Source organism: Mustela erminea, chromosome 12 (genome assembly GCF_009829155.1).
Source record: "Mustela erminea isolate mMusErm1 chromosome 12, mMusErm1.Pri, whole genome shotgun sequence".
NCBI classification, from domain to species: Eukaryota; Metazoa; Chordata; class Mammalia; order Carnivora; family Mustelidae; genus Mustela; species Mustela erminea.
In genome coordinates this window covers 90,336,491-90,398,923 of record NC_045625.1, presented here as the reverse complement: position 1 = coordinate 90,398,923, position 62,433 = coordinate 90,336,491, and the positions used below count along the sequence as shown (strand labels likewise).

Below are 62,433 nucleotides of genomic sequence, written 5' to 3'. Positions count from 1 at the left end.
TGGCGATCTGGGGCCCAGATCTGAGGAAGCCCATCCCAGGTGTCTGAGGGGATGCTGGGGAGGGTTATAGCAGCTGAGTGCAGCCTGCTGGAGTCTGAAACAGCAGGGAGCTCCAGCTCCCCAAGAGAGATGTTCTCCTTACGACCTGCGCCATCTCTAAACCCTACAGACCCCTGCGAGACTTGATTTCATCTTTAATAGGAAACTGAAGCAGGATAATAATCCTGAGCAGGAAGTTTGCTGCAGGTGTTGGGGAAAGTTGGTTGCTCTGTCGTGGGAGTGAGGCATGTGTGGGATGTCTCTGGTAGAGGTCTGAGAAGATCCAGGAGGGGCAGGGAAGCACCTAACTCCAGAGCACAGCCCGCGGCAGCTGCCACGGGTGGCAGAAGAGAGGGTTAGAACCAGTGGAGACAGTAAGGCTCCAGCTGAACTGCCCACGCTGCCCTGAGCTTGTGAGCGTGTGAGAACGGCACGCCATCTCAGTACTCACGGACATCTGGGGGGCTGAGGTCCCCTGCCTGGGGCCCCAGAACTGAATTTCCACCAAGGGAGAGAATGCTCACTTCCCCCCTCCAGAGACAGCTGAGCTGGTGGCAGGTACACAGCCACGCATTGGGTACCTCACTGGTGGGGCTCTGGCCAGAGGGACGGCCAGGGCAGGGTCTGCCAGCAATGCCCACGCAAGCGTGGGCCCTGGGAAAACACGTTCCTGGGGCCTCCCAAGACCATCTTGGAAGGTAAAACCTGCACAGTGAGATCCCAGTGTTAACGGACATTGAGTACATTTTTGCCCATCTGTCACCGAGTATCCAAGATATTTAAACAATGCCAAAATTGGGAAGAATTTGCATGGAACTCTCGGACTGGCACTTGATGTGTGCACTGAATAGGAGCTTTCCCACCTTATTGTGGGTGTGAGGGCTGGCGTGGGTGCATTGTGAGGAGGGGGCTGTGCTGGCTGTACCGGGGCCTTTGTCGGGCAGACGGTCAGGAAGGACACCCTAGAACATTGTTTCAAGGCTTATCACCTGGCCACTAGGTCCTGGGTCAGCTAAGCAGGAAAGGTGACAGAAGGATCCACCTGCTGAAGGCGTGTGGACACCTCAAGCAGGTTGGCTTGTGGCCTTGGGACACAGGGAAGAGTTTGACACGGAGTTGGGTCCCTTCCAGCTGGGGACAGTGGAGCCACAGGGGCAGGTGAGGAAGGTGTTGGGAGTCCACTGTAGGAACACAGGTCTGAGGACCACCGGCCTGAACCTTGGCTCTCAGCCTGGCATCTGGCCTCCTCTGCACCTGACTCACTCTCCCAGACCCTCCGTGCCCGAGCACCCTTCCTACTGCAGACCGGAACCCCCTTCCTCATGGCCTGGTCATGCACCCCAGTCCAACTTAGCCACCCAGCAGTCTAGAGTTTCCCACCACCTGCACTGGGAGTCAGTCCTCCCTCCTCCGAACCCCTGGGTTGCTGTTTCTCTACTTTGGGGGAGATTCTTGCTTCCCCACACTGTAGATATCTAGTGGAATGTCTGTCTTCTGCTTGTGGGCTGAATTGTGTTTTCTAAAATTCTTATATTAGTTCCCCAGCTCCCTGCGCCTCAGAATGTGGCTGTATTTGGAGATAAATTCTTTACAGAGGTGACTAAAGGTAAATGAGGTCCCTGGGCTGGCCCTAATCTCATAGGACTGGTGTCCTTATAAGGCAATCAAGACATAGATACACGGAGGGACGACCATGTGAGGACACAGGGAAGATGGTGTCTACCAGGAGAGAGGCCTCAGGAGAAACCAACCCTGCCCACGCTTGGACGCCCTGGACTTCCTGCCTCCAGGACTGAGAGGTGATAAATTCTGCTGTTTGAGTCCCCACCCCCCAGCTCTAGTGTTTGTTATGCAGCCTGAGCTGCTTCGCTCCCCAGTGCTCCCCGAGGCAGGAGTGAAGTCTGCCCTCTTCCCAACGGGCAGCCCTGTGCCCACTCCCTCCACCACCACCACTCCCCTCCACCCTGGGACAGTTGTCCCAGGAGCCAGATGCCTGATGTCAAGGGATGGGCGAATGCCGAGAAGCAGGAGGGGCAGTGGGGTCCCAAGACAGGAGCAGGACGAGTCTTTATTTGTTTCTGTTTTGGTTTTTCAGGCTTGGCTTCGGGGTGGAAGCTGATGGACAGGAAAGTCCTGGAGGGACCACTGAGAGCCAGTGGGGTTGGGGGAGGGGAGGCGTGGAAGGTTCCAGCAAGCAGACTGGGGCTGGAGGCAGAGAGCTGGACAGAGGGGCTCGGTGGGTCACCGCAGGGCCTGCCGTGAGTCCCTGAGTGCAAACAGCAGCAGGAGCCAAGTCTGGGGAGGTACGGGGGCTGTGCCGCTGTCGAATGAGCTGGTGGCCTGCAGAGGCCGATGTGGAACCCGGATCTGAGGAGCAGATGTGGGATCGGGCGGAGGGGTCAGCCTCCGGATCTTGTTGATCCAGTCGGTGAAGTAGCTGACCCTGGTGAAGACGCTGGGGTAGACAGGGTGCCAGCAGTCCAATCCCCAGCTGGCCAGCCCCACCAGAACCCAGGCCGTGGGGAGGTCACAGACGAGGGGGCCCCCGGAGTCACCCTAGGAGAGAGAGGGGAGTCAGTGTGGGTGACGGAGCAGAGTCTGAGAATAGCAGAGGCAGGTGGGACTTGTGAGTCTGGGAAAGTCTGCACCAGCGTCGCCCTATGGACCCTTCAGGTTCACACCGGGGGGCCTGGGAACTGCGCTTCGTGGGATTCGACCGCCCCTCAGGACTCTGCCCTCTGCCGGTCCCCCAAGGGGGGCGCTGGTGGCTGGGACAAGGGACAGGGCCCAGGAGGGCTGGCTGTGGGTGGAGGCAGGTCAGCTCAAGCCTCTGCAGCTACCATCCATCCCCACACCCTGGGGCCCCCTCCTTTTCATCCATTTAGGACTTTGGTTTTTTCCCCCCGCTTCTTGGTCGAGCATGACCAGAAAACGCCCAAGCCCAGGCCTGCTGGAGGCAGCCCACATTGCTGGGGGCTGGGGGAGCAGGCAGGGGTCACCTGGCGGGGGTCACCTGGTGGGGTGCTGGGAGTTACTGGAGTCCTGAAACACTGGCAGGGCATGTTGGTGGCATGGTGGGGACACACCTGGGTGGCGTGGGTTGGGAGGCTCAGTACTCTCGGGGGGTCTTCTGGGGAGGAGGGCACTCTTGCTGCACGTCTCTGCTGGAGAGACTCTGGGAGCCCAGGAGGGGCTGGCAGTGCATGGTGGGTGTGGGGACAGGAAGACTGCTGGGCTCCTAGGCCGACCGATGGCCTGGGTGTTGTCAGATCTCCGGCTGAGACCCAGGGCTGGGTACAAGGTCGTTTGGAGGAGACAGAAGGGCACAGGAGTGGTTGGCCAATGATAGCCTCACCCCTGGAACCCAGGACCTTAAACGGGGCTCTGCAGTGGTGGTGGAGTTGAGGGTCTTGGGATAGAAAGACTGCTCTGGGTTGTCTGGGCGGGTCCTCACGAGACAGAGGGCGGCAGGAGGTCAGAGTCACAGGAGGAGCTGGGCCCCCCAAACCGAGGCTAGACCCACGAGCTCTGTGGTTCGAGGCGGCCACGGGCCAGCAAGTGCAGGTGGCCCCAGGACCTGAGAAAGGAGAGGAAATTCTTCCCTCGAGCCTCCCGACGGAGCTGGCAGCGCCCACACCGCCATTTTAGACTTTGGACCCCCCCAGAAACGCCAGATGATGACTATCTGTCTTCGCAGCCATCCAGTTTGAGGTGGCTCACCAGTGTGGGCCCAGACTCACAGGCAGGGGCTCCTGGGAGAGTGGTGACCCCTCACCCTCCCGGGGACCCCCACCTGCAGTGCCTCCGGTTCTCCCCGTGGTGTGCCCGCCGCAGCTGGGCCCCTCTCCCGCCGCAGCCTGTGTCCTCTCCAGGCCTCAGCTATCCCCGCAGGTGAGCCGCAGACATTATGCCGGGCCCGGGGCCAGCCTGGAGGAGGCAGGATGGACTCCTGTGGCCTCCCGGCCCCTGCAGATCTCTCAGAAGGCAGAGGAAACCCCGACACTGACATAGCCCCTGCCAAGCACACCTTGGTTTGCACCGCGCAGAGACAGAACAAGCGGTGTGCGCGTGTGTGTCCAGCGGGGCCCAGGCAGCTACGCCCACGTCTGAGAGGGCGAGGCTAAGACAGGCTCAGAAGGCCACGCAGCGCTCAGATCGGGGCGGCAGACCGGGCAGGAGAGTGAAGGCCAACCTGTGTTCCTTGTTCCTACAGACCAGGCGCGGCGCTAAGCTCTCTACCGGAACCTCGTGGAGGGGAGGCTGTCGGCGCCCCTACTTCATGGGTGAGGAGTCTCGGCTGGGCTCCCAGCACCGAGAAAGGACAGCTTGAGACGGGAGCCGGGTCCGTCCACCCCACAATCTGAGCGCTGAGTCACCCTGCAGCACCCACCGCCCAGAGCTGCTTCCAGTGCCCTGCATGGGGAGGAGCACTTCAGGGGAGAGAAGAGAGCCCGGGGTGGGGGCCCGAGCAGGTGGCCTGGCAGACGCAGCCAGTCGAATCTCATGGACGGGCTGCGGTGATGGGAAGGCTAGGGGGGTAAGAATGGGGGCTCCCAGGTGTCCAGCTCAGAGGGGTCCTCAGCCTGGGGTGGAGGGCACTACAACGTCCAGCCCCCAGGCCCACAAAGGGCACCGGCTCTAAGCTCTACAGGCCTGGCCTCCACTGGAGAAGGCAGGTGCAGGGAAGAGTCAGAAGGGATGTCTGAGTGTGTGTCCCCTCTGGGTACAGCTGGCCTGTGAGGAGGCTGGGACAGAGGGGCCCCACTCTCGGCTGTGGCCTGAGAACCAGGAGAGCAGGTCTACCTCCTACCAAGAGGACAGTTGGCTGAGGCCCCTCCCCTGGCCCAGCAGCTGCCCAGGCCGTAGTGAGAGTGGCTGTAAGTCAGGCCTCCCCCCCGGCAGGCCCATCTCACACCTTCTGGGTTTCCTGGAGCCACCATCACATATGGCCACTAACCAGGGGGCTTAGAAAACAACAGAAACTTGCCTCTGCCAGTTCTAGAGGCAGACTCTGACGTCAAGGGTCTTGGCGCCTTTCCCTCCACCTTTTAACACCACCAGTCGTTGCATTTAGGGCCCCTCGAGACCTAATCACAGCTGCAAAGACCCTACATAGTTCCCAGTACGGTCACGTCCTAAAGCTCCCAGTAAACATGAATTTGGGGAACAGTATTCAGCCCACTACACCAGCCTTTCGACAACCCCATGAAGAGGCCTCAGAATCCCACTCAGGCTCGGAAGGTGCCACCCAAGGCCCCCGGGCAGGCAGGGACAAGTGGCCGAGTCGCGTGTCCGGCTCCAGGGCCCTCTCTTCTGCCCCTCCTCTCCTGCCCTTCTGGAGATTTCCTTGTAGGAAAGGCGTCCAAAAGCTGGCCGGCTCTCAAGGCTGAGCCCGGGGAGTGTGCTGGGAGGAAGGGTGGGCTTGAAGTCAGAGCGCCAGGGTGGTCCAGCCGAGCTGCCTTACATGAGGCTGGCCACATTCCCTCGGGCTCACACAGGAGGGGCTCACACAGAGGGGAAAGAGACCCTACGGGCCCCGTGCCCAGCGGCCGCAGCACATCCAGAACACACAAAAGTACAAGGAGCTCCTGGAAGAAAAGGACGGGCAGCGCGACATCAAAGTGGGAGGGAAAACTAGAAGGAAAGACACACAGGCCCGGGGGCGTCCACACGCAGACGAGAAGCAACACAGGCTCCTGGGGACATGGAGGGAAGCAGGCAGGAAGAAGAGAAACGGCCCCGCTTACCTGGCAGATGGCCCTTCCCGTTGAGAAGTCCCCAGCGCACAGCATCTCCTCTCGCACAGAGTGGCCCTCGCTGTTGCTGAGTCGTTGTCTGTATAAGACGTTACAGAACTGGTTCTCCACGAGGGTCACCTTACCCTCCTGCAGAGGGAAGGGCGAGGGCAGGTGCTCTGTGTGGACGAGAAGGGGACCGGGGGCGTGCACTGTGGGGAAGCCCAGCCACGCCGCACCCCCGCTGCCCCCAAGCACGGGCCTGCTCAGCACAGATGAGCCCGGAGCCCGGTGGCAGCTCCCTCGTCCCTCACAGGCTCCTCTCCCGTCTCCCAGACTCTCCGCAGGCCCCTCTGTTTCCTGCGCCTCATACCCATCCTAGTCCACAAAGACAGACGGCAAATCCCACCAACACGCGCCGTTCGTGGGCCCTTAGCAAACACAGACCCTTGCCCGTCATTGACCTTCCTCCCACCGCTCCGTCCTCCTACCTCGTGCCCCCTGTGCTCCCTCCTACCCGCCTGTCCACACACCCACCCGTTCATGAGTGGCTCCATTCCTCCAGCATCTGCCCACCGGCCACCAGCCACGAGCACTCACCCGTCCATTCACCTGTCCTCACGCTGGGCATCTGTGGACACCCCGACCCAAGGGGCATTGTTGTTGGGGACAGCGGGTGAGTGAGGTAAGTGGACGGGACTATTACAGATCTAATAGATGGTGTGAAGGAAACAGAACGGGAGGAGGTACCTCTTTCCACTCCCGTGAGCAACACGACTCTGCAGACGAGGGGCTGAGTGGTAGCATAAAGACAAAGGGACTCCCGCCAGCCAGGGCCAGTGGGCAGAGGGGCCAGGCGGAGAAGCCAGGCGAGGCCAAGGCCCTGGGGTGAGGATAGCCTGGTGTACTCAAGCAGGAAGGAGGCTGGTGGCTGGGACGGGGGATGTAGCAGGGGACAGGCGTGCAGGGAGATTGGGGGCCAGTGCCACGCAGGCCCGACCCCCAAAGTGGGGAATTTGGGCTTGTTCTAAGCACAGATGGGAAGACATGCAGCGAGCTGAGCAGGAAGTGGCGAGATTCGTGTTTTAAAGAGAGCAGACGGCCGTGTTGCCACTAAAGCAGGGTACATGGCATGGGAGCTGGGAGACCAGTCTGGAGCAATGGGGAAATGCCTACCAAATGCCAGGCCCTGGGCCCCCCTGGGATATCAGAACAAGTGAGACACGGTCCCTGCCCTCAAGGAGGAAGAACCAGCCTGTGTGCCTTCATGTGTGCATCTGTACGCACGCCTTTGTGTGCATGCGTGCATGTGTGCCTTTGTGTGTACATGTGTGTGTGCGCGCGCGCCTTCATGTGCGTGTGTGCATGTGCGCCTTCGTGTGTGCATGTGTGTGCGTGTGTACGCGTGCCTTCATGTGCATGTGTGCCTTCGTGTGTGCATGTGTACATGTGTACGCACATGCGTGTGTGTGCGCACGAGGGAGAGAGAGAGACAATGCTGGAGGCTGGACAGTCCCTTGGACTTAGAATACACGTTTTTCAGAACTAGAACTGAAATAGTCCCGTCCTCTAGAAATGAGGCCCAAGATCCAAGTTCCCATGGCCCCTTGCCTGGGCCGCCTCCGACCCAGCACGCTCCCTCCGCCCCTGTGGCCCTCACCCAGCCCCGCAGCCCCTCACTGTCCTCGCTGAGCATCCCCCAGCCGGTGATCCAGCAGGATGAGTTGCCGGACAGCTGCGTGCCAGGGCTCGGGAGGCAGGCGGGGGCGACGGAGGAGGTGAGGTTCACAGGCAGGTGCAGCTGCAGCATGGCTATGTCGCTCCCAAAGGGATGATGCTTCTCAAAGTCTGGGTGCACGATAATCCGGCTCAGGGGCATCTCCCGCGTGTGCTGGGTGTGCTGGTAGAGCTGCGTGCTTCCCAGCAGCACCTGGTAGTCCGCGGGGGCGAGGGATTTGCTGGCAGGGAAGAGCTCGCGGTCACCCTCTGCTCTGAGCACGGGCCAGGTCTCTCTCCCTGCCCCTTGTCTAACCGCCCCTCCCTCCGGAGCCTGAGCCTGCGGGAGGCCAGGCCGCTTGGGTCTCCTCTTCCCAGCTCTCCCGAGGCCAGCTGCGTTTCTGTTCCCCACTACACCTGGAGGAGCAGGGACCCCTCGTGCTCAAGGCTTCTTGCTGGGGCCTCACACCGCGCTCTTCCATTTTACACAGAGAAGCTCCGGCTCCAACCTCCCTCTAGCCTGACCCTTCCCAAAGCTCCCCATGGCCCAGCTGCGGCCCCACACCTGTCCTGTCCCTTCCTCCTCTGAATACCTTCCTGCCCCACAGCTGTTTGTCCACTTGTCATAAGCATTCACAAAAGATCTGGTAAATGAGCAAATGAGTGCAGGAAATGGAACCTTGCCTTGTCCCCTGAACAAAAGTGACAAAACGTCCTACCCTCCTGACTGGAGGGCCCAGCACCCGGAAACCCCCCCCCCCAACCCGTCCCGACCTCCTCCCCCCCAGCCCAAACCCTTCCCTCCAGCACCATGCGAGCTGGGCCACTGCACCTCTCCTGACCTCCCTCCCTGTCCACGGGCTGCTCCCTCTCAGCACGTTGGCTTTCTCTCCTGCCGGCACGGGGACACCCCCTTGCCACAGAGGGGCTCATGTGTGGCACAGGGCCGGTTCTGATGGGGCTCTGGGCCCTTAAAGCTACTCAGTGCCTGAGCCGAGATCGCTGACCCGGTCTGTGATCCCCTCCACTCACTTGAGACCCTCCTTTTCTGTCCCGAAGCCGGGCACGGAGCCAAGCCCAGGAAGCCAGAGGAGCCAGCCTCTCGAGCAGCCACGTCAAGGTCAGAGAGCCCACCTCCCACCCAGGCAGCCTGGCAGGCGGTTGCCGGCAACCGCGACTCCTCCCAGGCATGCAGTTCTGCAGAAGCAGTAAGTCTGATGCCCCAGAGTCTGGGCACACTGAACAGAAGCCCTGGCCGAGGAGGCAAAGAGCCTGACCACACTTCATGGCGCCAGGACTGATCTTGCCAGTCTCCGGGGGCACGTTTGTCTCAGGGGACAGGCACTGGGGCCGAGGACAGAGAATGGGGTGAGCGGGGGGCACATTCAGGTGAGGGGACACGGGTCAAAGGCAGGAATGTCGTGTGTTCGGAGGCCACACACCACTCAAGGGTAAAGCCCAGAGGAGCTGTCATTGGACACCCATCACTCTTCCTCCTCTCCCTTGCATACCCTGCCCTGCAGCCCATCTGCAGGCCCCCAGGAAGGGGACTCACTTGAGAAAGCAGTGAGCGGTGGAAAGCAGCCAGAGGGGGTCGATGAGGACAGCTCCGCAGACGTGCACGCGCTTGTGCAGCAGGCTGGCCTGCCACGGCCACCGGCCAGCCGCCACATCCTGGCCACCATAGATCCTCCCCGTCACTTTGGGCCTCCCACACACTGTGGAGACACCCCCCAGCCTGTCCATGATAGAGACACTGGTGACCCCAAATGATGTGATCACAGAGGCCCTCCTCTTCACAGACATAAAAGCTACAGCCAAGGCTCAAGGGGCCTGTCCAAAATCCAGGGGCTGCTGGACCCCGCCTTCCTGACCGCTGCAGAGGACCACAGAGCAGAGCACAGGCCGAACCCTGGAGGAACAAGGGAGGGCCCAGGGTTCGGCTGGAGCAGGGCAAGGGGCACCAGGGGGCCATGGCTGCATCTGTGCAGGGAAGACAGGCGTCCCTGAACCCGCCTGCTGGCCACAGGGCACATCCCAGACATTTCCTTTGACTAGCACAGTCTACCTCCTCACCTACTCTGCAGACCGGAGAGCGGCAGGTCTCACACCCTACCGGACTTGCTCCAGACCATGTGTCCAGAGGGCTCCTGTGCCCCTCCACCCCATCCAGCATCTCAGGGAGGAGGGTCACAGGCAGGAGGCTGGTGCTGCAGGACCCAGGGGAAGCCGCTGCCCCGACTCAGGATGCTCAGTTTCTCGAAGAAGAGGAAGTGGGCTAAGGAAGACAGCCCTGGTCCGGGGATTCACACCTGGCGGGCTGGGAGCGGTCTCTCGGGTCCCCCATCCAGCCGCAGGCCTCCCCAGCCCAGCCGCCATGCCGGGGCCAAGCCTGGCACCTGCCCAGTTCCAGGGGGTCTGCAGTGGGGACTATTACCCGCCTGTGTTGGGGTCTGGGGATGGCCTAGGGCAGCCTGTGAGAGGGGGCCGAGAGAAGAGGGGGCGACCGCCCCGCCCCAGCCCCTCGCGGAAGCCCCTCCGCCCACAGGCCTCAGCCCAACGCACCCGCTTCGGGCGCCAACCGCGATGCTCCGCCCTCCGGCCGCCGGGGCTCCTCCGAGTCGGCCTCTTCTGGAGCGGGGGCCAGGGCCCGGGGGGCCACCGACCAGGACCCTCGCATGCCTGCGGGCGGGAACAGGAGCCAGAGCAGGGCCGCCAGCCAGCCTCGGCCGCGGGGGGTCGGTGCCTCTGTACCCATACCCAGGGCTGCTGACCCCAGTCTGACCTGACCCGACCTGACCCTACGCCCTGACCCTGTGTGGATCCCGGGCCCTGCCCCTGGCCCCACCCTGACGCCCCTTCACACGTCCCAGCACCACCTCCTCCTAACCCTGGGCCCTGAGCCTGCCCAGACCCCAGCCCAGTCCTGCCCAGCCTTTCCCAGCTCTGACCCAGGCCTAGACTCCTCCCCACACCTGGTCCTGACCCCCAGGGCCTGACCTCCGGCCCAGCTGGTCCCAGCATCACCCAAACTCAGGGCAGTCAAGTGCTCCTCTGAATTCAAGAGAAAAGACAGTAGACTCCACATAGTCAGATGGGAACTGTGTGAGAAGGTGATTCCTGGGAGTGGGGAGTGAAGGGTCCACAGGCAGGAAAACATGCTCCGTGTAACTGGTAATCTCGAAAATGAGCGGGAAACATTACAGTCTGTCACTCTGAACCATCTAATTGCAAACATTTCTCAAGATGGATAAAGACCCCTAACTCTTTGTGCGTCATTGATTTCTTTGTAGCTGAAGGGGAACATCCAAATGTCAGATGTGCTCCCTATCGTGTGCTCCGATATAATACCCTGAGTTTGTTCCTATTTGGAGTGAAAGCCCCTCATTTCACACTTACTTCCTTGGGTGTACAGGGAACTTATTTTATTCACCACCGGTAGGGACGAGAGAATAAGGGAATTAGAGTTGCGCACAGTATACACTGAAATACCAATGTTTTCTTGTGTTTTGGAGAAAGAGAGAGAGAGAGAGACTGTGTGAGCAGGAGGGGGCGGGGCAGAGGGAGAGGATATTAAAAAGGCTGCCTGCCCAGTGAGGAGCCAGACGTGAGACTCAGTCTCACTACCCTGGGATCATGACCAGAGCTGAAACCGAGAGCCAGCCCCTTAACCGACTGAACCACCTACGTGCCCCTGAAATACCAATTAATTTTTTTAATTAAAAAAATTTTGGCCCGATCCCACGTCTTGGGATCCTGATCTGATCTGAGGGCAGACACCCAATGACCGAGCCACAAGGTGGCCTGAAATACCAGTTTAATAACCACGATTGTTATTTAATGAAAACAGAAGCACACAGCTTTACTTACTAGTTAAGAAATTATACTTCAATAAATTAAAAAAAAAACCCACTCTTAGGTTTTGGTGAAACTATACTGGTGTTGGGAAGCATTTATATTTCATATGGAGTCCGGAAGAATAATTCATGAACCTTGTCGAAGGGAGTCTAAGGTCGAGGGTGAAGGTGAGGTGGGCCCTGAGACCATATTAAATGAATCAAGGTTGACATTTCTGTGGAGTATGCAGTTGGATTTGTCCAACAGGCTTTTGGAAATACCGATTTAGAATTTGGGGAAGCATCTTGGGGTTGGAGATAGCACTTAAAGGTTCAAGGTGGCAGCTGAGGCCATAGGAGTGGGTAAAATCATTGAAAGAAACATGTAGAACAAAATTACAGACCACAACACAGAAAGGAGACAAGAAGGAGCCGGTAAGACACTCGGATTGGGCGGGGTGAACGGAAGCCATGGAAACACTAAGTCACATGGCTACAAGATTTCCTGTCCACTTTCAAACAGCTTTATTGGGATATAATCCATAGACCATAAAATTCATACAAGGGACAATTAAACAGTTTTCAGTCAACTTCGAGAACGGTGGAACAATCACCAGATTTTCGGCTATCTCTGCTCCCACCAAAGGCTCTAGACAGCCCCTGATCTGCTTTATGTCCCTCTGCAGTTGTGTTCTCTGGACACTTCACATAAATCGAATCCCATTCTGTGTAGTCTCTCAGGTCTGATTTGTTCACTTAGTGTGACAGCCCTCCCGGGGCCTCAGCGGTGAGCTGGCCTCGTGCCTACCAGCTCCTCCTCGCTGCCCTACAAGAGGCAAGCCCCCAAACCTGAGGTCGGACCCGGTTCTGCCGGGCAACACTAGCACATTGTTTTGGAAGTTCGCGCATGCTGGGGCGTATACTGATATTCTGCTCTGGTACGGGGTACCATGTTTTGATGATCCATTTACAAGTTGATGACATTTGGACTGTTTGCAATTTTTTTTTTTTTAAAGAGAGAGAGAGTGCCCACCTGCAGGTGCGTGCAAGTGCAGGGAGAGAGAATCTCAAGCAGATTTCCCACCCAGCACAGGGCCCCGCACCCAGCTCGATCTCACGACCCTGAGATCATGACCTGAGCTGACCAAAATCAAGAGTCCAACGCTTAGCTGACTGAGCCACCCAGGCACCCCTGTTTGCAGTTTGGGGATATTACAAGCAATGCGGCTTGAATATTCATGTGTTGGTCTTCATGTGGACATCTGTTTTCATTTTACCTGGGTAGATTCCTGGAAAGGAATGAAAATGCTGGGTCATACGTAAGTTTATCTTCAAGGTTGTATAAGCTGACAAACGGCTTTCCAAAGAGTCTGCATCATTTCACATTCTTGCTCCCATGTAGAAAGCTTCTAGTATATTCCATGGGCTTGCCAACACTTGTGTTTTTATTATAGTCCTCATAAGGGTGTGAGGTGCTCTCTTCCTATAGTTTTAACGTTCTTTTTTTTTTAAGATTTTATTTATTTATTTGACAGAGATCACAAGTAGGCAGAGAGACAGGCAGAGAGAGAGGGGGAAGCAGGCTCCTCGCTGAGCAGAGAGCCCGATGCAGGGCTCAATTCCAGGACCCTGAGATCATGACCTGAGCCGAAGGCAGAGGCTTTAACCCACAGAGCCACCCAGGCACCCCTCTCTTCCTATAGTTTTAATCAGCTTTCCCCTAACGACCAATGGGTTCGAATGTGTTTGCGTGTGTTTCATTGCCGCTCACATATTTTCTTTAGTAAAAATGCCCATTCAAATCTTTTGTGTATTTCAGAAAATGTTTTGTCTTTTTACTGAGGTGTTATCTATGATCTTTATCAGGTATGCAATATACAAGTATTTTCTCCAAGTCTCTGGCTTGTCTTCTCATACTTTCCACAGTGGCTTTTGAAGAGCAAAAGTTTTTAATTTTGCTGATGTTTAGTAAGTTTGGTTTTTCTATGGATCATGCTTTTGGTGTCATAGCTAAGAGACCATGAAGGTCTTCTGCTGTTTTCCTTGAAAAATTACATTCAGGTTGATTTTTAGTTTATGGTTCTTAGTGTGATGTAAGCTTTTCTGTTGATTGGGATATGGATTTTCGTATGACTCGTCCATTTGTCCCAGCACCATTTCTCAGTTAAAAAAAAAAAAAAAAAGATTAGTCTTTCCTGCATTGAATTGTTTCAGGGGCTTTTTTGAAAATCAATTTATAATAAAAGATAAGATTTTCTTTCTTGTGCACATTATTTCAATGTGCCATTGTCCTACATGCCAGACTTCCATTGTCTAGTCTATATGTTTTGTTGCAAATTTTGAACCAGGTAGATCAAGGTTTCCAGATTTGTTATTTTTCCAAACTATTTAGGCTATTTCAGGCCTTCAACATTCCCATATATATTATAGGATTAGCTGGTCAAATATATCTCCAAATATATCTCCAAAAAATTTGCTGGGATTTCCACAGGGACCGCATTAAATTTTACAGGGGAAGTTGACAGTTGCTTTCTTGATAATCTGAAATCTCCCAATCCATGAAAAGAAATCTTTCTTTATTTAGATCTTTAACTTTTCTCAGCAATACTTTATAGTTTTCAGTGTACAGATCTTGTACATCTTTGTCAAATTTATATCTAAGTATTTTCCATACTACTATGAATGAAATTATTTTGTTAATTTCTTTTCATATTTCCATAGCTCGTGTACAGAAGTGCCATTGACTTTTGTAAGAAATGTTGCTTCTTTGGATCTTCAACCTTTATTAATTCTAGTCTCTTTTATTTTGTTTTGGTGGGTTCATTGGAATTTTCTACATAGAGGGTCATGTCCTCTGCAAATATAAGTTCTACTTACTCCACTCAAAGTTGGGTTACTCTAATTTCTTCTTTCTTTCCTTCTTCCTTTTAGAGACCATATTTATAAGGACTTTGCTTTTCGACTGTGGTCCATAAATCTCTACGTTTATATTGGAGTGTTTGACTATCGCCAGTTAGGTGATTATTGATACGGCTGCAACTGCATTTTCCAGTTTGCTCCTTGTTTTCTGCGTGTCTCTTACCTTTTCCCCACTTACCTTGTCTACTTCTTTCTTCTCCACATTTTTTATTGTGCCATCTAATTCCTGTTAATTCTCTAACTATATTTTTAGTGACTTTCATAGTGACCACTGAATTTGTTGGGGTCCTCCAGAGAAACGGAAGGAATCAGGGGAGAGAGAGACAGAGACTGATCAGTTATAAGGGATTGACCCACATGATTATGGAGGCTGAGAAGCCCCACAATCTACCACCTGCACAGTGGACCCAGGAAAGTGAGTGATGTGATCCTCGTCTGAGTTCAGAGCAGGAGAAGGATTTCTTGTTGCTGGCATGAATATGGTGGGGCAATGTGGCAAGGGATGTGGTGGTCTCGCGCAGCTGAGAGTGGCCCTCCACGATGCCAGGAGGAAACCAGGACCTCAGACCTTCAGCTGCATGGAACTGAATTGTGCTGCAAGCAAGAAGAAGCTTGGGCATGGATTTTCTACCCAGAGCCTCCCAATGAGAATGCAATCCTGTGGAAAGCTGCACTTCAGCCTCAGAGGACCCTGGGTGGTGAATCTCCTGTGATTCCTCCCAGTTCTCTGCTGCCCCACACATGCCTCTATTCCTTCCATGTCCCATGTGTGCCCATACATGTCACGACACTTCCAGACAGTGCTGGGGTTCCTTTGAGCACCCCCATCCACCCTGATGCTGTTGGGGGGTCCTCTGAGCCCATCCCTGACCACCCCATTGCTGCTGGGCCTCCTCCAAGCCTCCATCCACCCTGACACATCTGGGGCTCCATGGGTCCTGCAACTTCTCCAAGGACCCTGTTCCTCGACACAACTGTTTGCTTCTAGGTTGCTATTGACCCCAAATCCCTGGGGATTTTCCCATGCCCTCTGTGCCCCCAGAAACTACAGTGACTCTTTACAAGCTGCTGGTGCCCCCCATACCCCTGTGACCACTTCCAGGTTCTCTCTGTGCTCCTAGATACCCCTGCGACTCCCTTTCAGTCTCTTGTGACCCAATGGTCCATGTCTCCTGCAACTAGAGACACTGCTACCATCTCCATTTAATAAGAGGGAAGAGCCACCTGCCCAGGTACTGCTGGCTTTGGTATTGGGGTCCTTGTGCCCCACTGAGCTAGGCTTTCTTGGCCTGGGGTCAGCCTGGGGTGGAAGCCTGGAGTCTTGTCTGAGTGAGTCTTGCCTGTCCTGCACATGGCTTCCCAAGTTCCCCTGTAGACAAGCTACTTTCGAAAGTCCTAGTTTCCCCAAGTCTCACCCTCAGCTTATCTTGTGGGCTTGGAAGGGTCTGTTTTATGTCCGTACAGAATCTCCTAAGTCGGGTGTCTGTTGGTTCAGAGTGGCCTTGTAGTTTATAGGCAGTGCCTGGCCATTTTCCTATGTGTCTGAGCTGTACAAACAGAGAGGAGTTTCTGGACTCAGGCCTTTGGGAACCCTCAGACAGGTTAGAATGATGGCACACAATTATTTGTAAGTGAGATCTGCTCTGCTCCCTCACACTGGAGGAGGGGAACCAGGAACCAAGCTGATGCTGGCCAGAAACTGAGACCATGGCCGTGCTGGGGCGTGGGGAGTGGGAGGAGTGGATAAGGGCCAGTAGCAACACCACAATGTTTTCTTATGTCTTTGATCAGGCATGGGCTGGTCACTAGAAACTTTTGACTATTTTCCGGAGCTCCTACAAAGTTGGTTCAGAAATTTCTGGGGAGGGGGTAGTTTTGTTTCTTTTGACATTTTTGTGGGGAAACAGGATCTTGGACAGTCCTAGTCCACAATCTCACTGATCATCCTTCCTTGCACTTTGATACAAGTTTTAGAATAAGTTTGGAGGTGCCTGGGTGGCTCAGTTGGTGAAGCGGCTGCCTTTGGCTTAGTTCATGAACTCGGGGTCCTGGGATCGAGCCCTGTGTCAGACCCCCTGCTCAAGGGAAGTCTGCTTCTCCTTCTCCCTCTGAGCCTCCTTCAGCTTGTGCTCTCTTTCTGTGTCTCAAATAAATAATAATAATAATAATAATAATAATAATAAAGAATAAGTTTGTTGATATTTTTTGAAATTTTAATAGTTTATTTTAAAAAACTTTTTTTTTAATTTTAAAATTTTTAAATAAACATATAATGTATTACTAGCCCCAGGGGTACAGGTCTGTGAATCACCAGGTTTACACACTTCACAGCACTCACCATAGCACATACCCTCCCTAATGTCCATAACCCTACCACCCTCTCCCTACACCCCTCCCCCTGGCGACCCTCAGTTTGTTTTGTGACATTAAGAGCCTCTTATGGTTTGTCTCCCTCCCGAGCCCATCTTGTTTCATTTATTCTTTTGTTATGCCCCCAACCCCCCATGTTGCATCTCCACTTTCTCATATCAGGGAGATCATATGATAATTGTCTTTCTCCAATTGACTTTTTTAGCTAAGAATAATATGCTCTAGTTCCATCCATGTCATCACAAATGGAAAGAGTTCATTTCTTTTGATGGCTGCATAGTATTCCATTTTATGTATATACACCACATCTTCTTTATCCCTTCATCTGTTGATGGACATCTGGGTTCTTTCTATAGTTTGGCTATTGTGGCCATTGCTGCTATAAACATTCGGGTGCACATGCCCCTTTGGATCACTGTGTTTATATCTTCAGGGTAAATCCCCAGTAGTGCAATTGCTGGGTCATAGGGTAGCTCTATTTTCAACTTTTTGAGGAACCTCCATGCTGTTTTCCGGAGTGGTTGTATCAGCTTGCATTCCCACCAACAGTATAAGAGGGTTCCCCTTTCTCTGCATCCTCACCAGCATCTGTCATTTCCTGACTTGTTAATTTAAGCCATTTTGACTGGTGTGAGTTGGTCTCATTGTGGTTTTGATTGGTATTTCCCCACTGCCAAGTGATGTGGAGCACTCCTTCATGTGTCTGTTGGCCATCTGGATGTCTTCTTTGCAGAAATGTCTGTTCATGTCCTCTGCCCATTTCTTGATTGGATTATTTGTTCTTTGGGTGTTGAGTTGGCTAAGCTCTTTATAGATGGTGGATACTAGCCCTTTATCTGATATGTCATTTGCGAATATCTTCTCCCATTCTGTCAGTTGTCTTTTGGTTTTGTTAACTGTTTCCTTTGCTGTGCAAAAGCTTTTGATTTTGATGAAGTCCCACTAGTTAATTTTTGCCCTTGCTTCCCTTGCCTTTGGTGATGTTCCTAGGAAGAAGTTGCTGTGGCTGAGGTCGAAGAGGTTGCTGCCTGTGTTCTCCTCAAGGATTTTGATGGATTCCTTTCTCACATTGAGGTCCTTCATCCATTTTGAGTCTATTTTCATGTGTGGTGTAAGGAAGTGGTCCAATTTCATTTTTCTGCATGTGGCTGTCCAATTTTCCTAACGCCATTTGTTGAAGAGGCTGTCTTTTTTCCACTGGACATTCTTTCCTGCCTCTCGAAGATTAGTTGACCGTAGAATTGAGGGTCTATTTCTGGGCTCTCCATTCTGTTTCATTGATCTATGTGTCTGTTTTTGTGCCAGTACCGTACTGTCTTGATGATGACAGCTTTGTAATAGAGCTTGAAGTCCGGAATTGTGATGCCACCAACTTTGGCTTTCTTTTTCAATATTCCTTTGGTTATTTGAGGTCTTTTCTGGTTCCATATACATTTTAGGATTATTTGTTCTATTTCTTTGAAAAAAAATGGATGGTATTTTGACAGGGATTGAATTAAATGTGTAGATTTCTTTAGGTAGCATAGACATTTTCACAATATTTGTTCTTCCAATCCAGGAGCATGGAATATTTTTTTCCATTTCTTTGTGTCTTCCTCTGTTTCTTTCATGAGTACTTTATAGTTTTCTGAGTATAGATTCTTTGTCTCTTTGGCTAAGTTTATTCCTAGGTATCTTATGATTTTGGGTGCAATTGTAAATGGGACTGACTCCTTAATTTCCCTTTCTTCTGTCTTGTTGTTGGTGTAAAGAGATGCCACTGATTTCTGTGCATTGATTTTATATCCTGACACTTTACTGAGTTCCTGTAGAAGTTCTAGCAGTTTCGGAGTGGAGTCTTTTGGGTTTTCCACATATAGTATCATATCATCTTCAAAGAGTGACAGTTTGACTTTTTCTTTGCCAATTTGGATGCCTTTAATTTCTTTTTGTTGTCTGATTGCTGAGGCTAGGACTTCTAGTATTATGTTGAATAGCAGTGGTGATAATGGACATCCCTGCCATGTTCCTGACCTTAGCGGAAAAGCTCTCAGTTTTTCTCCATTGAGAATGATATTTGCCGTGGGTTTTTCATAGATGGCTTTGATAATATTGAGGTATGTGCCCTCTATCCCTGCATTTTGAAGAGTTTTGATCAGGAAGAGATGCTGTACCTTGTCAAATGCTTTATCAGCATCTATTGAGAGTATCACATGGTTCTTGTTCTTTCTTTTATTAATGTATTGTATCACATTGATTGATTGGTGGATGTGGAACCAATCTTGCATCCCTGGAATAAATCCCACTTGGTCGTGATGAATAATCTTTTGAATGTACTGTTGAATCCTATTGGCTAGTATTTTGGTGAGAATTTTCGCATCTGTGTTCATCAAGGATATTGGTCTGTAGTTCTTTTTTTTTGATAGGATCCTTGTCTGGTTTTGGGATCAAGGTGATGCTGGCCTCATAAAATGAGTTTGGAAGTTTTCCTTCCATTTCTATTTTTTGGAACAGTTTCAGGAGAATAGGAATGGGTTCTTTAAATGTTTGGTAGAATTCCCCTGGAAAGCCATCTGGCCCTGGGCTTTTGTTTGTTTGGAGATTTTTGATGGCTCTTTCAATCTCCTTGCTGGTTATGGGTCTGTTCAGGTTTTCTATTTCTTCCTGGTTCAGTTGTGGTAGTTTACATGTCTCTAGGAATGCATCCATTTCTTCCAGATTGTCAACTTTGTTGGCATAGAGTTGCTTATAGTATGTTCTTATAATTGTTTGTATTTCTTTGGTGTTGGTTGTGATCTCTCCTCTTTCATTCATGATTTTATTTATTTGGGTCCTTTATCTTTTCTTCTTGATAAGTCTGGCCAGGGGGTTATCAATCTTATTAATTCTTTCAAAGAACCAGCTCCTAGTTTTGTTGATTTGTTCTATTGTTTTTTTTTATTATTTTTATTTCATTGATTTCTGCTCTGATCTTTATGATTTCTCTTCTCCTGCTGGGTTTTGACTTTTTTTGTTAAGTTTGTTTATTTTAACCAAAGAAAACTTCTACTGGGAACTGATAGGAATTGCATTTTAAGCCTGTAAATCAATTTCAGAGGAACTAACATTTTCCTACATTGACTCTTCAAATCCATGAAAGCAATACCTCTCTGCACTTACTTAGTCTTGCTTGTTTTCATTAGTTCTACAAACTTCATTGTCTGGGTCCTCTACGTTTCTTAAAAGATTTATATCAAACATCTCATTTTGGAGGGAACTATGGTATAGGTTTTTAATTTTGGTTTCCAATTGTTTGTTGCTAGTCTATGGTAATATGATCAGCTGCATATTACACTAATCTTTTATTCTGAGACTTTGCTAAAGTAATCTATTATAATTTATTGTGAGTTTCCTCATAGAGTCCTGAGAATCTTCAATGTAGACAGTTATATCGTCTGCAAATAATAACAGGAATATTTAATCTTTTCCAGACCATATGTCTGTATTTCCATATCTTCCTATACCACACTAACTAGAACCTACAATAATAAGTTGAAAATGGGATGAGATAAGATATTCTTGCCTTGTTTTTGAACTCACAGGAAAAGCTTTATCCTTCTCCTCCTCCTCCTCCTCTTCACTTCTTCTGATTATTATTATTAGTAGTAGTAGTAATATGATGTGTTGGTCACCATACAGTACATCAGTAGATTTTTTTTAAGACTTTTATTTATTTACTTATTTATTTATTTATTTGACAGAGCGAGATCACAAGTAGGCAGAGAGCAGGCTGGGGGAGGGGAGCGGAAGCAGGCTCCCCGCTGAGCAGAGAGCCCAATGCAGGGCTCAATCTCAGGACCCTGGGATCATGACCCAAGCCAAAGGCAGAGGTTTAACCCACTGAGCCACCCACGTGCCCCAACATCATCATTAGTCTTTTATGTAGTGTTCCATGATTCATTGTTTCCACATAACACCCAGGTCTCCATGCAATATGAGCTTTCCTTAATACCCACCACTGGGCCAACCCATTCCCCCACCCCCCTCCCCTCTAAAACCCTTAGTGTGTTCCTCAGAGTCTATAGTCTTTCATAGTACATCTTTGCCTCTGGTATCCCCCCTTCATTTTTCCCTTCCTTCTCCTAATGTCCTCCATGTTATTCCTTATGTTCCACAAATAAGTGGAACTATATGATAATTGACTTTATCCACTTCACTTATTTCATTCAGCATAATTTCCTCCAGTTCCATCCATGTTGATGCAAAAATTGGGCACTCATCCTTTTTAATAGCTGAGTAATATTCCATTGAATATATGGACCACATCTTTTTTATCCATTCATCTGTTGAAGGGCATCTCGGCTCTTTCCAGTCTGGCTGTTGTGGACACTGCTGCTATGAACATTGGACACGTAGCACATCTTTTCATTACATCTGTATCTTTGGGGTAAATACACAGTAGTGCAATTCTTGCATCATATGATAGCTCTATTTTTTAACTTTTGAGACACCTTTACACTGTTTTCCAAAATGGCTGGTAGGTGGATAGGGTAGGAAGGTAGAAGGGTTCCCCTTTCTCCACAACCTCTCCAACATTTTTTCTTGCTTGCAGTGTTAATTTTTGCCATTCTAACTGGTTTAAGGTGGTATCTCACTGTGGTTTGGATTTGACTTTCCCTGATGGTTAATGATGTTGAATATTTTTTCATGTGTCTGTTGGCCATTTGTATGTCTTCTTTGGAGAAGTGTCTGTTTATGTCTTCTGCCCATTTTTTGATGTGATTGTTTTTTGGGTGTTGAGTTTGAGGAGTTCTTTATAGATCTTGGCTATCAGCTCTTTGTCTATAGTGTCATTTGCAAATATCTTCTCCCATTCTGTGGGCTGCCTCTTTGTTTTGTTGATTATTTCCTTTGTTGTGCAGAAGCTTTTTATCTTGATGAAGTCCCAGAAGTTCATCTTCCCTTTTGTTTCACCTGTCTTTGGAGACATGTTTTGAAAGAAGTTACAGTGGCCAATGTTGAAGAGGTTACTGCCTATGTTCTCCTCCAGGATTTTGATGGATTTCTGTCTCATATTGAGGTCTTTCATCCATTTAGAGTTTAACATTGTGTATGGTGTAAGAGAATGGTCGAGTTTCATTCTTCTGTATATAGCTGCCCAATTTTCCCATTATTTACTCCCACCATTTATTGAAGAGACTATCTTTTTTCCATTGGGTATTCTTTCCTGCTTTGTTGAAGATTATTTGACCGTAGAGTTGTGGGTCCATATCTGGGCTCTCTATTCTGCTCCATTTGTCTACGTGTCTGTTTTTTTGGCCAGTACCATGCTGTCTTGGTGATCAGTTTTGTAACATAGCTTGAAATCAGTCAATGTGATGCCCCCAGCTTTGTTTTTCTTTTTCAACTTTTCTTTTTCAAAAGCAGAAGGCTTTTGTACTCTAACAATACAGGATCCTGGAGGCTCCCTCCCCCTTCTGTTTATTATTTTTTTTTAATTTCTTTTCAGCATAACAGAAATCATTGTTTTTGCACCATACCCAGTGCTCCATGCAATGCGTGCCCTCCATAATACCCAGCACTTGGCTACAGATAGGGAAATTAGAGAATTGATTCCATTTACTATAGCACCAAGAACCATGAGATACCTGGGAATAAACCTAACTAAAGAGGTAAAGCATCTGTACTCAAGGAACTACAGAACACTCATGAAAGAAATTGAAGAAGACACAAAAACATGGAAGACCATTCCATGCCCTTGGATTGGAAGAATAAACATTGTTAAAATGTCTATACTGCCTAGAGCAATCTATACTTTTAGTGCCATTCCGATCAAAATTCGACCGGTATTTTTCAAAGAGCTGGAGCAAATAATCCTAAAATTTGTATGGAATCAGAAGAGACCCCAAATCGCTAAGGAAATGTTGAAAAACAAAAATAAAATTGGCAGCATCATGTTACCTGATTTCAAGCTTTACTACAAAGCTGTGATCACCAAGACAATATGGTACTGGCATAAAAACAGACACATAGACTAGTGGAACAGAGTAGCGAGCCCAGATATGGACCCTCAACTCTATGGTCAAATAATCTTCAACAAAGCAGGAAAAAAATACACAGTGGATAAAAGACAGTCTCCTCAATAAAGGGTTCTGGGAAAATTGGACAGCTATATGTAGAAGAATGAAACTCGACCATTCTCGTACACCGTACACAAAGATAAACTCAAAATGGATAAAAGACCTCAGTGTGAGACAGGAATCCATCAGAATCCTAGAGGAGAACATAGGCAGTAACCTCTTCTGTTTATCTTTTGATATCTGCCCATAGAATGATGGCTCCCCGCTTCATACCTCAAGACTAACCGCCTGAGATATTCTGTTTCTAGAGATCCTGATATACCTCCTTACATCACAGGCTGATTTTGTGGGTGGACAGAATGGTCTGGTAGACATCCAGCTCAATTCAAGGACCAGTTCAAATAAGGTCCCCTACTCCTCCACCATCTTTGCCCCTGTCAAGGAGGGCATTTGTGATCCTCACTTTTATCTATATATATCTTAGAGTGTAAACTTTGACATATTAGATTACAATGCAATTATGTTTTTTCAGTTAACATTATATGACTTATTCAAATATCACTGGAGAAAACAATTTTAACATCAGTTTTATCTAGAAATTCTCAATATTTTGCACATTCAGAGTAACCAACGGGAGAATGCCCATAAAATATGAAGCCCAGATACAGGACACACATTTATCAGAGTACCCAGAGACTGGAACAGTACAATGTCCTTTGCTTTCTGGGACAGCACTAGGAATCTTGCAAAGCCAGTGGTCAGGTAACAATAGGGAGGGAAGAATAGGGTCTGATCTTAATCGCACTGCTGGTTCTGAAGACACCCCCATGCTCGCACTGTCACTGGTTGATCTGTTTGTATATGCTCCTGAGACTATCTTGGCACAATTCCTAGAATCCAGATTGGATTGAAAGGTACAGGAAAATGTTTCCATGAACTATATTTCTATTTATATATTTTTAGGAGTCTTATAAGCTACAAAAACCTTAGGAATCCCTCTGCAATTTATGCAGTTATGGGTGGAAAGCATCTCTACGTACAATGTCCAGACACGTTGTACACTTTCACACAACACGCATCCTTGAAACAGGATCCTCAGAATGAACCGACACAAAGTACATTCCAAACACAGGCGATAGAATGAGAGTGGGATTTGACTTTCAGAGACCCGGGGAGGATGGCAGAAGGAACCCTCAGACAGCACAGTGTAACCCCAAGATATTTTACGAAAATGAGCACCAAGGGCCCAGGTGTGCACAGGCATACCAGAGGAAACAGGCCGTCAGAACTCAGGGAGTCATGTCTGGGGCCTTCCCAGTGGATGTGCCGGGTGGCAGGGGCCCCTGCCCACTTGTCTGGGGGAGGGTCCCACCAACAACTACGCCAGGGGGCCGACAAGTGGGGACTATCCAAGCCCAGACTCTCCAGAGCAGACACGTGAGCAGGAATGGCCCCAGCTCGCCCCACTGTCTGTCTGAACACGCGGCCCCCACACTGTCCTTCTTGGCCAGAGCCTCCTATGACACCTGCGTCCAGGGACAGTGGATGATGAATGGAGGCGGGGACACAGGCAGAGCCTGCCCATTATCAGCCGCCGGGTGAGCGCCATGTGTGGGGGCACTGGGGCGCCCTGGCCAGGATCCCACAAGCTGGCTGCGCTCCTCTTCCTGCCCAGCGCTCCGCGGCCTGTGGGACCCACGCATCTCTGAATGAAGAACAAACGTGCAGGCACGGAAGGGTGGCCACGGGAGCCCGAGCTTCCCAGGTGCGCTCAGAAGGCACAGCACTGTCATCAGTGGTGATAGGAATGCTCCTCTATCCAAGGGATGCCCCGGAACTCCAGGACCCCACTGCCTGATCTCATCCTAGGGGAGCAGGAGGAGGCTCTGCAGCCAAACGCGCAAGGCTGACTGAAAGGGCCGCCCCGGTCCCCAGGCCGCCCAGAGCCCACGGCGCTCTCGGAAAAGCGTGAGCCTGGCTTCCTGCAGGCTCTCTGGAGACCCAGCGAGCTGACCGGGACCTGCCCCGCTGGACGGGGCAGAGCAGAGCTGGGCCTGCTCTGGGTGAGCACCGGGACTTCCCCAGGGGCCCGGATGACGTGGTCCTCACCGCAGATTCGTCCTCACTTCCTGGGAGCTCCCTCCTGATTCGGCCCCGCCACACCGTCCCCGCAAGCTGTCACCTCTCCTAAGTGTTTCTGAGGCGAGGAAGGTTGGGGGCCATAAAAATCTGGAATGTTTCTCCACTTAATTTCCTTCCCGATGCACAGACTTTGTATTTTCCAAGGAAAAGAGGCAAAGCTTCGTGGACACCGTTAGTTCCAGCGCTCGCTAGGCGCACACCATGGACAGGGACAAAGCAGGGTGACAGGCACGGGGGCGGCCTCTGTTTGGGTCTGGTTGGGCCCCTGAGCCCCTTCCTCTCTGTGAGGCCCAGCTGGACCGGGAGGGGCAGCCGCTGGGGAGTGCGACCAAGAGGAAACCTCTGCTTCTGGAAGGGGCAGGAGGGTGGGGAGCACTCCAGAGCCGCCTGCCTGGAAAGGGAGGCGTCCTTGTGGGGTGGCCTGAGGATTCCGTGCAGCGGGACAAGGACGCCGGCATGAGTTCCTTTCTCCACCAAACTCTTTGCTGGGGTCGGGAGGAGGGAAGCAGAGGGCCAGGTGTCCCTTGCCCTGGATGGCCTTGGCGCCATCGAGCGTGCAGGAACAGCACATCTGGGAGTGCTGAGTGCTGTAGGGGCCTCACCAAACCCGGAAAAGGCACCAGAATCTAGAACCTGGAGGGCCTGAGTGCTCGCTCCTGGGACCACAGCATCTGGGTGGGACAGGGCTAGGGGCTGGCGGGGACCAGCACTCCCAGTGAGAGGAGGTGCAGGGCAGTTGTGGGGGGCAGCAGGGTCACCTCCCTGCATGGTTGGAGAAGACGGCCCTGTCCAGAAATCCCGCCACGGGACTTGCCGCCTGCGCCACCGCTGTGGTTCCTGTGTGCACACCGTGGCCAGTGCCCCCACCCGCCCTCATCCGTGCCCCGGGTCCATCCTCACTGGGATTGGGGGGATCCCCCACTGGCCCTCCTATCTCGGTGATCCCGCTGGCACCGGAAGACACTCCTGCTAGCACGAGCCCGAGGCCCAGACCCCGTCTCCTCAGGCCCCGCACAGGGAGCCCTGCAGGAGCTGAGGAGCACCTGCCCAGTCGGACCCGTGGCGGAAGCTTCGGGGAGGCAGAGGGAGCTCTGGAAGATGGGGCTATCTGTGGACTTCATTCTCAAAAACGGTCGTGGTGCAGAGGGCTCCCCATCCCTGGACGTTCAGGGATCCAGATGGTGACGGGAGCCCCAGGAAGCCCCTCTCAGGCTCTTCCGTCCTGTGGGATGGGGAGCCCACACGCCGGTGGCAGCCCACACAGCAGTAGGAAGACAGTGGCCCAGAGTGTTAACGACAAAACTAACTTTATTCCCCATTTACACATGGTGCCCCAATGGGCTACAGCCACCCCGCCCCACAGTCATGGCCTCCCTCCCTCCCCCCCTCCCTCCCACAGGCAGGATCAGCACCAGGATGAGAAGGACCCCCTAGGCTCCTTGGGGGGCCCCGGGGTGTGCCGGCCCTGGAGCGCAGGCCCACTTCTCCCTACTGGCTGCAGTGACGATTCCTTCTCCTCCCTGTGACCAAGGAGTCACGCCTTCTCTTTGCAGGCTGTGAGGGGTGAACCAGCCCCACAGCCAAGGCCGGCCTCCCAGACACCCTGAGGTTGGCCCCAGGCAGGGGCATCTTTGCCACAGAGGCAGGACCCTCACACAGAGCCCGCTTCCTGGACTTTGTAGCTGGGTCGGTGGCCGGGCCGAGGCCTATTCTCTGAGGAGAGGGGGCTCCACGGGCCCTGCCGGGGCTGGGGATGACTGAGGCAGGAGCGGGACTCTGGGAGAGCCTCCAGGGCAGCAGCCTGTGCTGAGAGGCCAGGAGGAAGGCCAGGCTGGGGAGCTCCTCCTCGTCCTCACTGGACCCATCCACCAGCCCTCGAGTGTCCCTAGCAGGAGGGGCCTCTCTGAGAAGCGGGGCATCCCTGGGGCCCGGTCCAGGGGCGGCGCACCTTTGACCTTGGGGAGGGGCGGGGACCCGTCGGGCCCTGGGTGCAGGGGTCTCCTGTCGTCCGGGAGAGCGAGCAAAGGCTCTGGGCCCCGACAGGTGTGTCTGTGCTCGGCCGTGCCTCTGAAGGTCCTGGCCGTCGGTGTCTGCTGGGCAGGCTTTGTCGCTGACCCCCAGCCCCTTCCCGGGACCAGTCTCGTGCTCTGCACTGGGGCCCGATCGGGCCGCGCAGAGACGTGGCGGTGCCTGCACACCCTCCTCCGTATTCAAGGCCGCCAGTCTTTTCTCCACCAGCTGAGGAAGGAGGGGACAGTGACTGGCCAGCATAGGCCAGTGAGACGGGGGCATGGGACGATGGCACCGGGGGAGGCAGGGAGGGTGACCCACGAGGCTGTGGCTCTGCTGACATCCCCCTGAGTCCCTCCCTCCCTCCCGTCCCAGGCTGCCCATCTTCCACTTCCCATTCTCTGCTCTGTGCCCACCCGACGCTGGCCTCCCCAGTGCTGTGACTCACAAGAAGCAAAGGGGGACAGAGTCATGTGGGTCTCTGTTTGGAGTCCCCTCCTCGGGCTCACCTGGGACCCCACTGCCTCCCCCTGCATCGCCTGGGTCCCCTCCATCCCCCAGCTTGCCTGGAGCCCGTCCTCCCCCTGGCTCACCTCTGCAAGGCTGAGCCCTTCCTCCTGCTCCAGTTTCTCAGCCAGGGCCAGGAGGTCCAGCTGTGGTTCCGAGGACAGCAGTTCCGCCAGGAAGCTGGGGTGGATGACTGCCTCCACCTGGGACAGAGGAAAGAGGCTGGGGCCAGACGTGGCAGGGAGCCCCCTGTGAGCCAGGAGGGTCTGCAGGAAATGTGGAAAAGTGAAGACGCACCCATCCTTCTCCAGACGGTGGGAGAAGTTTTCACGTTACCGTCACTGGCCTCTCTCTCTCTCTCTCTCTCTCACACACACATACGTGCATGTGTGCAGACACACAGACATTCACACATCTGTGTACACAGAGAGACAAAACCTGGACATGCACAAAGACACACAAACACCCCCAAAACATACGTGCACTCTCAGAGACACAAAGGACGTACCCCTAGGCTGACACACACGTGAGTGGACACAGGACCACATGCAGACATACACAAAGACATCCACACAAGGCACAAATGCACACGCACACGCCTCTACACGCACACGCACGGGTATGCACATGCACAAACACACACGAACACACAAACACGATGCTTGGGCATGTGTGCACACACGTCCATGTGTGTACGCACGCCTGCGCGAACAGCAGTATACACACATGCCTACACACACATGGGCAAGTACACAAGGATGCACGCACACATGCGCACACAGCCCAGGAACAAGGAAAGCGCTTAATGCCAAATGCCGGGGCTCAGCCCCGAACTGGGCGTTGGAGTGCCAGTCCCTGGAATCTTCCAGACACCAGGCTGAGGGCCAGCGCACCTTGGTGATGAAGTCTTCCTGGGAACACAGCTCGTCAATGTAGCTCAGGAGACCCGGGTCCGGGTAGGTCGCGGCCTCGTCCTGCTGTGGCTCCTTTCCGTCCTCTCCCCATTCACCTGCCGGGCCCCCCGGGGCTGAGCGGCCAGGCCCCAGCAGCCCCTCCATGATGTCCACGTACTCTCTCACAGCCTCTGGAGGGATCTCCTTGGGCGCCTTGGTCTGCCGGCGCCGCGGGGGTCGGTGTGGCTGCAGGCGGGAGGGCTGGGCCCTGGAACCCGCATTCCTGGGAACGCACGCTGAGGCAGAGCGAGAAGGAGGGAGGAGGCGTGAGGGGCTCGGGCAGAGCATCGGGAGGGCAGTGTTAGGGGGACACTGATGTCCCTGGGGGCTGGGTCAGGGCCACCGGAAGCTATGGGCACCGTGGGACTGGCAGAGCCGGAGGAGGAGCGTCTCACAGCCAGCCACGTGAGCAAGGGGGGACCCACCGATCCTCCAGGGGTCTCCCCACAGCCCACTCCCCACAGTCCACTTCCCAGGCAGACTTGGTGCGGGGTCCTCTGACAGGCGTGGCGCGAGGAGTCAAGAAATTCACCAGGTCAATACCCCTCCTGACAAAGGGCAGCTGAGACCCCCGGCGGCTCTGGTCAAAGGACCAATGTCCCCTTGTGGGAGCAGACACGACCCAGGGACAGAGGCCTTCCCCCGGCCCCCACAGCCATGGTCTACCAGCGGTCATGGGGATGTGGGGGCCTTACCTGGCTGCGGGCCCGCTTCCGCGGTTGGGGGCCCCCGCCGTTCAGGCTTCGGGGGCGCTGGGGGAGGCAGGCCCTGGGCCACCTTCACCCACTGTAACTTCCGCATCTGCATCTCCTCCTCCATCTCGAATTCCATGAACCTGGGGGTGAGGAGGCCCAGGCCGCACTGAGGAGGGGGCCCAGCCCTGGAGCCAGCAGGGCCAGCAGCAGGTTGAGGGACTGGGAGAGGCGGGGCCTTGGAGGGACAGCCGTGGCCCCGGCTAACAAGGAGGAAGCAGGCGGGCTGTCCGGCGCATCGCCTCCACCACCCCCTCAGGGAGTTGAGTCGGAGGGAGTCCGACCCCAGGCGAGGAGGCCTCAGGATCCCCAACCCCGTCCTGAGACCTTCTGGCGGAGCCAGGGGTGGGTCCAGAGCAAGGGAAGGTGGAACCGCCAGGGAGGTGGGGAGGGCGGCCCTCTGGGTCAAGCGAGCGTCAGCACAGCCAGACTCTGCTCCCGGCCCACTTGCCCAGCAGCCCCGGGCCAGAGACCCCGACTCACTTTCCCGCCATCTCGTAGTAGATGAAGCGGTCAAAGTTGCTTTTGCTCTGCCACTCCTGCACGGCCCGCCGCACTCCCTCTTCCAGCGTCATCGTGGGCTTCAGGCGCGCCAGGGACCGCAGCACCGGGCTGTAAGGTGTCGGGGTCAGGGGCCGGCTACAGTCCGGTGACCCCCAGCCTTCCCCGGGTCCTCTGGAGCCCGTGTCCCCCACCCAGCATGACCGAGTGCTGGCAGGTTGACAGGGGGTGTTGGGGTGTGCAAATCAACCTTCACCACCACCACGGTCACCGCCTCCCACCACACCAGCCCTGGGCCCTGGGCTCCAGGCTGACTGTCCACTGACAGGAGCAGGGATGGGGTGGCCTGGGAAATCAGTCCTTTTGGACTCTGCCTTTCGTAATAATACTCGCGGACATCAAGGTGCCCAGCAATGAGTCCAGCCTCTGCAGGAAATGCCATCACCCCGTGTTCAGGAGGGACCACAGATGCCAAGGCCAGGCCTTCCAGGTCAGAGCTCCGCAGGAAGGATCCCCCACACTCACCCCTACACCACCTCTGCTCCCTCCCCTCCCGTTCTGAGGGATCCTCTGGGACAGCGAGGGGGGGGCCCGCACAGGACCTCTGCTGGGCTGGTCCCCTGGCCGTGAGATGCCCCAGGCCCGTGTTGCATGGAGACAGGGTGACAGAGAGTGCAGCACCCAAACCATAGCCGCTCCTCTGACACCCGGACACTCTCTGTGAGTCCCCAGCGACTGTCACCGTGATATCTCTGCAAGGTACAGGTTGGCTGGACAACCCCCCCCCCCACACACACACACCCCGCCCCAGTGTTAGTTGAGATGCGTGACTGAAATGTGTCCTAGACCAGAACGTGCCTTCCTAGAGCAGGGACCCGGCCGCAGACCTTCCTCCCAGGGGCTCTAGAACAGCGCCCTGTGTGCGCGCCCCAAGGTGGGCCTGCGTGAGGGCTGCGGGAGAGCCGAGGCCACTCACATGAGAAAGCAGGAGAGAGCTTCTGCGTCGGGGCTCTGCGGGAGGTGCCTCCGGGCCAGCGACTTGAAGCGCTGCCAGCGCCGGAAGTTCTCATAAACACTCTTGGGGTTACAGGAGTCCTGGGGCGAGGCCGTGGTCCGGCTCCTGGAAGCTCCGTGAGGCTGTGGCCTGGCGTTGACTGGGGGCACGACGGTGGTCAGCTGCGTGACTGGGGGCTGAGCCGGAGGTGGAAGGCTTGGGGCCAAGCCTCCCTTGCCGGCCTGGGAGCCCCCACGGGCCGAGGCAGGCATGCTGGTCTCCACCGCAGAGGCTGTCACGAAGATGGGTGCGGGACACGCAGCACCCCCACCGAGGGCCCCTGGAGCATTCCAGCTGAGGGGGGCCGGAGTGAGGACGATGGTCTGAGTCTGGGGGGTCACGGAGCACCCCTGTTCTGACCTGACCTGCACAGTGACATTGCAGGTCCCAGTCCCATTGGGGCCAAGGCCAGCTTCTCCTGCCACCAGCGGAGTCCTGGAGAAAGCTGGCAGCACCAGGGGGCCACCAGGAGGGAATGGCATGGTGAGGAGGGGCGGCGGGTGCTGCCCCCAGAGTGGCCGGTGGGAGGCGCCGGCAGTGGGTGGGGGGAAGGGCCGTGCCATGAAAGCAGACAGGGAGGCTCCCTGGTCCGTGGCCGCATGGCCTCCCAGCACTGCAGATGCTGTGGACAGAAGGAAAGGGCCGGATGGGGTCAGAGAATCCGCAGCCGGGAGGGAGGACCCGGGACCCCCTTAGCCCCCGGGAGCAGAGCCGTGAATCCCGTGGCTTCGCGTGAGGGACATCCTAAGTAAAGGTGGAGTTTGCCAGTGTCCCAGAGTGATTTCCATGCTCTGGCCTCCCGCAGGGAACTCCCGCCTCCGCCCCTCCCAGCACGACATCCTGTCTGCCCAGCAGAGGCCCTTGAGCCAGCACCACGGACCCCCACACACGACTGTCCAGCCTCACGGGCGGCCTCCCAAGACTCGGGCCTGGCTGGACCCCTGACCTGTGGGAAATGGCCTCAGCAGCCTCCCTGGCTGCTGGAGACCTTCTGCAGGGTCCATCCTAGGCACCTGTAGGGCCCCTGTGAACAGACAGCGTCTGAACCGTTCGGGCCCCTCTCCCGCCAGCCTTCCCGTTCCCGACACTCCCAGCGAGTCCCACCCTCTCCTCCCCGGCCCAGCTCAACCGAACAAGAACGCTTGACCTGGATCTGCCAGGAAAGCTCCCCCCAAACCCTGCGGTAAGCCCGTCTCAGAACCATTCACACACCCCGGACACAGGGCCAGCCTGGGTCAGCAGCCCAGAACACAGGACAAGAGGAAGCAGGTAGCAACTGTTTCCTCAAGAGGGGAGCACCCAGAGCAGCTGAAGAACCCGAGCCCTCCCTTGAGGCCACCTGGTGCCCCGACCCTGCCGAATCCAAGACAAGGCCTATGTGGCCTGGGGCACGTGGGGTCAGAGTGACCACCGGCCCAGGTCTCGGGCAGGACAAGCCATTGCACACTGGGCTGCACACAGTGCCATGGAACGTCGTTCTGGCTAAGGCCGGCCTGTGCCGCCGTCATGACACACTCCCACCTCTCCCTGCATCGTGCCCAAGGAGGCGTGTGCCCCCGGAGAGAATCGGCGAGACTCCGCCATCCTTTCTCCCCACACACAGGGCGTTTCCCCCGACAGGGCCCGACCCACCTCCAAGGAGCCCCTGCCCAAGGTCCTTGCAGGTTTCTGCAGACTCCCAGCCTCTCAGCCCCCCGGCCAGCGGTCCCTGGGGGTCCAGTGCGCTCTCTTCCTCTATCTAACCCCACCCAAGTGCCCCTGGCCGGCGTCACATTTGAATCCCAAGGACTTCAGGGGTGGCCTGGCCCCTGACACGTCCAACCCAAGCCAAAGGCTCACCTCCTTGGAAAGCCATCCGCACAGGCAGAGGACGCTGCCGCCTGGCAGCCTCCACAGTGACAAAAGTCAGGTCTGGGCCCCACACGGTGAGCTGCTGCAGGAGAGACACTCAAGACCCAAGCCAAGGCTGGGAAAGTTTGAATCTAAACAGGGTGAGAATGCATGACCTCATGACATTCTGTGGCGGGGGAGGGGCGGAGGGCCACTGCCCTGGCTGAGGGTGGGAGACATTCCATGAGTCAGGCTCTGGCAGGTGGGTCAGAACCCCAAGTTCCTTTAAACGTTAAAGGGGCAACACAATCGGGGCGCGCCTTTCCAGGCAGTTCAGACACTGTTTTCCAGATTCACTGCACCGCGGTGTGACCCGGTGCTCCTCTGGTTCGACCAGCAACCTCGGTTTGTGTCCATCCACCCGCTCTGCTTTCTACCTGGCTCTTGACTTATTCAACAGGGGCTGGACTTCCTGAGCAAAACCCAGAACAGATATGCTGATGAGCACATGCGTCCTTACGGCCACGTGGAACTGAGGGTTTCAAACCAGCACGGGGTCAGCAGATCCCGTGGGTTTGCTCGCACCTCGTTCTCCAGCCTCGGGTGCTTCTGTGCCCGGTGCCCTGCGGAGCTCGGAGCCGAGCAGATCCAGCAGCACCGGCCTTACTAGGGTCCCTTTCTCTGGAAAGCCCGGGTGTCTCGCAGAGAGAGTTCGTGCACCCTACCATGCGGGACCAGAAATCAGACGTCCTGTTCCCTGGCGTATTGTGTTGCTGTTTGATAATGGATTTCTAACCTCTTTCACTACCTTAGTGGAAACTTTCTAACGAGCAATACCTTTGGTTCAAAGTCACACTGTGCATAGTAGACTGCGCAGGGACGCCTTTTCCTCCCACCTCTTACTCCTGGCAACCCGGCCCCTTTTCCCCAGGCACCCAGTGTTACCTGTGTCTTTTAGATCTTTAGAGAGATGGCATTGTGCCTCAAAAAGTAAATGTACGCTCTTCGTTTCTCTGTTTGAAGGTTGATAGAGGTCCCAAAATGTGTGTGGATATGCACAGTGATGGTTCTTGTCCTGGTAATGCGGCTCCTGTCCTCCTGTCTGGGGGCTAGATGCCCAGAAGAAGTGCTACAGTCCTCTAAAATTCGAAGGGCCCCATCCAATAAGGGTGGCCAATTTTAGCAAATAACAATAATAAACACTCAATTAAATTAGTATCGCAGATAAACATGGAATCGGCGTTTCCAAGAATGAGTCCCATACAATATTTGAGATATACTTTTCTTATTAAAAAAAAAGATTTATTTATTGGGACGCCTCGGTGACTCAGTTGGTAAAGCGGCTTGCTTTCGGCTCAGGTCATGATCCCAGTATCCTGGGATCAAGTTCCGCACTGGGCTCCTTGCTCAGCAGGAAGCCTGCTTCTCTTTCTGCCTGTTTGCCACTCTGTCTGCCTGTGCTCACTCTGACAAAAAAAAAAAAAAAAAGTTTTATTTATTTATTTGACAGATCACAAGTAGGCAGAGAGGTAGAGAATTAAGAGAAGGGAAGCAGGCTCCCTACTGAGCAGAGAGCCCGATGCGGGGCTCAATCCCAGGACCTGGGATCACGACCCGAGCCAAAGGCAGATGCTTTAACCCACTGATCCATCCAGGCACCCCTGGATATGTACCTTTAATGCAGATTTTTCCCCCTTTACCTAATTTTGCATTTGGGTGGGATTCTGCATTTTATCTGACATCTCTACCAAAAATGTGTAACGTATCCAGTTATTATTAGTCACTTACCTGTGAGAAAAAGGTCTTGGATGTGAACACTCCAGAGTGCTATCTTGGCTTCACTGCGAAGCTCATTTGTGTGTACACACACACCCACACCCACACACACCGACAGAGTGTCTGCAGGCTCTTGGAAGGATTTGGAATTTGGAAGAGCCATCATATATCACTGAGCGTCTAGGCTTAGTGGAGGTGAGGACAGGAAGAAGGCATAGAAGATCTTCCCCTTTCTTATTGCAAAGGGGCATAGAAAGACCCGATAGCCCTGGTTTTTTGAGCCATTAGAGTCACTCCTCATGAAATGGATGTGCCCCTTGAGACAAAGCCTCCCGGGGTATCCACTCCTATCCATTTCCCACTCACACAACCAGCTTCCTCTAAGGGCTGGCCGGCCACTCTGAGCCTGGAAGCCCTGCCATGGGCATGCAAACGGTAGACCCTCGTTCTTAGGAATCCAGGCTCACACTGATTGTGGCCCCATGCACGTGGGAGTCATGGCAGCACCCCTTTAAAATCTCATTGACTCTTCATGTTTCACGTCAATGTCAGTTTGCTGGGAACACCATGATGCCACGGAGCATTGTGTTTTCTGTGTGAGAACAGAGGGCTCTTAGGAAATGGGCCAAGGGTGATGTGGGCTGAGAACTTCAGAGGCTGAAGCCCGATGTCTCGGGAGACCAGCCTCATTCCCACCGCCATGACGGCAGAGTTCCTAGGCCAGCAGGGTGCTGGGGAAGGAAAGGGAGCGTTAGAACCGTGGCTGCACTCTCGGAACATGCACTGAACAGGAACTCTCTTTGGTGAAGGCGCTGAAACAGTTCCTTGCCTGGCCCCACGCCCCGCGAAGCAAAGTTGACTCCAAAGTCACAAGGTTCTCGCTCCTGGCTCAGATGTAGGATCTGAAGGAGCCTTCTCGGGCCACGGATTCAAACCTGGCACTGTGGAAAAAGGGTCTCGTCTCAATGCTGCAACCATTTCGGTACTGCTTCAAAATCCTACAGCCCAGAAGCAGATGGAATCAAATTCGCCCACATGCAGTTTGGGAAGACGGGTCGGGGAAGGCGGTACCAGAAAGCCTTCGCGGGCTGTCTCTGAGCAAGCCTGTAGTGGCTGCTGAGAGCGAGCCGTCTCTGGACAGGGCTCCCGGGTCTGCGGAGAGCCACGACCGAAACAGCCCTCCCCTGGCCACGGACTGGCAGGAGATGGGGTGATTGCAGCTTCTTCCAAAAATGTCACAAATCAGGGCAGTCCGTTGCACCCTTTCTTCACGCGCACTGAAGTCCTTCGATATTCCAGAAGCGGAGGGAGCCGGAGCAAACCTGCGGCCGTGCCGCCCGCTCCATCACCTGCAGCAGGCGCGCGGTGACCCACGGCGGAAGACGCGCCTCGCGAGCAAAGCTGTGTGGACGCTCACAGGCACCGAGCAGCGCCGCCAGGAAACGTGCTGTGGACGGGCTGCGCCCGGGGGCAGGTCCGGGAATGGAGTCCGGGAGGATGGCGTCGAGTGTTCCCCGGGCCTGAATTCTCCGCCCGAACTGCGCTTCCATGGAACCTTGCGGGCTCAGGGGCTCAGGCGGGCGCAGAGGGCGCGGAAAGGCGGGAAAGCGCAGCAGATGCGCAGTCCGGACGGAGGTGGTCGGCCGCGGGGCCCTCGGGCTTCGGAGGCACCTGCCCCAGGTCGTTCGCAAGGTCGCGTCCGAGGCCAGGGAGCGCACGTCTGCGATGTCAGGGCCGTGAGCGCTCAGTTCCCACGCGCTGGCTTGAAGGCAGGAGGACCGCAAAGAGTGCGGGAGGGTAGTGGTCCCCGCGCAGCCCCCGGCTCCGGGACCCATTGCTTCCAGCCTCTCCTGCAGGGCTCTCGGGCCGGGTTGGGCTTGCCCCGCGCGCGCCCACGCAGGCGCAGCCCCACGGAGGCGCAGACCCGCGCACGCGCACGCGCACCCCTCCCGAGGGGCGGGGCTGAACGTGTCCCGGACCCGCCCCCGCAACGGCTCCCAGCTTCCGTTGAGGCTGCCCGCGGGAGAAGGCGCGCCTGCGCGGGCCCGGGGGCGGGGTCCCTAACGGTCCTCGGGCAGGGGCGGGGCCGTGCGTGCCGCCTGGGGCTTGCGCGAGGTGGGCTTGATGAAGGCGCGTGCTCGCGGGCGTGCGGGGTGGCGGCCCGCGGTCTGCGGAGTTCTTGCTGCGCAGTGTGTGCGCCCTGAGGTGTGGCCCGCGGGGACCCGAGTCCTGGCCGATCAGTGTCTGAGGCTTCGCTGCATGCTGAGGTGCGTCGCGCGGTCCCTCGGGCGGGCTGTTTGCACCCTGACCTTGTAGGGGTGAGGTCGGTTCCTGCGAGTTTCCTGTGGGGCCCTTGGGAGGCGGCGGGTTTGGGGTGCGGACGATCTGGCGTCCACACTGGGGGACCTGGGGTCCGGGCGGCCCGTAGGTCTGGGTCGGTGTTGGGGGTTTGGGCTACCGGGGACACGAGGGTCTCGCTTCCGTGCCGGGGGACTTGGGGGTCTGCTCTCTGGTGTTTGGGGAACCAGGGGCCCGCGGGTCTGGGTTCTGCACTGGGTCTGGCGTATGGGGGAGCCGAGGGCTTGGGGTCTGTGCTCGGGGATTGGGGGTCTGCATTCGGGCATCTGGGGTACCGGGGACATGAGGGATGGCTTCCGTGCTCGGGGATATTGGGGTCTGAGTTCGGGTGTCTAGGACACTCAGGGCCCCCGGGGTCTGGGGTCCGCGCTTGCGGGTCTGGGGTACTGGGGGCCCACAGGTCCGGGGTGTCGTCCGGGGGTCTGGGGTCCAGGCTTCGCACTGGTCACCTCCGTGTCCCGGGGCCTGGTGTGTGGAGCGGGTCGGCGGCGATTCGGGGTGGTCGTTCCGGTGTGGGTATAGGCGCCCTGGCGAGGTGCGTGGAGCGCAGGTGGGCTGATGGAGGAGCGAAGCAAAAACAAGGGACGGCCGGAGGTACCCGTTAGGTACACGGAATTTACAGAGAAGAGTGTTGCAGCTGTGTGAGTACTGGGAAAAGGTGCTGCACCTCCGTCACGTGGTTCCGATCAAGTGTGTGTGAGTGTGAATCTGTTAAACATTTTTGGGGAGAGCTGGTTCTGCCTGTGAAGCCTTGGCCAGCCCACTGCTGCGTGTTCATGTGGGACTTAAGGCGGTGTATGCTCGTATTCTGGGACTGAAGGGACTGTGTGGGGATGTTTCTAGTGCAAGGTGTATGTGTGTGTGTTGACGGGTTGTTGAGATTCTGCACTTGTGGGGGGGGGGTTTGTGGTGTGCATCAGGAAATGTGGTTTATGGGTCTTGGTGGTCTCTGGTGGATTGTAGAACTTGGTGGCCGTGGGTGGTTTTGTGCCTGTCCTATTGGAGTCTCCTGGGAATATGTTCAATGAATTCCTAGTTTGAGGTTTATTTGTGTTTTTAGATGGTAGGAATCTGACTGGGATATCCTCATGTGTGGGTTGGTGAGGTCTCCGTGGCTATTTCGGGCTAATAGGAAGCCCTGAGTGTGTTTTTCTGAGGGTGAGGGCCATTAAGTTTATTGAGAGGGTTGGAGTTGTCATTCAGGCATACTCAAGGTGTTTGAGTAACGCGTTTGTGATGTAGGACTTTGGGAATGTCTGTGTCTGGGTGTTAGCCCTGTGAATGGTGGCAGTTGGTGTGTAATGTCAGGTTTGGAAGGGTTATTATTTTTGGCTTAGCGTCTGTTTAAATATTTTCTGTGCAAATGAATAAAGGAAACCCTATTTACTAGGGACGTGGAAGCTCTCAGGCACTACCACTCACGCCCATTTGTAGACCCAGTCGGAAAAAGCGTTCTTGACTACTCCAGCAGTGGACGATCTTTCTCCTTGCCCAGCAGCAGCCCAGCGAATGAAAAGCTGCCCCCAACCTGAACTCTTGATCTTCTCCAGTGAACTTGGTTCAGACCCCTTCCTCCCAGCTTACCCCTTTCCTCTCTAACAACAAGCCCCCTCCTTTGTTCTCTGCACTGCCTACTCTTTATCGTAGTTATCGTGTTCCAAATTGCACTTCCTCTGCTGTTCCTGAATGAAGTCATTCTGCTGGTAAACGGACTGGCTGTTTTATTTTTAAGGTTGACATTTTGATGTCATCATCCATTCCAGATGGATCCTCTGTGCATTCAGGGCACACTGTCTGGGTACATGCATTTTTTCGTGTTTCAGGAGCTGTGAGCACATATCTGGGGGTGTAAGGGCAAGTGTGTGACTTAGGAATTGGTGGTGTGTCCCATACGTGCAAATGAACGGGTTGGTGTGTGAATGGTGAGTGGGTAAGCTGTAGACTTAATCTGTATTCTGGAAGATGGTGGAGTTATTGAGTATTTGAGAGTGGTTATGTGCATGTGGGTAACGTGAAGCTTCATGTGTGTTTGGGGGTATAAGGTGGTATGTTTTCATATTTGAAGCATGCTGGGTAATTTGGGGTATATTGGGGGTATGAGAAATGTGTGTTTGTGTTCATGGAGCATGGCAGGTGGGATAAATATGTTTATGGCACGTATTTGCATTTTTCATTAGGGGATTATGAGCACATATCTGGGAGTACTTTTGTACTGATACAGTAATGAGATACGTTTATACACGGGAGTTGGATTGTATTTGCATGTACTGGGGGTATGGAATATGGTTTTGTGAGTATTAAGGAAATGTGGAAGTTTGAAATCCTTTTTAAATTGGGACCTGAAAGGGTTTTACATGTATTTATATATGATGTGCTAGAGATGTTTCCTTGTGTTGTAGGAGTGTTTACGGGTTTGTGTTTACATTTAGCAGCATGTGCGTGAATTATATAAGGTTATTCATAGGATTTGGGGTTGTCAGGAATAGTCAAAGTGATTTTCTTTGGAGTATGCTAGGGTTTTTGTACACTTTTTGGAATGTCTGGGGATTGTGGTGGTAACATTGTATTCTAGAAATGTGAAGATGGTGTATAGTGTTTTGGGTAATGTCTATTTGGAGATTGGGGGAGTGTATGTGTGTTTGTGTTCATGGGTGTGTAAGGGTCATGAGTGTAGGGTACAAGGGCTGTTGGTGTTGTGAGTACATCTGAGTGTGAAGGGTGTATGTATATTCATGGCTAGTTTGTGAGTATGTATGTTTGTGGGTTTAGGGATCCACTTCTGTTACTTCTGAATGTAATGGTTGAAGAAGTCGGTGGGGTTGCTTATATGCATGCTTTCAGTTTTTGTGGGGGTATTCTTTTATGGATTTGGTAAGTTAGGTTGATTGTGGCTGTGTGTGTATTTGGGTTCATTGGTGGCTTATGAGGTATGTATTCTACAAAATGCGGATGTTCGGTGTGTGTATTTGGAAACAGTGTGTATAGGTTGTGTGTGTTTTCAGAAACTGTAGAGTGTGTGCATTTTAGAGGTGTGAGATTGTGGGAGTATTTTTGGGTGGTTCATGAAACAACTGTATATGTGGTATTTTTTGAGAGCCTGTCCTTTTAGGCTATTTATTGTACGCTTGTGGGTAACATGTTAGCTGTTTGTTTGTGTGTGGGCGTGTGTGTATAGAGTTGTAGGCATGGCATGTGAGTATCTGAGGTGGGTAGGATTTTTTCTGTAAAAATCTAGTTAGTAAGAAGAGGTTTGTATGTGTATTCAGGGTGCAGCTAGCAACTGTATGTGTTTAGGTGTATGGAAGACTGTACATTCCGCGATGTATTCTGGAAATACGTAGTGTGTTTCTGTTTGTTCAGGGTAAGAGTTCAGGGTATTAGTTGGGGTACCAGTGGACTGTGTGCACATGTTCCTATGAAAGGGGATAAGGTGCGATGGAACTGGCTTGTAGTAGCTTGGGATAGTTAATGGTGCATATGTCTATCTTCCTAGTTCTGTGACTGGAGGTGGCATTAGTCATGCCGAGAATATTAACACCAGGTGAATTGCTAAATGACACAGATTAATGCTTTGCCACTTACCCCTAAGGAGCATCTTATGAAGCATTTGCCAGTATTTACCACTGGTGTGTGTGGCTGTGGTGTGTGTGAAGCAAGGATATTCAGGCATTGGTGGGTATGTTTATGGAGTCTCTACATGAACCATTTGCAGGGCATCTGTGGATGTAGTCTTTGTATGTGTGCCTGAGCATTGTGAATCACCATGTTGCTCCTAATTGGTTCATCCATTCTTTGGGGCCAAAGAATATCCCCATTAATGTTAGTGATTTGGGGCTTCTCCTATTTAAAAAAAATTATTTATTTGACAGACAGAGATGGCAAGTAGGCAGAAAGGCAGGCAGAGAGCGAGAGGGGAAAGTTCACTCCCTGCTGAGCAGAGAGCCGATGCAGGGCTCGATCCCAGGATCCTGGGATCATGACCTGAGCCAAAGGCAGAGGCTTTAACCCACTGAGCCACCCAGGCGCCTCTTGGCTTCTTATGCAGAAGGATTCAGGGATGTGTGCTGTACAGTTGGATGCTCCTTCAACATTCATGTTATCTTGTAGCCCCTATTACCCCTTTACCTGATTCTCACACACTAAGCCAGTACTCCTCTTGACCTTAATCATCTCAGGGTGAGACACCAGGCAACAAGAGACAACCCCTATGGCCTAAAACCCACCAGAACTGTTCAAGCCAGGCAATCCTAAACTGCTTATTCCGCCCTGCTTTGCCTTTCCTATGGACACTCCAGTAAAGAATCTGGCATAGGCTTCCTCCTTACTCCTGTTTCTGCCTTGTGCCCAAACCTGGTGTTTCCCTGGGACTGTACATGGTATGCAGTGCCCTCCTGTTTGGAGAAATGCAAGTAATGAATGCTGCTTTCAGTGGCATTGGTGCTCCGTGTCATCATTCAGTCACCTCTATAAATTAAATGCTGGGTATGATTTTAGAACAATTTGCACAACCAGCAGCATGACTCAGTGTTCAGTAGAGGGGGCTTACCTCTGCACTGCTGTCAGCTTCCCAACTGGTATTTCCACACAGCTGGTTCTGCCCGAGAAGGCACTACCAGCTCTTGGCACAGTTGTACGTGGATGCTCCCACTTTGTGGCATGTCCTCTGTGTGCTGCCTTGGCATTCCAACTAAAATTTTTATAGCATCTTAAAGGTGGTATAGTGTAGGTCTGCAGGGGCCATAATTCCCTACTCCATGCCTTCCTCAGGAGGGTTGATCTCATCAGCCTTTTTCCTGAGACCTACAGGACGAGCTTCTGGGCTGGGGACCCCAGGGGTTACTAAAATGATGGGCTAACATCCAAGGCAGAGGATTTTCCCAAATGTGAGCAAGGGGAGTCTTCCTCCACTAGACTGTGTTGGGAATGAGTCTGATCATCTAAGCCAATAGCGTTGATTCAGAAGTAGGCTACTTGTTTTTTCCATCGTTATTGAAGTATAATTGACACAGAACATTGCTTAAGATGTATGGTGTGATGCTTTGGTACACTTAGACATTGTAAAATGATTGTTACAAGAGGATTAATTAACACCTCCATCACCTCACATCATTTTTCAATAGTTAAACCATTTAAGATCTACTTCTTAGCAATGTAATATCGTTAATGATAGTCACTGTGTTGTAAATTAGGTCCCCAGAACTTACTTGTCTTATAAATGAAAGGTTACGTCTTCGACCAACAGTGTCCTGTTTTCCCCGCTCTCTGGCTTCTGGCAATCACAACGATTCTGCTCGGTTTCCCTGAGTTTAGCTTATTTACATTCCCTGTCTAAATGAAATCATATGGTATTTGTCTTTCTCTGACTCAGTTCACTTAGTGTAGTGCCCTCAAAGTCTATCCATATTGTTGTAAATGGAAGAATTTCTTTCTCTTTCCTGGCTGAATATTCCAGTGTGTGTGTAATTGTCTATGTATCTGTTGATGGGCACTTGGGTTGTTTGTATATCTTGGCTGTTGAGAAAGCTGCAGTGAATATGAGAGCGGAGCTATCTTTTTGACGAGGTGATTTCATTTCTTTTGGAGGTATACCCAGAAGTGGGATTGCTGGGTCGTATGTTAGTGCTATTTTAAAAAAATTTTGAGGAACATTCATATTCTTCCCCATAGTGGCTGTACCAGTGTACATTACCACCAATGGTGCACGGGCTTCCCTTTTCTCCATTTGTTATCTCTTATCTTTTTGATGATAGCCATTCTAACAGGTATCAGGTGATATCTCAGTGTGGTGTTTTTCCTCTTCCAACTTTTCTTTAAATTCTAGTTATCTAACACATAATGTAATATTGGTTTCAGGAGCAGAATTTAGTGATTCATTACATACATGTAACACCCAGGGGTCTTCAAAACAAGTGTCTTCCTTAATACCCATCACTTCTCACTATGTTTTTAATTTTCATTTCACTGATGATTATTGATATTGAGCATCTTTTCATATACCTAGGAGTCATTTGCATGTCTTTTAAAAAAAACTGTGTGTTTAGGTCCTTTGACCATTTTTAATTTGATTATTTTGGGGGGGGAGGTTTGTTACTGAGTCATATGAATTCCTTATGTATTTGGAGTACTAACCCTTTTCACTATGGGTTCTGTTTCCATTTAGTTGAATGTTTCTTCGCTTATGCAGTAATGTTTAGTTTGATGTCCATTTTTTTAAAAAAGATTTTATTTATTTATTTGGCAGACAGAGATCACAAGTAGGCATAGAGGCAGGCAGAGGGAGAGGGAGAAGCAGGCTCCCAGCTTGAGCAGAGAGCCCGATGCGGGGCTCGATTCCAGGACCCCGAGATCACGACCTGAGCCAAAGGCAGAGGCTTTAACCCACTGAGCCACCCAGGCGCCCCTTGTTTATGATTTTGTTGCTGGTTTTGGTGTTGTATTAAAAAGTTTGTTGCCAAAACTGATGTCAAGATGATTTTTTCCCTGTGGTTTCTTCTAGGAGTTTTGCAGTTTCAGATCTTGTGTTTAAATCTTTAATCTATTCCTAGTTAATTTTTGTGAGTGGAGTAAGGTAGGGACCCAACTTGATTCTTCTGCATGTGATTATCCAGTTTTTCCAACACTATTTATTGAAGACACTGTCCTTCCCCCAGTGAGTATTCTTGGCTCCCTTATCAAATATTCATTGACTGTGTATTCATGGGTTTATTTCTGGGATATTTACTCTGTTCTGTTAGACTGTGTGTCTTTTTTTTATGCCAGTACCGTACTGTTTTGATTATTGTAATTTTGTAATAAAGTTGGAAATGAGGAAGTTTGATACCCCCAGCTTTATTCTTTGTCCATATTGCATTGGCTATTTGTGGTCTTTTCTGACTTTGTACAAATTGTAGGATTTTTTCCCTATTTCTGTGAAAAATGCCATTGAGATTTTGATAGGGTTTGCATTGAAAATAGAATGGGGGGCACCTGGGTGGCTCAGTGGGTTGAGCCTCTGTCTTCGTTCGGCTCAGGTCATGATCTCAGGGTCCTGGGATGGAGCCCTGCATTGGGCTCTCTACTCAGCATTGGGCTCTCTACTCTGTCTGTCAAATACAGAAATAAAATGTTATTAAAAAAAAAAGGAAAATAGAATGGCCTTGGGTAGTGTGGATATTTTAATAATGTTAATTCTCCTGATCCATGAAAGAAGGCATATCTTTCCATTTGTTTGTCTCTTCAGATTCTTTCACCAAAATCTTACTTTTTAAAAAAAGATTTTATTTATTTGACAGAGATCACAAGTAGGCGTAGAGGCAGGCAGAGAGAGAGGGGGAAGTAGGCTTCCTGCTGAACAGAAAGCTCAATCCCAGGATCCTGAGATCATGACCTGAGCCAAAGGCAGAGGCTTAACCCACTGAGCCACCCTGGTGCCTCAAAATCTTACTGTCTTAAGTGTTTAGATCTTTCATCTCTTTAGTTAAATTTATTCCTAAGTATTTTATTGTTTTTGTTGCTATTGCAAGTGAAATTCTTTTTGATTTCTTTTTCAGATGTTTGGTTGTGAGTGTATAGAAGCATAACTGAATCTGAAATGTTGATTTTTTGTATCCTGTAACTTTACCGAATTTATCAGTACCGTTTGTTGGTGGGGTCTTTAGGATTATCTGTATTTAAGAACGTATCATCTACAAACATAGTTTTACTTCTTCCTTCTGATTTGCGTGCCTTTTATTTCTTATTTTGCTTGATCACTCTGGCTAGGATTTCTAATACTTTATTGAATAGAAGTGGGGAGAGTAGGCATTCTTGTCTTGATCTTGGAGGAAACCTTTTGGGATTCACCGTTGAGTACAAAGTTAGCCATGGGCTTGTCATAAATGGCCTTTATTCCCAATGTGGTTTTTAAAAAATTTTTATTTTTTATAAACCTATATTTTTATCCCCAGGGGTACACGTCTGTGAATCACCAGGTTTACACACTTCACAGCACTCACCTTAGCACATAACCTCCCCAATGTCCATAACCCCATCCCCCTCTCCCAACCCTCCTCCCCCCAGCAACCCTCAGTTTGTTTTGTGAGATTACGAGTCACTTATGGTTTGTCTCCCTCCCAATCCCATCTTGTTTCATTGATTCTTCTCCTACCCCCTTAAGCCCCCATGTTCCATCTCCACTTTCTCATATCAGGGAGATCATATGATAGTTGTCTTTCTCCGATTGACTTATTTCACTAAGCATGATACCCTCTAGTTCCATCCACGTTGTCGCAAATGGCAAGATTTCATTTCTTTTGATGGCTGCATAGTATTCCATTGTGTATATATACCACCTCTTCTTTATCCATTCATCTGTGGATGGACATCTAGGTTCTTTCCAGAGTTTGGCTATTGTGGACATTGCTGCTATAAACATTCGGATGCACGTGCCCCTTTGGATCACTACGTTTGTATCTTTAGGGTACATACCCAGTAGTGCAATTGCTGGGTCATAGGGTAGTTCTATTTTCCACATTTTGAGGAACCTCCATGCTGTTTTCCAGAGTGGTTGCACCAGCTTGCATTCCCGCCAACAGTGTAGGAGGGTTCCCCTTTCTCGGCATCCTCGCCAGCATCTGTCATTTCCTGACTTTATGATTTTAGCCATTCTGACTGGTGTGAGGTGATATCTCATTGTGGTTTTGATTTGTATTTCCCTGATGCCGAGTGATATGGAGCACTTTTTCATGTGTCTGTTGGCCATCTGGATGTCTTCTTTGCAGAAATGTCTGTTCATGTCTTCTGCCCATTTCTTGATTGGATTATTTGTTCTTTGGGTGTTGAGTTTGCCAAGTTCTTTATAGATTTTGGACACTAGCCCTTTATCTATTATGTCGTTTGCAAATATCTTCTCCCATTCTGTCAGTTGTCTTTTGGTTTTGTTAACTGTTTCCTTTGCCGTGCTAAAGCTTTTGATCTTGATGAAATCCCAATAGTTCATTTTTGCCCTTGCTTCTGTGGTCTTTGGCGATGTTCCTAGGAAGATGTTTCTGTGGCTGCGGTTGAAGAGGTTGCCGCCTGTGTTCTCAAGGATTTTGATGGATTCCTCTCTCACACTGAGGTCCGTCATCCATTTTGAGTCCAGTTTCCTGTGTGGTGTAAGGAAATGGTCCAATTTCATTTTTCTGCATGTGGCTGTCCAATTTTCCCAACACAATTTATTGAAGAGGCTGTCTATTTTCCATTCGACATTCTTTCCTGCTTTGTTGATGATTTGTTGACCATAGAGTTGAGGGTCTATTTATGGGCTCTCCATTCTGTTCCATCGATCTGTGTGTCTGTTTGGTGCCAGTACCATTCTGTCTTGATGATGACAGCTTTGTAATAGAGCTTGAAGTCCGGAATTGTGATGCCACCAACTTTGGCTTTCTTTTTCAATATTCCTTTGGCTATTTGAGGTCTTTTCTGGTTCCATATACATTTTAGGATTATTTGTTCCATTTCTTTGAAAAAAATGGATGGTATTTTGATAGGAATTGCATTAAATGTGTAGATTGCTTTAGGTAGCATAGACATTTTCACAGTATTTTTTCTTCCAGTCCAGGAGCATGGAACATTTTTTTCCATTTCTTTGTGTCTTCCTCAATTTCTTTCATGAGTACTTTATAGTTTTCTGAGTATAGATTCTTAGCCTCTTTGGTTAGGTTTATTCCTAGGTATCTTATAGTTTTGGGTGCAGTTGTAAATGGGACTGACTCCTTAATTTCTCTTTCTTCTGTCTTGTTGTTGGGGTAGAGAAATGCAACTGATTTCTGTGCATTGATTTTATATCCTGACACTTTACTGAATTCCTGTACAAGTTCTAGCAGTTTTGGAGTAGAGTCTTTTGGTTTTTCCACATACAGTATCATATCATCTGCGAAGAGTGATAGTTTGACTTCTTTTCTGATTTGGATGCCTTTAATTTCCTTTTGTTGTCTGACTGCTGAGGCTAGGACTTCTAGTACTATGTTGAATTGCAGTGGTGATAATGGACACCCCTGCCGTGTTCCTGACCTTAGCGGAAAAGCTTTCAGTTTTTCTCCATTGAGAATGATACTTGTGGTGGGTTTTTCAAAGATGGCTTTGATAATATTGAGGTATGTGCCCTCTATCCCTGCATTTTGAAGAGTTTTGATCAGGAAGGGATGCTGTACTTTGTCAGATGCTTTTTTAGCATCTATCGAGAGTATCATATGGTTCTTGTTCTTTCTTTTATTAATGTATTGTATCACATTGATTGATTGGTGGATGTGGAGCCAATCTTGCAGCCCTGGAATAAATCCCACTTGGTCGTGATGAGTACTCCTTTGAATGTACTGTTGAATCCTATTGGCTAGTATTTTGGTGAGGATTTTCGCTTCTGTGTTCATCAAGGATATTGGTCTGTAGTTCTCTTTTTTGATGGTATCCTTGTCTGGTTTTGGGATCAAGGTGATGCTGGCCTCATAAAATGAGTTTGGAAGTTTTCCTTCCATTTCTATTTTTGGAACAGTTTCAGGAGAATAGGAATGAGTTCTTCTTTAAATGTTTGTTAGGATTCCCCTGGGAAACCATCTGGCCCTGGGCTTTTGTTTGTTTGGAGATTCTTGATGAGTGTTTCAATCTCTTTACTGGTTATGGGTCTGTTCAGGTTTTCTATTTCTTCATGGTTCAGTTGTGGTAGTTTATCTGTCTCTAGGAATGCATCCGTTTCTTCCAGATCGTCAAATTTGTTAGCGTAGAGTTGCTCATAGTATGTTCATATAGTTATCTGTATTTCTTTGGTGTTAGTTGTGATCTCTCCTCTTCCATTCATGATTTTATTTATTTGGGTCTTTTATCTTTTCTTCTAGATAAGTCTGGCCAGGGGTTTATCAATCTTATTAATTCTTTCAAAGAAGCAGCTCCTAGTTTCGTTGATTTGTTCTATTGTTTTATTTTGTTTGTTTGTTTGTTTGTTTTTTGGTTTCTATTTCATTGATTTCTGCTCTGATCTTTATGATTTCTCTTCTCCTGGTGGGTTTAGGGTTTCTTTCTTGTTCTTTCTCCAGCTCCTTTAGGTGTAGGATTAGGTTGTGTACTTGAGACCTTTCTTGTTTCTTGAGAAAGGTTTGTACCGCTATATGTTTTCCTCTCAGGACTGCCTTTGCTGTGTCCAACAGATTTTGGACCGTTGTGTTTTCATTATCATTTGTTTCCACGAATTTTTTCAATTCTTCTTTAATTTCCTGGTTGACCCATTCATTCTTTAGAAGGGTGCTGTTTAGTCTGCCATGTATTTGGGTTCTTTGCAAATTTTCTCTTGTGATTGGGTTCTAGCTTCAGAGCATTTTGGTCTGAAAATATGCAGGGAATGATCCCAATCTTTTGATACTGGTTGAGACCTGATTTAGGGCCGAGGATGTGATCTATTCTGGAGAATGTTCCATGTGCACTAGAGAAGAATGTCTATTCTGTTGCTTTGGGATGAAAGGTTGTGAATATATTTGTGATGTCCATCTGGTCCAGTGTGTCATTTAAGGCCTTTATTTCCTTCTTGATCTTTTGCTTGGATGATCTGTCCATTTCAGTGAGGGGAGTGTTAAAGTCCCCTACTATTATTGTATTATTGTTGATGTGTTTCTTTGATTTTGTTATTAATTGGTTTATAAGTTGGCTGCTCCCATGTTAGAGGTATATATATTTTAAATTGTTAGATCTTCTTGTTGGACAGATCCTTTGAGTATGATATAGTGTCCTTCCTCATCTCTTGTAATAATCTTTGGCTTAAAATCTAATTGATCTGATATAAGGATTTCCACACCTGCTTTCTTCTGCTGTCCATTAGCATGGTAAATTGTGTTCCAACTCCTCACTTTAAATCTGGAGATGTCTTCGGGTCTAAAATGAGTTAATTGTAGGCAACATATAGATGGTTTTTTTTTTTTAATCCATTCAGATCCCCTGTGTCTTTTGATTGGGGATTTAGCCCATTAACATTCAGGGTAACTATTGAGAGAGATGAATTTAGTGCCATTGTATTGCCTGTAAGGTGACTGTTACTGTATATTGTCTCTGTTCCTTTCTGATCTACTACTTTTAGGGTCTCTCTTTGCTTAGAGGACCCCTTTCAGTATTTCCTGTAGAGCTGGTTTGGTGTTTGCAAATTCATTCAGTTTTTGTTTGTCCTGAAAGATTTTTATCTCTCCAGCTATTTTCAGTGATAGCCTAGCTGGATATAGTATTTTTGGCTGCATGTTTTTCTCGTTTAGTGCTCTGAATATATCATGCCAGCTCTTTCTGGCCTGCCAGGTCTCTGTGGATAAGTCTGCTGCCAATCTAATATTTTCACCATTGTATGTTACAGACTTCTTTTCCCGGGCTGCTTTCAGGATTTTCTCTTTGTCACTAAGACTTGTAAATTTTACTATTAGGCGATGGGGTGTGGACCTATTCTTGTTAATTTTGAGGAGGGTTCTCTGCACATCCTGGATTTTAATGCTTGTCCCCTTTGCCATATTAGGGAAATTCTCTCCAATAATTCTCTCCAATATACCTTCTGCTCCCGTCTCTCTTTCTTTTTCTTCTGGAATCCCAATTATTCTAATGTTGTTTTGCCTTATGGTGTCACTTACCTCTCAAATTCTCCCCTCATGGTCCATTAGCTGTTTGTCCATCTTTTGCTTAGCTTCTTCTCTGTCATTTGGTTTTCTATATCACTAATTCTTTCTTCTGCCTCATTTATCCTAACAGTGGGAGCCTCCATTTTTGATTGCACCTCATTAGTAGCTTTTGAAATTTCAACTTGGTTAGATTTTAGTTCTTTTATTTCTCCAGAAAGGGCTTTTATATATCCTGAGAGGTTTTCTCTAATATCTTCCATTAGCCCGGCTAAAACCTTGAGAATCGTCACTCTGAACTCAAGATCTGACATATTACCTGTGTCTGTATTGATTAGGTCCCTATCCTTCGGTGCTGCCCCTTGTTTTGTTTTTTTTTTTTTTTGTGGTGAATTTTTCCGCCTTGTCATTTTGTCCGATAAGATTATATGAAGGAGCAAGTAAAATACTAAAAGGGTGGCAAGGACCCGAGGAAAATATGCTTTAACCAAATCAGAAGAGATCCTAAATCGTGGGGTGGGAGAAAGGGGATAAAAAGAGGTTCAGAAAAAAAAGAGAAACAATTTTAAAAAAGAAAACGAATAAGAAAAAATATAAAAAAGAATGTATATAAGATAAAGTAGTTAAAAAATGTTAAAAAAAGAAAGGGGTAAAAGTTAATAAAATGAGCAGCAGAAGAAAAAAAATTGAAAAGGAGAAAAAATTAAATTAAATGCAAGACTAAAGAATCATGGGGAGAAAGCCATGAGTTCAGTGCTTTTCTTTCTCCTCTGGAATTCCACCACTCTCCTTGATTTTGAACCTGTACTCCTTGTAGGTGAACTTGGTCCTGGCTGGATTTCTTGTTGATCTTCTGGGGGAGGGGCCTGTTGTAGTGATTCTCAAGTGTCTTTGCCCCAGGCGGAATTGCACTGCCCTTACCAGGGGCCAGGCCGAGTAATCAGCTCAGGTTCGCTTTCAGGAGATTTTGTTCCCTGAATGTTTTCCGTAGAGTTCCGGAGGACGGGAATGAAAATGGCAGCCTCCCGGTCTCCGGCCCAGAGGAGCCGAGAGCTCAGCGGGGACCCACTCTGTGCGCCCTCAGAGAATAGCACCCAATTACTCCCCTCTCCCTGGCCTCCAGCCATGCTCCGAGCTCACCAAGCCTGCGACTGGTTCAAGGTAACCCCGAGCTGAGAGCTCACTCCTCGGCTCTGTCTCTGAGGAGTGATAGAGCGTCTCTGTCTATTCCGGCTGCCCGTTCTAATACCTGTAAGCTCTGCGACACTCAGACACCACCGATCCTGCTGTGACCCTGCGGGACCTGAGGCCACGCTGACCCCGCGTGGGCTTCACCCTGGTTTATCCTCTGGAGCGATGTCCCTCAGCGGAACAGACTTATTTTAAAAGTCCTGATTTTGTGCTCCGTTGCTCGGCCACTTGCCGGGATCCGGCCCCTCCCCCCACAGTCTACCTTCCCATCATTTTGGATTCACTTCTCCGCCAGTCCTACCTTTCAGAAAGTGGTTGATTTTCTGTTTCTAGAATTGCTGTTCTTCTTCTCTTTGATCTCCCGTTGGATTTGTGGGTGTTTTCAACTTTAGATAAGCTATCCAGCTGATCTCCTGCTACCTGAAGTAGTCTCAGCTGCTACTTCTCCGCCATCTTGACTCCTCCCCCTCCCCCAATGTGGTTTTGGTTTGAGTCTCCCTGATGGCTAATGATGATGAACATTTTTTTCCTTATGTGTCTGTTAGCCATTTGTATGTCTTCTTTGGAGAAGTGGCTGTTCATTTCTTCTGCCCATTTTTTGACAGGATTATCTGTTGAGTTTGAGGAGTTCTTTATAGATCTTGGATATCAGTCCTTTGTCTATAGGGTCATTTGTGAATATCTTCTCCCATTTCATGGGTTGCCTCTTTGTTTTGTTGACTGTTTCCTTTGCTGTGCAGAGGCCTTTTATTTTGATGAAGTCCCAAAAGTTCACTTTCGCTTTTGTTTCCTTTGCCTTTGGAGACATGTCTTGGAAGAAGTTGATGTGGCCAGTGTCGAAGAGGTTACTGTCTGTGTTCTCCTCTAGGATTTTGGTAGATTCCTGCCTCGTGCTGAGGTCTTTTATCCATTTCAAGTTTATCTTTGTGTATGGTGTAGGAGAGTGATCGAGTTTCATTCTTCTAGACATAACTGTCCAATTTTCCCAGCACCATTTATTGAAGGGACTGTCCTTTTTCCATTGGATATTTTTACTGGTTTGTTGAAGATTATTTGACCATCGAGTCCATATCTGGGTTCTCTACTCTGTTCCACTGGTGTATGTGTCTGTTTTTGTGCCAGTACCATGCTGTCTTGGTGATCACCGCTTTGTAGTAAAGCTTGAAATCAGTCAGCGTGATGCCCCCAGTTTTGTTTTTCTTTTCATCATTTTCCTTGGTGATTCAGGGTCTATTCTGGTTCCATACAAATTTTAGGATTGTTTGTTCCAGCACTTTGAAAAAATGTCAGTGGAGTTTTTATCGGGATGACATTGAAACTATAGATTTCTCTAGGCAGTGTAGACCTTTTAACAATGTTTATTCTTCCGATCCATGAGCATCCGATGGAATGGTTTTCCATCTTTGTGTCTTCTTCAGTTTCTTTCATGAGGGTTCTGTAGTTCCTCAAGTATAGATCCTTTACCTTTTTGGTTAGGTTTATTCCCAGGTATCTTATGGCTCTTGGTGCTGTAGTAAATGGAATCAATTCTCTAATTTCCCGTTCTATATTTTTGTGGTTAGTGCATAAGAAAGCAACAGATTTCTGTCCATTGATTTTGTATCCTGCCACATTACTGAATTGCTGTATGAGTTCTAGTAGTTTGGGGGTGAAGTCTTTTGGGTTGTCCATACAAAGTATCATGTCATCTGTGAAGGGAGAGAGTTTGACTTCCTCTTTGCCAATTTGAATACCTTTTATTTCTTGTTGTTGTCTGATTGCTGTTGCTAGGACTTCTAGTACTATGTTGAGCAAGAGTAGTGAGAGTGGGCCTCCTTGTCATGTTCCAGATCTCAAAGGGAAGGCTGTCAACTTTTCCCCATTGAGAATGAAATTCGCTGTGGGTTTTTCCAAACAGATTCTATGAAGCTGAGGAATGTTCCCTTTCTTCCTATACTTTGAAGAATTTTAATCAGGAACGGATGCTGTATTTTGTCAAATGCTTTTTCGGCATCAATTGAGAGGACTGTGTGGTTTATCTCTCTTCTCCTGATTTGTTCTGTCACATTGATTGACTTGCAACTGTTGAACCACCCTTGCATCCCAGGGATGACTCCCACCTGGTCATGGTGGATCATCATTTTAATGTATAGTTGGATCCTATTAGCTAGGATCTTGTTGAGAATCTTGGCATCCATATTCATCAGGGAAATTGGTCTGAAATTCTCCTTTTTGATGGGGTCTTTGCCTGGTTTGGGGATCAGGGTAATGCTGGCTTCATAGAAAGAGTCTGGAAGTTGTCCTTCTGTTTCCATTTTTTGAAACAGCTTCAGGAGAAGAGGTATTTTTCTTCTTCGAATGTTTGGTAGAATTCCCCAGGGACTCTGTCAGGTTCTGGGCTCTTGTTTTTGGGGAGGTTTTTGATCGCTGCTTCATGCTTGTTACTAGATATTGGTCTAGTCAGGTTATCAATTTCTTCCTGTTTCAGGCTTGGAAGTTTATAGGTTTCCAGAAATGCATCCATTTCTTCTAGGTTGCTTAACTTACTGGCATATAGCTGTTGATAATAATTTCTGATGATTGTTTCTTTTTTTTTTTTTTAAGATTTTTATTTATTTATTTATTTGACAGTGAGAGATCACAAGGAGGCAGAGAGGCAGGCAGAGAGAGAGGAGGAAAAAGGCTCCCTGCTGAGCAGAGAGCCCGATGCGGGGCTCGATCCCAGGACCCTGGGATCATGACCTGAGCCGAAGGCAGCGGCTTAACCCACTGAGCCACCCAGGTGCCCCCTGATGATTGTTTCTATTTCCTTGGTGTTAGTTGTTGAGATACTACCTTACACCAGTTAGAATGGCCAAAATTAACAAGACAGTAAACAACAAGTGTTGGAGAGAATGTGGAGAAAGGGGAACACTCTTCCACTGTTGATGATGGAGTGCAAGGTGGTACGGCCACTGTGCAAAACAGTGTGGAGATTCCTTAAGGAATTAAAAATAAAACTTCCCTATGACCCGGCAATTGCACTACTGGGTATTTACCCCAAAGATACAGATGTAGTGAAAAGTAGGGCCATCTGTACCCCAAAGTTCATAGAAGCAAGGGCCACATTCAACAGCCGAATGGATAAAGAAGATACGGGTCCGTATATACAATGGAATATTGTGCCTCCATCCGAAAGGATGAATACCCAGCTTTTGTATCAACATGGGCGGGACTGGAGGAGATTATGCTGAGTGAAATAAGTCAGGCAGAGAGAGAGAGTCAATTATCATATGGTTTTGCTTACTTGTGGAGCATAAGGAACACAGAGGACATTTAGGAGAAAGAAAGGAAAAGTGAATTGGGGGAAATTGGACAGGGAGACGAACCATGAGAGACTGTGGACTCTGAGAAACAAACAGAGGGTTTGGGAGGGGATGGCATGGGGGGTTAGGTGAGCCTGTTGGTGGGTACTAAGGAGGGTACGTATTACATGGAGCACTGGGTGTGCTGCATAAACAATCCTGGAACACTGGAAAAAATAAAATTTTAAAAATTGTGTTTATACAGAATTTATGGATAGTTTTTCTTAGGGTTTTATTTCTTTGAGAGAGACAGTGAGAGAGAATACAAGTAGGGCAGAGGGGCAGAGTGTGAGGAGAAGCAGGCTTTCTGCTGAGCAGGGGGGTCTGACATAGGACTCGATCCCAGGACTCTCAGATCATGACCTGAGCTGAAGGAATATCCTGAATGACTGAGCCACCCAGGCGCCCTCCTGGAGAGTTTTTAACATAAAAGTATGTTTTGTTTTGTCAAATGCTTCTTTTTGCATCTGTGGAGATGATCATTTTATCTTTTTACCAATGTGGTATATTGCATTTATTGACTTTCATATGTTGAGCCAGCCTTACATCCCAGGAATAAATCCCCTTTGATTGTGGTTATGACCCTTGTAATATGCTGTTGAATTTGGTTTGCCAGTATTTTGCTGAGAAATTTTCACCCATATCTGTCAGAGATACTGGTCTGTAATCTCCTCTTGTAGTGTTTTAAACTGGTTTGGGTATCAGAGTAATACTGGTCTTATAAAATGAGTTTGGGAGTGCTCCCTCCTCTTCAGTTTTTTGGAAGAGTTTGAGAAGAATTCAAATTTAATTCTTCTTTAAATCTTTAGTAGTATTCACCTGGAAAACCCTTGTCCTGGGCGCTTTTTGTCTTTGTTAGGAGGTTTTATATTACTGGCTCAATTATCCTCACTTACTTGTCTGTTCAGATTTTCTGTGTCTTTATGATTCAGTCTTGGGTGGTTGTATGTTTGTAGGAACTTATCTGTTTCTTCTAGGATGTACAGTTTCTTGGTGTATAATAGTTCATAGTAGTCTCCTGTGATCCTTTGTATTCTGTGGTATCGGTTGTAATATCTCCTCTTTAATTTCTGCTTTTGAGGTTTTTGTCCCTTTTTCTTAGGCTACTCAAAGGTTGTCAATTTTGTTCATTCTTCCAAAAATCAGCTCTTACTTTCCCTGGATTTTTCTGTTGTTCTTCTGGACTCTATTTATTTTTGCTCTGGTCTTTGATTTTTCCTTCCTTTTTCTAACGTTGCGCATATTTTTTCTAGGTTCTTGAGGTGTGAAATTAGGTTGTTTATTTGGGATCTTTGTGTTTTTTTTTTAAAGATTTTTAAAATTTATTTATTTGGCAGACAGAGATCACAAGTAGGCAGAGAGGCAGGCAGAGAGAGAGGAGGAAGCAGGCTCCCTGCTGAGCAGAGAGCCCGATGCGGGGCTCGATCCCAGGACTCCGGGACCACGACCCGAGCCGAAGGCAGAGGCCTTAACCCACTGAGCCACCCAGGTGCCCCGGGATCTTTGTTTTTAATTTAGACATTTTATCATTATAAGCTTTCCTCTTAGAACTACCTCTGCTATATCCTTTAAGTTTTCATATGTTGTGTTTCCATTTTCATATTTCAAGATATTTTATTTTCCTTTTGATGTCTTCTTTAACCCTTTGGTTTTTCAGGAGTGTGTTGTTTAATTCCACACATTTGTGAGTTTTCCAGTTTTCCTCCTATTACTTATTTCTAGTTTCATAACATAGTAGTTTAAAAGATGCTTAGTATTGAGTTCAGTCTTCATCTGTTTGTTAAGTAAGACTTCTTTTGTGACCCAGCATATGATCTATCCTTGAAAATAGTCCCTGTGCATTTTAGAAGAATGTGTATTCTTTTTAAAATTTTTATTTATTTATTTAATTTTATTTTTCCTTATGTTCAGTTAGCCAACATATAGGACATCAGAAGTTTTCGTTGTAGTGTTCAGTGATTCATTAGTTGCATTTAACACCCAGTGCTCATCCCAACACATATTATGCAGCTGTTGAATGGAATGCTCTGTATTCATCTGTTAGGTCCATTTGGTCTAAAGTATGGTTTAAGTTCAGTGTCTCCTACTGATTTTTTTTTTTTTTTTTTGGTCTAACTGATTTACCCATTGTTGAAATCCTCTGCTATTATTGTATTGTGGTCTCTCCCTTCCAATATGTTAGTATTTGCTTAATATATTCAGGTGTTCTGATGTTGGGTGTATATAAATTTATGATATGTCTTCTTGATGAATTGAGTCCTTATCATTATAAATGACCTTCTTATTCTTTTGTTGCAGTACTTGAGTTAAAGTCTATATATCTAAGTGTAGCTATTCATGTTCTCATTTGCATGGATGATTTTTTTCCATCCCTCACTTTCAGTCTTTGTGTGTCCTTGAAGCTGAAATTAATCCCCTGTAGACAGCATATTGTTGTGTCTTTTGGTGGAGGCGGTGTATTTTTTTTTTTTAATACTTCTGCTATGTCTTTTGATTAAAGAAGTTAATCCATTTACATTTAGAGAAACTACTGATAGGTAAGGAATTACTAATGCCATCTTATTAATTGTACTCTGGCTATTTTACAGCTCCCTGTTTGTCTCTTACTGTTTTTCCTTGTAAACTGATGATTTTCCATATGGTATACTATAATGCTCTTCTCCTTGTTTTTTGTGTATCTACAGATTTTTCTTTTTGGTTACCATGAGGCTTCCCTAAAACATCTTACAGATAAAGCAGTCTATTTTAAACTGATAACAACTTAATTTCAATTGCATACAAAAACTACACCCTTTTAGTGTTACATTTATAATCTCGCATTTTTGAGCTCATTTTATGTTTTGGGTGTCGAAAGTTGCATCTTTTTATATTAGGTATTCTTTAAGAAATCATTTCAACTGTTATTATTTTTAATACTTTTATTCTTTAGGGGTGCCTGGGTGGCTTAGTCAGTTAAGTGTCTGTCTTTGGCTCAGTTTATGATCCCAGTGTCCATTTCAGGCTCCATGCCTAGTGGAGAAGCCTGCTTCTTCCTCTCCCTCTGTTCTCCCCTGCCCTACTCATTTTCTCCCTCACTCTGCTCTCTCTCAAATAAACAAACTCTTTTAAGTAGGAGTTTTATTCTTTAATCTTTGTGCTAGACTTAGCTTATTTTCACACCACCATCCTACATTATTATTCTATTCTAAATTTGTCTGTATACTTACCTTTAGCAGCATGTTTTATATTTTCATACATTTTCATTTTATCAATTAGTGCTCTTTCCATTCAACTTTAAGAACTTTTGGGGGCATCTGCATAGTGCAGTCAGTTAAGCATCTGACTCTTGGTTTTGTCTCAGGTCACGATGTCAGGGTCATGGGATCAAGCATGCTCAGCAGAGTCTGCTTGAGATTCACTCAGTGTTGAAGAGGTTACTGCCTATGTTCTCCTCTAGGATATTGATGGATTCCTGTCTCATATTGTGGTCTTTCATCCATTTAGAGTTTAACATTGTGTGTGGTGTAAGAGAATGGTCGAGTTTCATTCTTCTGTATATAGCTGCCCAATTTTCCCATTATTTACTCCCACCATTTATTGAAGAGATTATCTTTTTCCATTGGGTATTTTTTCCTGCTTTGTTGAAGATTATTTGACCGTAGAGTTGTGGGTCCATATCTGGGCTCTCTATTCTGCTCCATTTGTCTACGTGTCTGTTGTTTTGGCCAGTACCATGCTGTCTTGGTGATCACAGTTTTGTAATATAGCTTGAAATCAGTCAATGTGACACCTCCAGCTTTGTTTTTCTTTTTCATCTTTTCTTTTTCAAAAGCAGAAGGCTTTTGCACTCCAACAATACAGGATCCTGGAGGCTCCCTCCTCCCTTCTGTTTATATATATATATTTTTTTAATTTCTTTTCAGCATAACAGAAATCATTGTTTTTGCACCATACCCAGTGCTCCATGCAATCCGTGCCCTCCATGATCCCCAGCACTTGGCTACAGAAAGGGAAATTAGAGAATCGATTCCATTTACTATAGCACCAAGAACCATAAGATACCTGGGAATAAACCTAACTAAAGAGGTAAAGGATCTGTACTCAAGGAACTACAGAACACTCATGAAAGAAATTGAAGAAGACACAAAAAAATGGAAGACCATTCCATGCCCTTGGATCGGAAGAATAAACATTGTTAAAATGTCTATACTGCCTAGAGCAATCTATACTCTTAGTGCCATTCCGATCAAAATTCGACTGGTATTTTTCAAAGAGCTGGAGCAAATAATCCTAAAATTTGTATGGAATCAGAAGAGACCCCAAATCGCTAAGGAAATGTTGAAAAACAAAAATAAAACTGGCGGCATCATGTTACCTGATTTCAAGCTTCACTACAAAGCTGTGATCACCAAGACAATATGGTACTGGCATAAAAACAGACACATAGACTAGTGGAACAGAGTAGAGAGCCCAGATATGGACCCTTAACTCTATGGTCAAATAAGCTTCAACAAAGCAGGCCCAGCTGGACAGGGAGGGGCAGCCGCTGGGGAGTGCGACCAAGAGGAAACCTCTGCTTCTGGAAGGGGCAGGAGGGTGGGGAGCACTCCAGAGCCTCCTGCCTGGAAAGGGAGGAGCCCTTGTGGGGTGGCCTGAGGATTCCGTGCAGCGGGACAAGGACACCGGCTTGAGTTCCGTTCTCCACCAAACTCTTTGCTGGGGTCGGGAGGAGGGAAGCAGAGGGCCAGGTATCCCTTGCCCTGGATGGCCTTGGCCCCATCCTGCGTCCAGGAACAGCAGTTCTGGGAGTGCTGAGTGCTGTAGGGGCCTCACCAAACCCGGAAAAGGCACCAGAATCTAGAACCTGGAGGGCCTGAGTGCTCGCTCCTGGGACCACATCATCTGGGTGGGACAGGGCTAGGGGCTGGAGGGGACCAGCACTCCCAGTGAGAGGAGGTGCAGGGCAGTTGTGGGGGGCAGCAGGGTCACCTCCCTGCATGGTTGGAGAAGACGGCCCTGTCCAGAAATCCCGCCACGGGACTTGCCGCCTGCGCCACCGCTGTGGTTCCTGTGTGCACACCGTGGCCAGTGCCCCCACCCGCCCTCATCCGTGCCCCGGGTCCATCCTCACTGGGATTGGGGGAATCCCCCACTGGCCCTCCTATCTCGGTGATCCCGCTGGCACCGGAAGACACTCCTGCTACCATGAGCCCGAGGCTCAGAGCCCGTCTCCTCAGGCCCCCCACAGGGAGCCCTGCAGTTGCTGAGGACCACGCGCCCAGTCGGACCCATGGCGGAAGCTTCGGGGAGGCTGAGGGAGCTCTGGAAGATGGGGCTGCCTGCGGACTTCATTTTCAAAAACGGTCGTGGTGCAGAGGGCTCCCCATCCCTGGACGTTCAGGGATCCAGATGGTGACGGGAGCTCCAGGAAGCCCCTCTCAGGCTCTTCCGTCCTGTGGGATGGGGAGCCCACACGCCGGTGGCATTCCACACGCCAGTAGGAAGACAGTGGCCCAGAGCGTTGACGACAAAACTAACTTTATTCCCCATTTACACACGGTGCCCCAATGGGCTACAGCCACCCCGCCCCACAGTCATGGCCTCCCTCCCTCCCCCCCTTCTTCCTCCCTCCCTCCCCACCTCCCTCCCACAGCCAGAATCAGCACCAGGATGAGAAGGACCCCCTAGGCTCCTTGGGGGGCCCCGGGGTGTGCCGGCCCTGGAGCGCAGGCCCACTTCTCCCTACTGGCTGCAGTGACGATTCCTTCTCCTCCCTGTGACCAAGGAGTCACGCCTTCTCTTTGCAGGCTGTGAGGGGTGAACCAGCCCCACAGCCAAGGCCGGCCTCCCAGACACCCTGAGGTTGGCCCCAGGCAGGGGCATCTTTGCCACAGAGGCAGGACCTTCACACAGAGCCCGCTTCCTGGACTTTGTAGCTGGGTCGGTGGCCGGGCCGAGGCCTATTCTCTGAGGAGAGGGGGCCCGTGGAGCCCCCTGCGGCCCCCAACCGCCAGGGCTGGGGATGACTGAGGCAGGAGCGGGACTCTGGGAGAGCCTCCAGGGCAGCAGCCTGTGCTGAGAGGCCAGGAGGAAGGCCAGGCTGGGGAGCTCCTCCTCGTCCTCACTGGACCCATCCACCAGCCCTCGAGTGTCCCTAGCAGGAGGGGCCTCTCTGAGAAGCGGGGTATCCCTGGGGCCCGGTCCAGGGGTGGCGCACCTTTGACCCTGGGGAGGGGCGGGGACCCGTCGGGCCCTGGGTGCAGGTGCCTCCTGTCGTCCGGGACAGAGAGCAATGGCTCTGGGCCCCGACAGGTGTGTCTGTGCTCGGCCGTGCCTCTGAAGGTCCTGGCCGTCGGTGTCTGCTGGGCAGGCTTTGTCGCTGACCCCAAGCCCCTTCCCGGGACCAGTCTCGTGCTCAGCACTGGGGCCCGATCGGGCCGCGCAGAGACGTGGCGGTGCCTGCACACCCTCCTCCGTATTCAAGGCCGCCAGTCTTTTCTCCACCAGCTGAGGAAGGAGGGGACAGTGACTGGCCAGCATAGGCCAGTGAGACAGGAGCATGGGACGGTGGCACCGGGGGAGGCAGGGAGGGTGACCCACGAGGCTGTGGCTCTGCTGACATCCCCTGAGTCCCTCCCTCCTTCCCGTCCCAGGCTGCCCATCTTCCACTTCCCATTCTCTGCTCTGTGCCCACCCGACGCTGGCCTCCCCAGTGCTGTGACTCACAAGAAGAAATGGGGGACAGAGTCATGTGGGTCTCTGTTTGGAGTCCCCTCCTCGGGCTCACCTGGGACCCCACTGCCTCCCCCTGCATCGCCTGGGTCCCCTCCATCCCCCAGCTTGCCTGGAGCCCGTCCTCCCCCTGGCTCACCTCTGCAAGGCTGAGCCCTTCCTCCTGCTCCAGTTTCTCAGCCAGGGCCAGGAGGTCCAGCTGTGGTTCCGAGGACAGCAATTCCGCCAGGAAGCTGGGGTGGATGACTGCCTCCACCTGGGACAGAGGAAAGAGGCTGGGGCCAGACTTGGCAGGGAGCCCCCTGTGAGCCAGGAGGGTCTGCAGGAAATGTGGAAAAGTGAAGACGCACCCATCCTTCTCCAGATGGTGGGAGAAGTTTTCACGTTACAGTCACTGGCCTCTCTCTCTCTCTCTCTCTCTCACACACACACATACGTGCATGTGTGCAGACACACAGACATTCACACATCTGTGTACACAGAGAGACAAAACCTGGACATGCACACAGACACACACACCCCCAAAACATATGTGCACTCTCAGAGACCAAAGGATATACCCCTAGGTAGACACACACATGAGCGGACACACAGGACCACATGCAGACATACACAAAGACATCCACACAAGGCACAAATGCACACGCACACGCCTCTACGCGCACATGCACTGGTATGCACATGCACAAACACACACGAACACACAAACACGATGCTTGGGCATGTGTGCACACACGTCCACGTGTGTACGCACGCCTGTGCACAGCAGTGTACACACATGCCTGCACACACATGGGCAAGTACACAAGGATGCACGCACACATGCGCACACAGCTCAAGAACAAGGAAAGCGCTTAATGCCAAAGGCCTGCTTTCAGTCCTGAACTGGGTGTAGGAGTGCCAGTCCCTGGAATCTTCTAGACACCAGGCTGCGGGTCAGCGCACCTTGGTAATGAAGTCTTCCTGGGAACACAGCTCGTCAATGTAGCTCAGGAGACCCGGGTCCGGGTAGGTCGCGGCCTCGTCCTGCTGTGGCTCCTTTCCGTCCTCTCCCCATTCACCTGCCGGGCCCCCCGGGGCTGAGCGGCCAGGCCCCAGCAGCCCCTCCATGATGTCCACGTACTCTCTCACAGCCTCTGGAGGGATCTCCTTGGGCGCCTTGGTCTGCCGGCGCCGCGGGGGTCGGTATGGCTGCAGGCGGGAGGGCTGGGCCCTGTAACCAGCCTTCCTGGGAACGCACGCTGAGGCAGAGCGAGAAGGAGGGAGGAGGCGTGAGGGGCTCAGGCAGAGCATCGGGAGGGCAGTGTTAGGGGGACACTGATGTCCCTGGGGGCTGGGTCAGGGCCACCGGAAGCTATGGGCACCGTGGGACTGGCAGAGCGGGAGGAGGAGCGTCTCACAGCCAGCCACGTGAGCAAGGGGGGACCCACCGATCCTCCAGGGGTCTCCCCACAGCCCACTCCCCAGAGCCCACTTCCCAGGCAGACTTGGTGCGGGGTCCTCTGACAGGCGTGGCGCAAGGAATCAAGAAATTCACCAGGTCAATACCCATCCTGACAAAGGGCAGCTGAGACCCCCGGCTGCTCTGGTCAAAGGATAATGTCCCCTTGTGGGAGCAGACACGACCCAGGGACAGAGGCCTTCCCCCGGCCCCCAGAGGCATGGTCTACCAGCGATCATGGGGATGTGGGGGCCTTACCTGGCTGCGGGCCCGCTTCCGCGGCTGGGGGCCCCCGCCGTTCGGGCTTCGGGGGCGCTGGGGGAGGCAGGCCCTGGGCCACCTTCACCCACTGTAACTTCCGCATCTGCATCTCCTCCTCCATCTCGAATTCCATGAACCTGGGGGTGTGGAGGCCCAGGCCGCACTGAGGAGGGGACCGGGCCCTGGAGCCAGCAGGGCCAGCAGCAGGTTGAGGGACCAGGAGAGGCGGGGCCTTGGAGGGACGGCCGTGGCCCCAGCCACCAAGGAGGCAGGCGGGCTGTCCGGCGCATCGCCTCCACCACCCCCTCAGGGAGTTGAGTCGGAGGGAGTCCGACCCCAGGCGAGGAGGCCTCAGGATCCCCAACCCCGTCCTGAGACCTTCTGGCGGAGCCAGG

General features: G+C 50.6%; 3 protein-coding genes across 5 annotated transcripts in view; all 3 read right to left on the bottom strand.

Annotated features, from left to right (window-relative positions):
- Nucleotides 1-2,090: 2,090 nt before the first annotated feature.
- On the bottom strand, nucleotides 2,091-10,467 carry LOC116571122 (putative serine protease 47). Of its 3 annotated transcripts, XR_004277720.1 has the most exons (6): nucleotides 10,056-10,467; nucleotides 9,046-9,208; nucleotides 7,455-7,732; nucleotides 5,787-5,953; nucleotides 3,395-3,616; nucleotides 2,507-2,595 (listed from the first exon to the last, which is right to left on the bottom strand). XR_004277720.1 is itself a non-coding variant. In XM_032308890.1 (5 exons), the coding sequence occupies exons 1-5, from the start codon at nucleotides 10,246-10,248 to the stop codon at nucleotides 2,281-2,283; spliced, it is 1,116 nt and encodes a 371-aa protein (XP_032164781.1). In that variant the 5' UTR covers nucleotides 10,249-10,467; the 3' UTR covers nucleotides 2,091-2,280. The 3 variants fall into 3 exon arrangements, 2 of the variants coding, with proteins under 2 accessions (XP_032164781.1, XP_032164782.1); XM_032308890.1 differs by lacking the exon at nucleotides 3,395-3,616 and having other exon boundaries at nucleotides 2,091-2,595; XM_032308891.1 differs by lacking the exons at nucleotides 2,507-2,595; nucleotides 3,395-3,616 and adding an exon at nucleotides 3,994-4,452.
- Nucleotides 10,468-26,283: 15,816 nt separating this feature from the next.
- Nucleotides 26,284-33,649, bottom strand: LOC116570029 (NUT family member 2G-like). The gene is given in 8 exon segments (XM_032306518.1): nucleotides 26,284-27,033; nucleotides 27,399-27,515; nucleotides 28,206-28,593; nucleotides 28,819-29,100; nucleotides 29,501-29,629; nucleotides 30,495-31,194; nucleotides 32,412-32,554; nucleotides 33,348-33,649. Coding segments are annotated over 7 exon segments (2,382 nt in total). The 5' UTR covers nucleotides 32,428-32,554; nucleotides 33,348-33,649.
- Nucleotides 33,650-59,250: 25,601 nt separating this feature from the next.
- LOC116570173 (NUT family member 2G-like) overlaps nucleotides 59,251-62,433 on the bottom strand; it is a 6,636-nt gene continuing 3,453 nt past the window's right edge. The window contains exons 4-7 of the mRNA XM_032306890.1: nucleotides 62,036-62,175; nucleotides 61,282-61,577; nucleotides 60,476-60,592; nucleotides 59,251-60,111 (exon numbers count right to left, since the gene is read on the bottom strand). Of these exons, the coding sequence (XP_032162781.1) occupies nucleotides 59,347-60,111; nucleotides 60,476-60,592; nucleotides 61,282-61,577; nucleotides 62,036-62,175 (1,318 nt within the window). The 3' untranslated portion in view covers nucleotides 59,251-59,346. The remainder of the gene's footprint in view (nucleotides 60,112-60,475; nucleotides 60,593-61,281; nucleotides 61,578-62,035; nucleotides 62,176-62,433) is intronic.

Excerpts from the sequence above, each read along its gene's own strand:
- LOC116571122 (XM_032308890.1), bottom strand. The coding sequence starts at position 10,248 with ATGGGTACAGAGGCACCGACCCCCCGCGGCCGAGGCTGGCTGGCGGCC. Across the intron at positions 7,733-9,045 it reads ACCGCTCACTGCTTTCTCAA|CAAATCCCTCGCCCCCGCGG; the intron begins GTGAGTCCCCTT and ends CTTCCCTGCCAG. Across the intron at positions 5,954-7,454 it reads GGGGATGCTCAGCGAGGACA|AGCACCTGCCCTCGCCCTTC; the intron begins GTGAGGGGCTGC and ends TCGTCCACACAG.